We start from the raw sequence: 62,241 nt of genomic DNA on the forward strand, positions 1-62,241 counted from the left end.
ACAAGACCAATCACGCTATCAACATTGCTAAATTGGAAACGGCTAGGGATCAATGGATGTCTACTATCTTGGTTCCAGTCGTATCTTATCGAACGCCAACTCAGTGTGTCTATTGAGGATTGCAATTCGATCGCTTTCCCAGCAACTTCAGGTATTGCTCAAGGAAGTCACCTCGGGCCACAAACTTTCCTAATTTATTTCAACGATTTGAACCTTGCGCTAGAGACACCTCGCTTGTCATTCGCTGATGATCTTAAGATTTTTCTCATGATTCAAATGCATACTGATGCTATGTTTCTACAATATCAGATTGACAGATTCAGTGACTTGAACGGCATGACAGTAAACCCTAACAAGTGCTCGATAATAACCTTCTGTCGCAAAAACAAAAGCCCTGGAATTCAACTACACACCCCTGAGTATTTCAATTGAACGAGTAAGTCACGTGAAGGACCTAGGAATTATCTAGGACTCACAATTGACAGCACATTTAATTCATGGTAGACAAAGCCTTCAGATCTTTGGGGTTTATCTTTAGGATAGCTAAGGATTTCAATGACTTGTACTGCCTTAAAACGTTATAATGTTCCCATGTACGAGCTACATTAGAATACGGTGCAGCTGTTTGGAATCCTTTTGTATCATACTGGAGTTGAGTGACTCGAGTCAGTTCAACGCAGATTTATTCACTACGCACTTCGGCGATTACCGTGGCGTGATCCTTTTAGTCTGCCCTCACCTCCTATGAGGAACACTGTTCATTAATACACCTAGAACCTCTCAACACTCGTCGCGAGACTCTAAGAGCTTTGCTGATGTTCTACAGAATCGAATTGATTGCCGAGCTATATTGGAACAAATGAACATCAATGTGCAGCCTAGGTCCTTACGAAACAAGCCGATGCTTCGATTGTCACTTATTAGAACTAACTATGGCATGAATAGCGCTATCATCGGTCTTCAACGATTATTCAACAGAGTTGCATCTGTGTGTTGACTTTCACACGTCACGATAGTTACTGCAACGAAAGTACGATTTGTTCTCCAAGCTCTATTTTCTTGGAGAACAAATCGTAACGAGTATCTCGATGAATGTGGGCGTCTTAGTGGAATTTCCATTTAATTCCACTACCTTATTTGCTTATTTTTGACAGATACGCGCATTTCATCTACAATGTGCAGACTACTTCATTGTCTTGTACTAATACTCGATTATAAGTACAAGACACTGAAGAAGTTTGCGCATTGTAGACGAAATACGCGTATCTGTCAAGGATAAGCAAATAAAGTAGTGAAATTAAATGAAAATTACTAATCCTTCTCTCTCTTTATACGTAACGAGTAGTTTTTAGATTTCAGTATATGTTTTATTATGTATATGTCAGTCCTAGTGACAGTCAGTAGTGTTAGCTAACCATCATCATTGAGGCTACGAGCCTGTTGATGCAGAAATTAAATAAATAAATACGATATATATTGATAGATCGATATTTCTGCTTTTGAACAACGAGGGGAGCGACACTGTCTAAGATATAGGACAAATTTTGCATTGTTGTTGTGAGATGCTCTCACGCTTAGTAGATAGAAAGAAGTTATTGAAAATTTGCTGCAAAAAGGTGGAGAGCGATGCAAGTAGATGGATTTAGTTGAAAAACACATTTTTCGTAGATTGATTCGTTATTGAGAATTAGATGTGTCGCACCCCCAGTTGAACAAGCCATTCAATGTTCGAAAATCCAACAAAAGTCCTGACGAAGAGAATTTGTTAACCTGCTCATCTTCCCCCTCGAATATCCTATGCATCCTTCTACCCACATCCAAAAATCCAACTGTGTTTGTTTAGCGCTGCGTTAAACGAAACGCAGCAGGAAACTCAACTTTTTCCACCTTTCGTGGTTTCGGATCCTCTAGCGCTGGCGCTGCCGTCGACCTGATCCCATCGAGTAAAATATGCTGTGTGGAACTTTCTGCGAACACGTATTACTGATACGTGTGTCGTGAGTATACGTTATTCACAGACAAATAGATGCAAACAAGAGGGCCTAGGCGGGCCTCCCTTCATCGCATCAGTCAGTAATACGATTTTGCCATTCAAAACGCCCACTCGTAGACGTAGCAACCTTTGCGAGCTCACCGCACCGCATAATAGGATGCTGCTAGGAAACACATCCGGTTTGCGTGATTCAATAGGGTTAGGTAGGCAGCACACAGAGCCAACTATGATGGATTGAGTGGTATGAGGGCCTCATCGCAAGTGCAAACGTTTTTCCAGGGGTTGCGTTTTTTGTTTATGTTTTTTTTTGCTTTTCCTAGGAATTTGCGACGAACGCATTTGTCAAGCAGCAGATGCATCCCGCGGTCCCCAGTGGACCCCGTGATTTAACGTTGAAAAGTTTTTATTGATTTCCAGACACGTTTGTTTCGCTGCAATTTGTCACTGAGCAGTAACTAGTTAAATCTATTTCCCTGTATGGAAAACAACAGAGTTATAATTAGTAAACCCCTTTGGAAAATTAAACCCAAAAAGTAGCTTTGCATAATTCAACCATCCTAACGACGGTGGACGCTGATTGCTGTCCGAGAATTTTATCAAGTTTGACAAAATTAGAATAAAAATCGATCCCCCTTTTCCGAAAGCAGTCACTCGGTGTGAAACCATATATAGATAAACAATGACCCATCATCGTGATCACGATGAGCGGAGGGATCGAATAATACAATATGACCAGCGATTCCTCCGACAGACAGACAAGTCTTTCGGCGAGAGCGAACCGTACGTGTCGTCATCAGGAAAACAGGGGTTCCACCTCCTCTGAAATTCAACACACGCAGGCCTCGAGACATCCGAACGAAGGAAACCAGTCGCTCTAAATCACCGCGGTAATGGCCTTTCACTACGTCACATGAGCACTAGAGTCAGGCAGCAGCAGCATCCCTAACCCTTTTACACAGATGATTCAATGCAGGACGAGGATGTGGGATATGGGAAGAGTTATGCAGTCCGTCCACCTCCATCAGCTATAGGTCTTGCTGTGGACGATGCGTTCTCGTACCTTCGACGTCTGGATTGAGTAGGCACAGCACACAGGAATCAAAGTATGCCAGGCGGCCACTGCAATGCACTGTTGTCTGTCTGTCTATCTGTATCAACGGCGGCTACTGCGATGCAATGACATTGGAGTGGTGGTGATGCTGGGTGGAGTGGTAAGTTGATACGCAGCTGAGGGTTGAGATCTGTGGATCGAAATTAATTTGCATTCGCGAGGTACGATACGTTTCGCTGGAAGACGGCGAGGGATTTGCTTTCTATTATTTGTAGGGAGTCCTGGGGATTTATGTTATTTTTTTCTTCTGATAATCATCGTATTGTTGGACTATTTGATCTGAGTGGTTCTACTTCATTTTCTGATCGATTAACGTTTCTACTAAAACCTTTATTTACGGCACTTAACTACCCGCTTGAACGCGAACCATAACTGGACCATATCGAAAATGGTTAAACATTGTTTATAATCCCTGCTAAACTTTAACTGAATTGGTTATGGAACTTTACATGAACGTTTGTGTGTTAAAGTTTTAACCTGTATTAAGGTTTTTAGGAAGTGAGCTTTACAAATAATGGGTTGTTAAGAAACCATTACCATTCCAAATTCTTGTTTTCTCCATACATTTTCGGAAAGAGAACTATATTAGAACCACAGACAAACAGACATAACACATTGAATATTTCTCACTGAAAAACATCGCCACTAAAACATTACCGCCATCTGTTGAGTACACTGTGGTGGGCACTACGCTGAATAGATGGCGGTAGTGTGTAAACGTCAAACGCAAGATAATTGACTATGCGCGCCACACGTGGCGGTACTACCAGCTACGATACTTTTAAATTGTCCGTTAAATGCTTGTTCGATCAACAACTTTCGAGTGTTATGTCTGTATGTCTGTGTTAGAACCTTTTTTCTTATGGTTTGAGAATTTTAATGGCAATGGTTATGGTAGTCAGGACCTTGGACGGTTTTGTATTGTCGGTCAACTTTACGTGGAATATATCAACTTGCAATACTTGCAATATAGCATTTTCCATTTGAAATTTATCATTCATAACATCAAATTTAAACTTTATCATTTAACATTTAACATCTATATTCATCATTTAACGTTAACCTTATGATAGTTTCACGTATAATGTAAAATTTATAATTCAAAATTTAACATTTAATAAGAAAATATCAACCATTCCAAAATGATATAAAAGTTTTCAAAATTTCGTAAAAATTTGTAGTTTTGAAACTTATCGCAACGTATTAGACGAGGTTTTTTTATTTTGTCATTATGGTAGCCATTTCCATGTTAGATGTACAAAAAATCGTTTTTTTTCATCAAAAAGGACTTCTTTCCTCAAAAATTCCTAAGGGGCTGTTCATTAACTATAACTGGATACTTACCCGAGCAAAGTCTGAGATCAAATTGAAATCTAAATTTGATGTTGTGATTTCGCTGATAATGATTGCTGAGGTTGCTGTCGTTTTAGTCGTTTTAACGGTTAAAATATCAAAATTGAGAGCAAAGCAATCTTCCTGTGACATCACATTGAAAACTATTTCTGCTATCAGTGAGAGCAAACTGAAAACTGAATTTGATATCAATTTTCCCTGTTGATAACAAAACAAGTATTCAATTTGGTGTTATGCTAAGGCAATGAAAACAAATCCGTAACAACATATTTTTAAAGAGCAAATGTACAGCAAAATGAAAACAAAATTTGGTATCAAATTTGTCAATGTGTAAACTGAAATCAAATTATGATTTCAGTTTGATGTTGATATCAAAATTTGATTTCAATTTGATGTCATTTTGATGCTGGACTTTGCTCGGGTATCAACCTCCCTTCCCCCTAAACTGTCTACGTAGTTTATGAACAGCCCCTAACTTCTCAACCACTGAGCTGATTTAAAAGACCAAAATATCAAATAAAAGGTAGGTAATTAAAAATATTTTTTTTGAAAAAAAAAAACAAATATCGAGATTTTGTATTGAAAAACATTGATTGTAATGTTTTTTTTATGGTTTTCATGGTTTGTAGACAGAGGGTGCAATATGTTTTTAAATATTTTGTTGATAATATAAGCTTTTTTACACAACACACAAAAAATCAACGTTGGGTTTTTTGTTTGTTTTTGAGTTATATTTTTTTAAGTTATCATGTTTTGGGTTTTTCCTCAAATATATGTAGATCAAATCATGCCCTAAAATTTTAATAATGTTGATAGTTGAGAAACGAGTTCTACATTCTATAGATGTCAAGTAGCTCAACTATAAGTCCGTTTGTAATACTTAAGAAAACATGAAACATTGATAACATTGAAGGCTTTATGTTCATTTGGATAAAAGGAAGAGGGTCGTATTGTCAAGGACGGGATTTAATTGTACAACGGTATTTTTGTAGACGTTATGCTTCTGATTATCTGATTATTATATTACACTAGCTGAGTGAGCTGCCCGGTCTAGCTCGGAGCTCAAAAATAGCTTGTGTTTATGCGCCTATTAAAAAAAAACATGCTATGTTGTACGTAGCCCCCCACCCCTCTTATCTAAGGGGCAACCCCCTATGACCTCCATATGCCAAATTTGGTTCCATTTGCTTGATTAGTTCTCGAGTTATGACAGGACAGGACAGGACAGGACAGGACAGGACAGGACAGGACAGGACAGGACAGGACAGGACAGGACAGGACAGGACAGGACAGGACAGGACAGGACAGGACAGGACAGGACAGGACAGGACAGGACAGGACAGGACAGGACAGGACAGGACAGGACAGGACAGGACAGGACAGGACAGGACAGGACAGGACAGGACAGGACAGGACAGGACAGGACAGGACAGGACAGGACAGGACAGGACAGGACAGGACAGGACAGGACAGGACAGGACAGGACAGGACAGGACAGGACAGGACAGGACAGGACAGGACAGGACAGGACAGGACAGGACAGGACAGGACAGGACAGGACAGGACAGGACAGGACAGGACAGGACAGGACAGGACAGGACAGGACAGGACAGGACAGGACAGGACAGGACAGGACAGGACAGGACAGGACAGGACAGGACAGGACAGGACAGGACAGGACAGGACAGGACAGGACAGGACAGGACAGGACAGGACAGGACAGGACAGGACAGGACAGGACAGGACAGGACAGGACAGGACAGGACAGGACAGGACAGGACAGGACAGGACAGGACAGGACAGGACAGGACAGGACAGGACAGGACAGGACAGGACAGGACAGGACAGGACAGGACAGGACAGGACAGGACAGGACAGGACAGGACAGGACAGGACAGGACAGGACAGGACAGGACAGGACAGGACAGGACAGGACAGGACAGGACAGGACAGGACAGGACAGGACAGGACAGGACAGGACAGGACAGGACAGGACAGGACAGGACAGGACAGGACAGGACAGGACAGGACAGGACAGGACAGGACAGGACAGGACAGGACAGGACAGGACAGGACAGGACAGGACAGGACAGGACAGGACAGGACAGGACAGGACAGGACAGGACAGGACAGGACAGGACAGGACAGGACAGGACAGGACAGGACAGGACAGGACAGGACAGGACAGGACAGGACAGGACAGGACAGGACAGGACAGGACAGGACAGGACAGGACAGGACAGGACAGGACAGGACAGGACAGGACAGGACAGGACAGGACAGGACAGGACAGGACAGGACAGGACAGGACAGGACAGGACAGGACAGGACAGGACAGGACAGGACAGGACAGGACAGGACAGGACAGGACAGGACAGGACAGGACAGGACAGGACAGGACAGGACAGGACAGGACATAAGGAACAAAACTACCAATTTTAACGAAATTCTGAGAACCACTATTTCGTATTGCTATGCAATGGCTGAATTTAAAAATTTTAATTTTAAATTCATCGTTTAAATTAAATATTTCAAATTAAAAAATTACAAAATTACATTTTAAATTTAACGTTTGACGTTTCAAAATTAAAATTATGCATTTAAAGTATACATTTTCATTCCTTGTCGAACGTTCGGCTGATCAAGTTCACTTTGTGCTACTCTCCACCGTCACAAGTTTTTTTTTCTGCGCCTGTATATTGGATTTTTTCCCCGAACGGAGTTTTTTTGATCCACTCCCCTGCTAGTGACTAAAGCAAAAAGTGCCACTAGCGGACCAAGACGCTCAACTCTGGAAGCAGCGGCCTCGGCGAGACCGGAGGTTCGCCCGTCCAACTTTAACGCCATCAACCGAGTCATCCCATCATCCGATCGCACCATCACATTTGCATAGTTCAACAGCAAGGTCATCAGCCGTACCTACAACACAACAACAGATCCGGGCTATCCAAGCGGGCCCTTTGTTAGCCAGCACGTGTTTTTGCCTGCATCTATAGAATACCCACTGCTTCATCGCATAGTGGATTTCTTCTCCGTTGGGAAGACGCGCCATCCCGGTATAGAGAGATAAGTAATTTTTTTTTTTCATCAGAAGTTTTTTTTTTTTTCTCTTTGGTTTGTTTTCCGATTTTTAAGATCTGATAAATTCCCCTACAGCGTTGCTTACCCTTTCTTACTTATTATTTAATTTATATACACTAGTTTCCCTTGTTTTCATTGTTTTTTTTTTATTATTATTATTTTTTTTGCTGAGCAATTTACCTAGAGTGCGGTAGATTCTATCCCATATACTTCTTTTTTTTTTCTTTTTTCATTTTTAATTATTGATTGATTTCAAATTTGTGGCAAGGAAAATATTTGAATTATTAACATCAAAGTTTTCTATACATTCCATTGCGGTGATACCTTAAGGCACCGCAATGGATGACAAAAATAAAGGCGGGGGATTGTCGCTTGACATCTCAGATGATGAGTCAATCAAGTCTCCTTCATTTGAAAAGCTCGATTCTTCTGAGGAAATGGATATCCTTGAAGAATCACTTGATTTGCTCACCAACAAAAACACTGGAGCCTACCCTAAAGGGAGTGTCAAACCACTGCCTCCTTCTCCTCCTACTCCCCCTTCTCCACCATCGCCACCTCGTCTACCTGTCCCCCCTACTCCACCCGTTCCCCCAAAAACTTCTGCGACCCCCCGCCACAAGGCATACCCTGATGACTCGAAAGGTCCGTGGGTTGTATTCTTCCGGCCCAAACAAAAACCTTTGAATATTACTCGGATTTCGAAAGATCTGACAACACATTTCTCGGCCGTTACCGACATATTTAAGGTGACGTCAAACAAACTGCGAGTTAGCGTTGACGACCGGAAGCAGGCCAACCAGATCGTTGCATGCGAGCGTTTTTCGATAGAATATCGAGTCTACGTCCCCAGTTGTGATGTAGAAATTGAAGGAGTGGTCACCGAAGCGAGTCTAACTTGCGAAGATTTCTTGCACGCCGAATCCTTCGGCATCTTCAAAAATCGTTGCCTCCCAAGAGTCAAGATACTGGACTGCATTCAACTGCAGTCAGTGTCGCTCATAGGCACGAAAAAAAGGTATACCTTATCAGACTCGTTTCGTGTGACCTTTTCAGGATCGGCATTACCTGACTACGTCACAATTGGGAAGGTTCGACTACCTGTACGCTTGTTTGTACCGAGGGTAATGAATTGCTTGAAATGCAAGCAACTAGGTCACACCACAGACTATTGCTCAAACAAACCGCGCTGCGATCAATGTGGGGAGGTGCATACGGAAGGTCCTTGTGGTGCTGCCCCAAAATGTGTTTACTGCAAGGATACTCCGCATGCTCTGAGTGATTGCCCGAAGTACAAACAGCAGGGAGAAAAACTTAAGCGGTCATTGGAAGCTCGCTCTAAGCGTTCACTAGCAGAAATTTTGAAAATGACCGCCTCATCTTCCCAAACTACCCAAAAAAGCAACAACACATTCCACCTCCTGCCAGATGATGATCAGGGCTCTGATTCAGAGGTTGGTGAGGATCGTCCCTTTGTCTTTAACGGCAACCCGAGGAAGCGATGCAAAACAAACGTCATCCAAATACCTCGTAAGGCCTCTCGTTTGGACTCTCAACCAACCTTGACAAATTTAAGAGGTAGCGGAAATGTACCAAAACCCCCACCACCGGGATTTAAACCTTGTAATTTTAACAAGGACTTTCCGCCACTTCCGGGATCATCTAAAACCCCAGATATCCCATTTTTTCAGCCAGAAGAACAGCTGAAAAATCAGCAAGAACATGCTCCCATGTTCACGTTTTCTGGAATTGTGGAGAGCATCTTCAATATATTCAATGTCTCTGATTCAACGAGGAACATTATTAATTTAGTGCTTCCAATTGTGAAAACTCTTTTGAAGCAACTAGCTTCCAAGTGGTCCTTCCTTGCATCGATCATATCCTTTGATGGATAATTCTCCAAATGAGGTCGGGGATATGATCTCAGTCCTGCAGTGGAACTGTAGAAGTCTTATACCAAAACTTGACGCATTCAAATTTTTAGTTCACTCCTCACTTTGTGATGCATTTGCTCTTTGTGAAACATGGCTCTCTTCAGACACAAATCTTCCTTTCCACGATTTTAACATTATTCGCCTTGATCGAGCAGATTCGTATGGAGGGGTGCTTCTCGGGATCAACAAACTCCATTCCTTTTATAGAATCGATCTGCCTTCCGTGACAAGCATTGAAGTAGTTGCATGTCAGGTAAATGTTCGAGGTAAAAGTCTCAGTATTGCCTCAGTATATCTTCCTCCGAGAACTGCGATTTCTCGCCAAGGTTTCTCAGATATCTGCTCAGTTTTACCTGAGCCTCGGTTGATATTAGGAGATTTTAACTCCCACGGTACAGGCTGGGGGGAACTGTACGATGACAACCGCTCAACGTTGATATACGACCTTTGCGATAGCTTCAATATGACAATTCTAAACACTGGGGAAGTAACACGAGTAGCCAAACCTCCAGCAAGAGAAAGTAGATTAGACCTCTCCCTCTGTTCGAGTTCACTATCGTTGGATTGCTCGTGGAAAGTAATCCAAGATCCCTACGGTAGTGACCACTTGCCAATCAAAATTTATATTACCAATGGTTCATCTTCTACTCGCTCGGTTGACATCGCGTACGATCTTACGAAAAACATTGACTGGCAAAAATTTGCGTCCGCGGTTATTGATGCCAGTCAATCGGTTGAAACACTTCCTCCACTGGATGAGTACTCCTTTCTCGCGCGTCTAATCATCGATTGTGCGCTGCAAGCACAGACGAAACGTGTTCCGGGTGTTTCCGTTCGCAAGCGACCTCCCACTCCGTGGTGGGATAAGGATTGCACCGACGCGAACAGCGAGAAGTCCGCCGCGTTTAAACGCTTCCGCAGACACGGTAAGGTCGGGGACTTCGAGCGGTACACCGACCTCGAGAAAAATTTTAAGGGCTTGATTAAAGCCAAAAAACGCGGTTACTGGCGTCGGTTCGTCGATGGGTTGTCGCGAGAGACTTCCATGAGAACACTCTGGAATGTCGGCAGGAGAATGCGAAACGCGTCATCACCGGTCAACGAAGACAAGGAGTACTCAAACAGTTGGATATTCAGCTTCGCGCGGAAAGTTTGCCCGGATTCGGTGTCGGTTCAAACCAACGTTCGTGATCGTCCGTCGGGTAGTAACGAAATAGATTCCCCGTTTTCGATGGTGGAATTCTCACTTGCTCTCCTCTCATGTAACAACTCAGCTCCAGGAATGGATAGAATCAAGTTCAACTTGCTTAAAAATCTCCCAGACGTCGCGAAGAGACGCTTGTTGAACTTATTCAATCAATTTCTGGAGCACAACATTGTTCCGGATGACTGGAGGCAAGTAAGAGTTATCGCCATTTGAAAACCCGGTAAACCCGCGTCGGATTATAACTCGTACCGTCCCATCGCGATGCTGTCCTGTATACGGAAATTGTTGGAGAAAATGATTCTTTTTCGTCTAGACAAATGGGTCGAGTCGAATGGTTTACTTTCAGATACGCAATTTGGATTTCGGAGAGGCAAAGGAACGAGCGACTGTCTTGCGTTGCTTTCAACTGAAATTCAACTGGCCTATGCGCAAAAACAGCAAATGGGTTCAGTTTTCTTGGACATTAAGGGGGCTTTTGATTCTGTTTGTATCGATGTCCTTTCGGATAAACTCCACGATAGTGGGCTTTCACCAATTATGAACAATTATTTGAGCAACTTGTTGTCTGAGAAATATATGAGCTTTTCTCATGGAAACTCGACAACTTCACGAATTAGTTACATGGGTCTCCCCCAGGGCTCATGTTTAAGCCCCCTTCTTTATAATTTTTATGTAAAAGACATTGATGGTTGTCTTGATGAAAATTGCTCGCTAAGGCAGCTTGCAGATGACGGCGTTGTGTCCGTTATAGGGCCAAGTGCACCGGATCTGCAAGGACCATTGCAAGATACCTTAGACAATTTGTCTACTTGGGCTATGAAGCTAGGTATCGAATTCTCTCCGGAGAAAACTGAGTTGGTTGTTTTTTCTAGGAAGCATCATCCTGCGCAGTTACAGCTTCAACTAAAGGGTAGAACAATCACTCAAAGTATATCTTTCAAGTATTTAGGTGTCTGGTTCGATTCCAAATGCACATGGGGAAAACATATTGCGTATCTGAAACAAAAATGCCAGCAAAGAATTAATTTTCTTCGTACAATTACTGGAACTTGGTGGGGAGCACACCCGGAAGATCTGATCAGGTTGTATCGAACAACCATCCTTTCGGTTGTAGAGTACGGCAGCTTTTGCTTCCAATCCGCAGCAAAAACACACATCCTGAAGCTACAACGGGTTCAATACCGTTGCCTCCGAATCGCGCTTGGCTGTTTGCACTCGACGCATACGATGAGCCTCGAAGTACTCGCGGGTGTTCTCCCACTAACAGATCGTTTCGCGGAACTGTCCTACCGGTTTCTTATCCGTTGTGAAGTAATGAACCCATTGGTAATAGAAAATTTTGAGAAGCTACTCGACAGAAATCCTCAAACAAGATTCATGAGTTTGTACTATGAGTACATGACGCTGGAGGTTGGCCCTTCTTCATTAATCTCCAATCGTGATTGCTTTCAAGCCTTCTATAGTTTCTCTGTAAATTTTGATCTGACCATGATGCAAGAAATCCATGGAATACCAGATCACCATCGGTCGATGGTTGTTCCCTCAATTTTTGCAATCAAGTACCACCATGTAAGTAACGATAAAAGATTTTTCACAGATGGGTCAACCATAAATGCTTCCACTGGATTTGGTGTATTTAATCAATTTCATAGCGCCTCTTTTAAACTGCAGAAACCAGTATACGTTGCGGAACTCGCAGCTATATTTTACGCAGTAGAGCGAATTGCCTCACTACCTTCTGACCATTATTTCATTTTTACGGATAGTCTTAGCTCATTGGAGGCTATTCGTTCAATGAGGCCGATGAAGCACTCCTCGTATTTCCTGCCTGAAATACGATCTAAACTGAGTGCTTTATCTAACTGCTCCTATACTATCACCTTAGCTTGGGTCCCATCTCATTGCTCAATTCCGGGTAATGAGAAAGCGGACTCGTTGGCTAAGGTGGGCGCTATGGAAGGCGATATTTTTGAGCGACAAATCGCCTTCAACGAATTTTTCTCCATTGCTCGTCAGCAAGTCCTCATCAGTTGGCAACACAAATGGAATGATGGTGAATTGGGAAGATGGTTACATTCTATTCTCGCACAGGTGTCGAACAAACCATGGTTCAAAGGGTTGGACATGAGCCACGACTTTATACGCGTTATATCAAGGCTTATGTCCAAGCACTGCTCGTTAGACTCGCATTTCTATCGAATTGGGCTCTCAGGCAGCAATTTATGTGCGTGTGGCACTGGTTATCACGATATCGAGCATGTTGTTTGGTCGTGTACTTTACACCGTGTTGCCAGATCTGAGTTATCCACATCCCTCAGGGCCCGAGGAAAACAACCCGCGATACCCGTTAGAGATGTCTTGGCGAGCCGAGATCTCGACTATTTGAATTTAATTTATGTGTTTTTAAAACGGATAGATCTGAGGATTTAGTAGTTAGTGTCATCTTGTGTTCTCCCAAGTTGTTAGCTGCCCATCGGTGTACCCCCATGTTTGTCTTTTTCATCAGAGTGTCGCTTAGTTCGAGATCAAGAGCACATTGCTCTCCAAACCTTGTGTTCACAATCCCTTCCCTGCCATTCATTTGTTACAATTTGTCACCCCTAACCTCGAGATAGCCGCGAGTAATCGGCCCCCGCTTTACTAACGTTAGTTTTAAGTAATTTTGTAATCTAATCAATGAATATTGGCTCCGCAAAGCTATAGCAAATGAGCCTAGAAAAATAAACGCATTATTAAAAAAAAAAAAAAGTATACATTTTCAAATTTGAACATTTTAAAAGTAATATTTTTAACATTATACACATTTACAGTTAAAAATAAGAACTGTAAAATTTAACATTTAACATTTAGAAGTTTAACGTTTAACATTTAACATTTGACATTATTTAACGTTTGATGTTTGATTTTACTTGGAGAGTATTTTTTTAGTGTACAGCAGTTTGACAGTTGTGGTACTGAATCACTTTGGAAATGTTAAAGAGTCACTTCACAACGTAACTTCAGAAAATATCGGAAACTGAATCACTTCAGAAATGTTCGGAATCACCTCGGAAAATACTGAATATCTTCAAGAATATTCAGAATCACCTTGGAAATGTTCATGATCACTTCGGAAAGTACTGAATCATTTCAGAAAGTAGAAAGTACTGAATTATTTCAAGAAATGCGAAATCACTTCAAAAAGTATTAAAGCACGTCAGAAAAGCTTGGAATCACTCCAGAAAGTACTGACTCATTTCAGAATGTTTGTAATCACTTTGAAGAGCATTAGAAAGAGCTGATTCACTCTAGAAAACTGTGAAATCATTTAAGACAGTACTTAATCATATTGAATAATTTCAGAAAAATTCATTGAAAAGTACTGAATCTTCCCAGAAATTTTGTAATAATTTCCGCAAGAACGGAATCAGTTTGGAAAAAAAAATTGAATCACTTCAGACATGTTCAGAATCATTTTGGAAGTACTGAATGTCTTCAGAAAGTTCATAATCACTTCGGAAAGTACTGAATCATTTAAGACAGATCCGGAATCACTCCAGAAAGCACTGAATCATTCCAGATAGTTTGTAACCACTTCCGAAAGTACTGAATCACTTCGGAAAGAACTAAATCACTTTTGAAAAGTTTAAAATCACTTCTGAAAGTATTGAATCACTTCTGAAAAGCTCGGAAATTCTTCGTGTAGGTAGTGTTGAATAACTTGAGACAATTTCTGAATCTCTTTGGAAAATAGGGGAAATGGCTCTAATGTTGGCCTATGGATCTCAGATTGGGCCCATCGCTAAAAATCTGCTATTTATTTATTTTATCTAGATGAACGCCTCATTGGGACGGTACTAATGGATATTTTTGGTCGCTATTGAAAATTTAGTCGATTGCTGAATTTATGTATGGGCCCAAATTAGGGGCATTTATGCCGACATTACATCCATTTCCCCTACTTAATTTTTCCAGAAAGTTTGAAATCGCTTGCGTAAGAACTGAATAATTTCGGAAATAACTGAATCGCTTCACAAAACTTCGGAAAGTACTGTATCAAATATATTAAGTTTGCAATCATTTCCTTAAGAAATGAATCACTCTGTACTAATTAAACCACTTCAGAAAAAATTGGAATCACAATCAATCATTTCAAACAAGTTCTAAATCTCTTCTGAAAGTACTGAAACACTTTAGAAAATCTCGGAATCAATTTGAAAAGTACTGAATTATGATTAACCGTTCGCGGTTGCTACTCCGTTATTAACAGATTACCTGTATTACACAGAGTAGCAATAAACGATGCGTGGGACTAGCATGCATCCTCAATGTGTAACAACTGGCGATTTCATACTAACACCGCCGGCCGCGTCCAAATGTGTTGACCTGATTCTCGCTTTGTTGGAAACCGAGAAATCCTAATCACTTCCATGCATTTTTTCAATAGTTTTTCAACAGGATTCACCGACGATGTCTACAACATCGATCTCACCTTTAACGAACTCCTGTGGGCCCTCGACAGGTCCCGACTTAATTGGGTATCCATTACTCCAACGTTTGCCATTGTTCTCGAGAACGACACTTCTTGAGCTTCTTAACAGAATCTGGGACGAGGGTATGTTTCCCGTTAGCTGGCGGAATGCTGTCGTCGTCCCCATTCCCAAACCGCACTGCCACGACTCGGAACCTGATGCCTTCCGTACAATCTCGCTTATCAGTTGCATGGCGAAGCTGTTCGAGCGGTCGGCTTGACAAACGTATTTTTCCGAGTTGGAAAGACCGCTGCCAGCCACGATGAACACTGCCTGATAGCCTCCTTGGACCTGTTGAAGACATACAATACCACATGGCGGCACGGAGTTCGACGCACACTAAAATCATGGCGATTACGTGGTCGCCATGGTTTTCTTTCGGAAAGGACGTTTCCCTCCTACGGGCATATGTCTCGCAAACGCCAGCTGGAAAATGGAGTACCACAAGGTTCTGTCCTATCAGTGACCTTATTTCTCGTTGCGATGCAGCCTATCGTCCAGGTAAGGAGTCGACACTCTTTTGTACGCAGACGACATCCTTCTCGTCGTACGCAAACTACAGGCTGCCGTCAAAGCTGTCGACCAGTGGACTAAAAGCGTTGGATTCACCGTATCAGCTACAAAGTCGTACATCTTTTATTGCAGTCCGAATGCACGTAGAGAACCTGGGCGTAGCATCGTGATAGACCGAGTATCCATCCCGAAGACAAACCGTTTAAGAGTCCTGGATCCTAGATAACCCTCGACCAAACTCTAAGCTTCAAACCTCACTGTCAAATGGTGAAGAAAGCGTGCGAACCTCGGTTACGAATCCTTCAGATGATCGGTGCCAAACGCTACTGCAGGTGGGCTCGGTCCTAGTGACCGTGAAATTGATGCACGGAATTGGAGTAGTTAGCCGCGGAAGACCAGTAACCCTGCAGAACCTCGCTCCAGCCTACAATAAAATGATACGATTTGCTTCCGGCGCCTTCGCCCGTTAGAATCGATCATGGCTGAAGCGGGCACCTTACCGTTCGAACTGTTAGCAGCACAATCCATAGCATGAATTGCGATTCGGATATTAGTGAAGACTCGGAACAACGACAGCCTTCTTCTTATTTAACGAGTATCGGATCGCGTCAATGAGCTGACAACTTGTGCAGCAGACCGATCGTCCGTGGCACACACGAAAACCATCGATCCTGAGGGACGTCAAAAGATGCATACGAGCTGGCGATCCGCCAGAGAAAGTCCGTCCGATAGTGCAACAACTACTGTCGACCCGCTTGAACTGATCAACCGTCGTCTACGCCGATTGATACAAGAACGACAGCACTGTAAGTGCCGCATTCCATAATAATGGTTTAGCGGAAAAGTACAGCCTTCCGCAGATGGCTGTTTCCATGCCGAACGTATCGAACGAATGAGTAATTCTTACGGACTGTCTCCAGGCGCTTCTAAGGAACATCTAAGTACCTGTGGATTCAGGAAGGGGACCAAAAAGCACGAAACAAATCCGTCCGTTTCTGCTGGAAACCTGGACACCTGAGCGAGGTCAAAGACGACACGCACAAGTGGACGGAACGCGGAAGCACTTTCAACCAGCGTCTGCTAACACGGTTGAGAATTGGTCACACACGGCTAACCCATACGTTCTTATTGAAGAAAGAAGCCTCGCCCAGTTGTTGTGGAACGGTTTTAAATGTGCGACTTCGAGAGTCAACGACAGGGGAATGACATGGACTCAGCAAGCATAGAAGATGCTCTAAAAACTCTGATGAGCAAACCACCAATTCGTTGAATTTTCTACGTCAAACTGGACTGTACCGAAAAATTTGAATGGATGCAGAGAAAAGAAGGAGGAGCAGCCGAAACCCGCTGAAGCGGCAAGAAATTGAAGCAGATAACGGAGCAAGGAAGGAAGGAAGAATCTGAAGAAGGAAAACATGTAACAGGATGAAGATCAAAGAAGGTGAACTACGCTGGAAAATTGATACGGTCATTACAGAAGGTGAGGCTAATGAAGAACACAGAGCGGATAACGGATTGAAGCCTAAGGAGAAACTATGTGAATTGTTCAGATGAAGAATAAGAAGAAGAAGAAGAACGCGGAAGCACTTTCAACCAGCGTCTGCTAACACGGTTGAGAATTGGTCACACACGGCTAACCCATACGTTCTTATTGAAGAAAGAAGCCTCGCCCAGTTGTTGTGGAACGGTTTTAAATGTGCGACTTCGAGAGTCAACGACAGGGGAATGACATGGACTCAGCAAGCTTAGAAGATTTCTTTTTTTTTCCTTTATTTAACGTCGGTCTCTGTTCCGCAATCTAGTGCCAATCACCGACGGCAAGCTTAGAAGATGCTCTAAGAAACTCTGAGGAGCAAACCACCAATTCGTTGAATTTTCTACGTCAAACTGGACTGTACCGAAAAATTTGAATGGATGCAGAGAAAAGAAGGAGGAGCAGCCGAAACCCGGTGAAGCGGCAAGAAATTGAAGCAGATAACGGAGCAAGGAAGGAAGGAAGAATCCGAAGAAGGAAAACATGTAACAGGATGAAGATAAAACAGAAAATAGTGAAATGAAGAAGGTGACACCGAAGGAAAAATCGAGAAGGCGTGAAGACGTAGGAGAAGAAAACATGGCAATTGAAATAAAGAAGGATGAAAAAAGAATTTGATAAAGAAAATAAACAGAAGTATAGAGAGCAGAATGAAGAAAATAGATCAAAGAGTGAATGTAGAAGAATGGCAAGAAGCAATAAAATATCAGAATAAGTGAAAAAGATACAAGAAGACGAAGACGATACGCAGATGATTCTGCAAAGGAGGAGATAGAGCAGACCCGTCAACAAGATAAGTGAATTGAAAAAGAATTATCACAATTACTAATTTAAACGAATGTGACATCATTGCATGCATGCATGTAATATGTAAGTAATATAAGAAAAATCACTAAAGGCATGCAAACAAGCATTAAAACAATTATTGAATCCAAAGTTCGTTCTATGCAATGGAATTGCCAGTAACGGTGAATTACAGAATCGCCGAGGAGGAGTATTCCACGGAACTGAGTTCGGGACCTTCCACGTTGCCTGTTATGAGCTCAAAGATAAACAATCGTTGCAATTTGAGGCGCCTGGCAGAGAGGGTTTTCGAATCAATCAGCTTGCATCGGTCGGACTAACTAGGAAGATTGACTGGATTATTCTACGGGAGCTGACGCAAGGCCAATCTTATAAAACTTTTCTGAATCCGTTAAATCGCAAGGATGTGTGTAACGTAAAATGGAGACCGAAACCGAAGCAGCATATTCTAAGATGCTGCTAACCAGCGAGCAGAATAGCGTCTTGTTAAACCGTAGTTTCGAATCGATCGTAACACCTAGATCAGGTGCCTCCCTTAGCGCAGTCGGTAAAGGCGCAGTTACCAAGCAAGACCATGCTGGAGGTGGCTGGGTTCGATTCCCGGTCCGGTTGGAAAATTTCTATACATCCCTGAGCATAGAGTATGATTGTACTTGCCACACAATTATAGTAATGCAAAAAATGAAGACGAATATTAATATTGACAACAACACATGTGTTGACTTTGATACTCAGCGCTTGCCTTGATCAAGAGAATGATGTCATGTCAAAATTCAAATTCATGCTGGTAGTTGGTCTATCTGTTAAGGTTGTCTCCATTTTCAGCTCAGTTGAGTGCACAAGATACGATTTTTATCAGCACTGGGTGGAACCATCATCATGACCAATTCAAACAAATTGCTCAAACATGGCAAAGTTCGACCCATTTTTCCGCTTTAACTAAAAAAAAAAAAACAGCCATGATTTACTTCATCAAAACAACTCTCATCGGCGGACATATACTTTCGCTACTGCTACGGCCGGCTGAAAATTTATGAGCTGTCCATCATTATTCCGCTCGCCTTCAGGGCACCCACTTCAGTGCCTGTTACTGCTATACATACTGCTACGACTAAATTTACGACTACAGTTTTGAAGGTGGAAATTTTTCCTTTCTCTGTTCGTCCTCGATCCTCTTGGGGACACCCCCTCCCCCGGGAGGAGTAATTTTTCGCCGGGAATAAACAACCGACGACGATGATTTTCCTCTTTTTTTTCCCCTCCCATCAACTCGCTCGGAAGTTGTTTTGCTGGAAAAGTGCAAAAGGTAGGAAAAACGGAGCGTTGGTGCTAAGAGACCCAAAGGATTCCGCTGTTGGTAGCACGGAATAGCTCTTAATTACCACGTCGTAAATGTGATTTATTGAACCAGGTCACAATTTCTCTTGCTTGGGGCTTTAGAAGCGATCCGGTTTTTATTTTTTGTGTTTGAACTCTTTTTTTTTTTGTCCACCGTTGTAACAATCGCTTCGTCATTATCTGATGATAATAATAACGCTGGGAGTAAGGGAAGAATTTTGCATGGAAAATTGAATTAGACTCAACCGCAGCCCTACGGCGCGACCCTCGCGCACGGAGAGTTTGGAAACTAATTTCGAGATTTAATTAATGCTGGCCAGTTTGCATTTGCATCAAAAATCAACCATGCATACGTTCTTGTATATGTTCGCCGCTGCAGCGTTTTGTTGCATTATTTAGGGCCGGAGCAAATATGCCGAAGGGTCAGCTCAGCTCTCGGACCGGAAGACGGGCGTGGGTCGCCTCGTGTTAGCATCTTTCCTGCCATTCAGCAAATATACAAAGGGTCGAATCGACCGAGAGAGAGAGAGAAAGAGAGTATGCAAATAATAATTTACTACCAGCATGGAGCTGGGATTGACCCTTCTCCGTTAATTTTGCTCAGGAAATGTAATCCGGATCAGAATTTGGATTGTTTATTCAGCTTTCGACTCGACGAAATACTTGAAATTAGTCAAAAACTTCGGATTCTTGAAGCGACAGCAGCAGTAGGCTCTGATTTGCATCCCTTCGTATGTTGCACCGCCGGAACTAAGAGCCTACTGTGTGAGGACCAAGCCAACGAGCAACACAAACGCGCGCAAACGCACGCTCACGTACTCACACTCTCCCGGGACTAATGCCCCGTTCACACTACAGTCGATATTACGTGACGTAGAGTATCTTGATATCAAACGTCATACACATTATTCCCAGAACAAACTTGATATATGGGTTTGGATATCAAGATTGGCTGTAATGTGAACGGGGTATAGCTCGCGCTCGGCTCGGTGTCCATTGTTCCTCGCACGCACAAAAGCGCGTTCGCGAAAAAGGATCGACTCGTGAGAGAACATTTTCGGGGTGGAGAGCCACTCGAACCGATGTCAAGCGGAGTAACAAATGGAATAAAATAATTGATGAAAAGTTATTTTTTAATCCCGGTGTGCTCCATCGACAGTAGGTACTCTCTCCCCCTGCTTTGCTGGCTATGTATATTGAATATATCTGCACGCGTGATTCGATTTGATGGGGGAGTGGGGCAGGGATGAGGAACCGCGTTCGCTTCGCGAACCGAACGTTCCCAGTGAGCGAGTGTTTTTCAATTAAAATTAAACACCGGGCGTTCGATGATGATATGGATAGATTTTCGGGCCTGCTGCGTCGATCATGATGCCCTGGTGAAAATTCGATTGTAAGACGATGCCGTTCCTTCGATCGGCTTCTTGCGAACTTTCTTGGGAACGCGTGGTCCGTTTTCTTAGGGGACTGCCAGCTACACAAGTTTTCCCTCGCCGAAAAAAGGGGGAGGGGGATGAGTTCGTTACAGGTTAATAGGGACGAGATGGAAGCAGCCTCAGCAGCTCAATATTACTGTGGTAGTGCAAGAGTATGCGTGAGTGCTTGACATCCTCACAATGCTGTCAGCCTGGTTCGATTTCAAACTTCTTCACACACATTTTCGATGTCGGTCGTTGAATCCTTGTTTAACACTCCCCATTCAGGAGGAGTAACTATGGATGGCTTCCTTCGGTTTGGTCGCAGCAGTCCTTGCATTGTTGCGTTCGGTCGCATCCGCATGGCCTCCTGGTACGGTTATCATTTGTATACAAAAATTCAGTTTGAAGTTTGCTCTTGCAGCGAGTGGTCGGTCGGTGCTCTCTCATGTGTTGTTACTTGTGAGCTGATAGGTTTTTGAGTTCAGCGAGGTGGATTTGCTGTAGATGGTTTCCTCGTCCACGCCGACCGCTGTCAGAATGCAATCCACCTTCTGCAGCAAATCATCATGGGAAAACTCTGGCTCCTTCCAGTTTGGCGCAGAGGCGTTCAATTGTAGCATTCAACGGTTTTCGATGCGGGGACACTTCCGGTTGCTCTCCGGCTTTGTTTTCTTTGTTGTGTCCTATTGGACGGCTGAGACCGCTCACGCTCCATCTCGCCAGCATTCCTCCTTGGTTGTCGTTGGACCTAAAGAGGCTGAATTGGATAAAGAGGCCCGACAGCTACACGTACTTGTGGTGAAATGCTTCAAGCTGCATGTATTTATTCTAATTAGTATTGCTTCTCTAATCATATTTCTTTCAACTTACAATTTTGGTGAATCCTTAAGAAAATGCAGAATCTTATCGCGACCAACGCTATTATTTTTCCAGATAGTTTAGGTCTTTGTAGATGGTAAAGGTTCCAGTATATTGGGTTAGATATTGGTAGCCCCTATTTAGGTATTTTAACACCTCTACTATCTGGCGTAATTCATACATTATTCGTATAATCTTCTTAGTTCAGTGAAGTGCAGTACCGTATGCGTTTCTACTTGTTGCAATTACGGCCTCCACACGCTTCCGGAATGCTCGGCAGGTTCTAATAATGTAGTCTGGATCCATTTCTCTCCAGATACGGGTCAATGTTTGTCTGAGGCTTGCTGTACTCGGGTAGCGTTTAGAACAGAACAGGCCTTGGCCTCATGACGCGCCATATTGAGTAATGCAGTGGATTAAGATCGGGGCTGGATGGTGGCCACATATCCTTCGCCCAGAACGGAAGATGTTCCTGCAACCACTACTGAGTGCGGTTCGAGGTGTGGCACGGAGCCCCATCTTGTTGAAATACAGCATTTGGCTTCGGACCGTACTGTTCTTTGATCCACGGAAGAACATACTTACTTAAAATCCCGATGTAGACCTCCGTGTTGACTTTGTCGCCTTCTGGAATGAACACCGGGTCCATTTTTTGCCATCGGAAGCCACCAATCCAAACACCATAACGTTAGCAGGATGCTTGTTCAGATATACGTTCTTGTGCTCGTCGGTTACGTCTTTTACCGGAATAGAACTAATATACCGGTCGGTTCTGGAATTTGATACGGGATCAACAGTAAACATGCTCTCGTCGGTGCACAGGATTACCGGATGTTTTCGCTTAAGGAAGTTCAAGATTTTCTTGCATCGTTCGACTCTTAGCTCCCGGATGCGGTTGGTAATCAGGTGAGTTTGTTTTCCGTGCCCTCGACTTCGCCCTACAATCTTCCTTTACGATCTTCCGTGCTGTAAAGTCACTGATCCCGTGTTCATTTGCCACTTTCCTTATTGAACGCACTGGATTCACCCGAATCTTCCTTTTGATAGCAGCGATAACCCTCGGAACCCGAGCTGTCCTTTCTTTTCTCGGTCTAAAACCCTTTTGACGGTCCACCGGGACACTCCCACGGCGATTGAAATGTCTTTTTGCGACATTTGCGCGTGGGACAAATCACGAATACGCTGCCACTTCGTCATGGTGCAACTGTCAAACTAAGTAAATCATTTTCTTTTATACACAGCCTACTACGGTATGAGCTATAAGTTACGTGCATGCAAAGAAAACCAAGGCATTGTATGCACAGGTGAAATGGGAAGCTTATTTGTACGATGGTGCAAACCTTATCATGCACACGGTAGGTTTCCATCTAGAATTGTTCAAGTTCGGTATGATCATCTATTTAATTTATCAAGGAGTTCACGTTTTCCTTATTGCATGAATAGATTTAGGAATACAGAGTAAGTTTCACTGCAACAGATAGATTTAGCACGCCACACTATACAACCTTAGTATCGAAATTCAATTTATGTTAATCTAGTCCTAAGTCTATTGCTTTAAGTATAATAAAAAGTTAATTATCTAGTTTTAAGTTCACCTGCTGATTTAATAATCTTTTAGTGCCTTATGCTACGTACAACCATAGAGGTAACTTTAAGACAAGTAGGTCCCGAAGAAACGTGCTCAACTTTTTGGCCCACCTCTGGTACTATCTTCGGTCCCAAGCTTGTCGAATCACCCCTCGAAACATAGGAAAAACCAATAACCCCTCATTTTATCTGTCAAACTTTCATAGCGAATCAAAACAAACATTGCGTAGTACTAGAATTTCGACTAGAATAGGGTACGTTAATCGTTTGCTTGGGACCAATAGGCTACTAAAGTGGTGAGCCAATTTAAAATCGTTAGTTTCGTATTGATTGTTGGTACAACTACTTCCCTATCTCTCCGTCCGTTGACGGCACTGACGTTAGATCGATCAAAGTGGTGATCGTTTGACTGATCGGCCACAGTTGAGCTGCGAGGGGGGGTCTCGTTGTGACATCCCCCCACCCGTAAAGCCTGGTGATGCTCCTGGTTCCTTGGCACTCCTTGATCAGGTTTACTACTCTCCAAGACGTCGAGAACCGCCAGCTTCACACCCGGTCGCCGTAGTACTCCAGATGCTGTCTGAATTACAGCCTCCGGGAATAACTTCTTCCACTCGTCCTCGAATCCACTGGTCCTTCGTCGTTCCACTCACTACCAACACCTGATCGCCGACCGCTATGTCCGGAACTTCTTCGAAACATTTTCCTCTTCGCGTTATCACTGGCAGATACTCCTTCACCCATCTTGACCAGAACTTGCTGGTGATGGCCTGTGTTAGTTTCCAACTGCTACGCAGGACCGCCGGGCTATTGATAGGTTCGTCCGGCTGGATCTTGTCTCCATTGGAAGATCCCAGCAGAAAGTAGTTAGTGCTTCTAGGTCTGCCGATTCGAGTGGAATGTAGATAAGCGGTCGCGTGTTGATCATCGCTTCGGCTTCTACGATAATCGTTTCCACGACTTCATCACTTGGTCTGCGAGGAGCGTCAGCTACGGCTCCCATTGCTACTTTCACCGATCGAACTAGACGCTTCCACGCTCCACCAATATGTGGAGCCGCTGGTGGAATGAATCTCCATTGAGTATTCGCACGATTCCGCCGATAAACTGTTCACGACCTCCAAGTGCACGGCCCGAATAGTGAGGCAGGTAAATAGGGCTACCCATCTTTTCACCTGACTTCTACCTATTTTCACCAATACAGGTCCGAAGTAATCCAATCCGACGTAGGTAAATGGTCGAACGAACGGTTGTAGCCTGGCTACCGGAAGCGGTGACATTGCGGAGGACTGGGCATGGCTTTTCTCAGTCGACAAATCATGCAGGTCTTCGACACCTTCGTGATCAGCGCACGAAGCTTGGCGATTTCGAAACGTTAACTTCGGGAGACCCTTCCCAAGTAACATTGCAGGTTTTATCACGGTTTTATAGCATTCTACAAGGGTAAATCATGGGCTACAGAACCCTCATAAAACCAAAATTGTTACTTGGGTTGTGACCCAGAAAGAATGATGATTTCTTCTGGGAAGGCTTCAGCTTGCGCTACCTTCCATAGTGCTTCTTCTGAACGTTTTAATTCGTGCTGATCGTAGACGCCCAGTTCCAGCTTGGATTGACATCTTTTACGGCGTAGGTTGTTGATGAATCGCAGCACGAAAGCCATTGTTCGCTGTAGCGTCGTCCACCGGCTGAATCTGGATACGTCAATTAACTGAGGAGCTGTGTAATGAGTGTGACTTGATTGAAGTTCTGGGGTTGTTGAGGCCAGCATTCCTCAGGTTGGTGAAGAAACGCCGCACCACAAAACCATGGATTAGTTGGCAGAAAGTTGGGGCCATTCTTCCACTTGGTAGCGAAATCAGCAGTGTTCATTTCAGAGGGGACCCATCGCCACTCGCGTGCGTCAGTTGCTGTGAGAATTTCACCGGTTGCGAACGGCCACGAATTTGTTGCAACGACGGTGGTATGATCGAATCCAGGCTAGTACTGTACTGGAGTCACTCCAAAGAATTCGCCGGCTTATGGGATAGGTTTGATAACCTTGGATATGCTCGAGAAGGTTGATTACAAGGACTGCAGCCTTCAATTCTAGACGAGGCATTGAAAGAACCTTGAGAGGGGCAAGCTTGCTTATGAAGGCCACCTGTATGCCGGTTCGAGATGGAAGCCGATAGGCAGAATCACTGGCGTCGACGAATACATGGAGCTCTAGCTGATCGAAATTGTCCGGAAATGGTGTTTGAAAGTAGCACCGAGAGATTCGCAAGGTATCCAGCTGGGGAAAATGACCAACCTACTGTCGCCAACGATCGTTCACCACTTCATCCCAATCGATTCCTGTTGCCCATATGTTCTGCATCAACACCTTTCCATGCACTAGGAAGTGCGATACAAAACCCATTGGATCGAATAAACTCATGACGACTTTCAGAACTTCGCGTTTTGTTGGGATGTGGGTTTCGTTGAGGCATTGCAAAGGTATAGGTGAAGACGTCTTCTTTGGGAATCCACCTCATGCCGAACACGAATTCGGTTGTTTCCGCACGTATAAGAGAGAGATCCTTCGAGAGTTCTGCATCCGCTTCTCCTATTCGCCTCAGCACTTCTTCTACATTGGATAGGAAATTTCTTATTTCGAATCCGCCTTTTCAATGGACAAGCTTCACTTCGTTTACCACTTCGATCGCTTCGTGGATCGACCTGAAGCTGTCCAAGTAGTCGTCAACGTAGTGATGGTCCTTGATGGCGGAAGCTGCACGGGGATACTGCTGAGCGAATTCTTCAGCGTTCAAGCTCTTCACGAACTATGCTGAAGCTGGAGAACAAGTGGACCCAAACATAGTAACGTCGATGACGTAGATTTGCAATGGTTGACCAGGGCTGTTGCGGAATACAAACATCTGCGCTGTAGCTTGATTTGCAGAAACATCTCCCTGATATCTCTGGATGCAGCAACCGGAAATAAGGGAAAACCACTCAAGACCTTAGGCAGAGAAGTTAGGAGGTCTGGGCCTTTCAAAAGGTGTGAGTTGAACGAAGTCCCATCGACTTTCGCAGCAGCATCCCAAATGAGCCGGATCTTTCTCGGTTGTTTTTTCGGGTTGATGACTACACCTAGCGGAAGGAACCAAGTTTTTCGCGAGTCTATTTCAGCAATTTCTGTCACACTGGCCTTGTGGATATATCCTTTACACTCGAATTCCGTTATCTGCTCCTGAACTCACTGCATCAATGATGGTTCTTTCTGCAGCTTCCTTTCCAAGTTGACTGAAGCCCTTGGTGCTGATTGCGAACACCCATATATTCTCCAGCCGAGACGACACTTAGCGGCGATTGGATCCTGGGGACCTCCCTCGCGCAGTTTCAGTGGAACTCCAAGTTGAAGATTGTCTAGTCCGATCAGTAACTTTGGTTGGACTAGATCGTGATCCTCTAGTGGCAGGTCTTTGAGGTAAGGGAATCGTTGACTCATGTCACGGTAGTCCAGGCGTTGAAAAGGTAGAACCAGACAGCTCACTGAACGTGCCTGGCGAAGATCGTAACGAGCACTACTGTTTTCCCCCGCTGTCTCAAAGTTGATTTTCTGAGACCGCGGCTCCTTGCGTGTCCTGTTTCCTGTCCACTGTAGGGTGAGAATAGTTATGCTTTTCTCCTTTCGCCATAAAACTACCGGTAGAATCCGGAATAGTGGTTGAGCTTCGTTAAATGCGAGTTGATTCGACGAAATGTTCACGGAATGCGATGACGAGGCGGGATTGGAATTTGAGTGGAGGAGTGTGTGATGTTTCAAACGCCACCCTTCTGTTCCACATCCTTTCCATGACTTGCACGGCCATTTTCCGTGGTTGTTCAAGCACGTCCTGCACAAGCCTTTGTCCGTTGCTAGTTTCCATCGTTCCTCCATACCTAGCTGCTTGAATTTTACACATTCTGCTATCTTATGGCCTTCATGACTACAAAAACCGCATGTTCGAACTGATTTGCGTGGATTCCCGGTCGCGCTGAGCTGCTTGAAGCCGGCAGAATTTTCGGAAGAGTGGGTTTGAATCGCTTTGATCGCTGCTTCTCATTTTTCGGGACTTTCTGATACTCAGGAAGCTAGAAACTCACTTCGCTGGCCACCTTTACCAATCTTTCCATGAACTTCCCAAACGTCAGAACAGTTACTCGAAGTCGTTGCAGCCCAATTCATCCTCATGGGTCCTGGCAACTTCTCTACCAGTTCCTGCATGAGCATCGGGTTCGAAAGATGGTCTACTTGCTGCGCGGCTTGGAGATGATCAACAATGTTTTGAACTGCCGGTCCAAATTTGAGGTCGATTCGCGCCGGTCATGTCTAGGGCCTGGTATCCTCCGGATAGTTTTGAGCAGGGACCTGATAAGTAGTTCCGGGCGTCCATAAAGTGTTCGTAGAGTGTTCATTACTTGTGGCACGCTGGCTGGCAGCAGAAGCCTGCTTCGCACTGCATCTCGAGCATGTCCAACGAGACACCGTTGTAGACGAACGAGGTTTTCAGTATCAACAACTTATCGTAGACTGTTCAAAACTGATGATGAACGTCGGCCAGTCCACGGGGTTTCCGTCGTCCTTTCCGACCATTTGTTGGGCAGCTATTTGCTGAGAACTAAGAGCTCCTGGTGGATCACGTGGCATCGGTGGATCTCGCGGAATTGGAGGATCACGTGGCATCGGAGGATCACATGGTATCGGAGCTGCGACGGGGGGTCTCGTCGTGGCATATCCATTTGACAGGACTTCTGCCCGATTGGATTAGCTTTTCCTATGACTTTGACAGATAATCGATTGTTCCAATTTTGTCATTTTCTCTTTGTAAATTCAGTCTCATTAGTTAGACCCGAGGTTAGACCGATGTTATCCTTGCGATTACAAACGAAATATTCAAGCTGTCAGATATACCACTTCAGCGGCACACCTACAGCGGACCTGTGGCACACTTGCGGCATACTGAGAAAACCTCCTCGCGCACCTCGGAGGGACTTTGTATGGGAGCGAGCTGTCAATTTGTTAGTTTAGTGTCAAACAGTCAAACAGGCCTTGGCCTTCATGACGCGCCATATTGAGTAATCCAGCGGATTAAGATCGGGGCTGGATGGCGGCCACATATCCTTCGCAGCGATAACCCTCGGAACCCGAGCTGACCTCGGACGACCTGTGGCCACCTTCGCGGATAGTTGTCCTTTCTTTTCTCGGTCTAAAACCCTTTTGACGGTCCACCGGGACACTCCCACGGCGATCGAAATGTCTTTTTGCGACATTTGCGCGTGGGACAAATCACGAATACGCTGCCACTTCGTCATGGTGCAACTGTCAAACTAATAGCGAATTCGTTTATTATTCAGTTCCAACCTGGATCGGGTATCAAGATTGGGTCTGCTTGTTTTCTAGCAAACGTCAGTTTGATCATTTGTTTTTAAAACCTGGCACGGGTCGAGGTTCGCACTGACAAAAAGTTCGGGTTCGCACGGGTTGGAACTGGTTCCAACCCCGATAATAAACGAATTCGCTATAAGTAAATCATTTTCTTTTATACACAGCCTACTACGGTATGAGCTATAGGTTACGTGCATGCAAAGAAAACCAAGGCATTGTATGCACAGGTTAAACGGAGCCTTCCCAAGTAACTACCAAGCCCTTTTTGCGATATAAGGTAAATATAGGCTTTCCATAAAGTTTGGTATAGCAGCATAATACAGCAAAAAGGCGATTAACGAGCTTGCTGGTTACTTGGGTTATTTGTACGATGGTGCAAACATTATCACGCATACGGTAGATATTTTGAACCAACCTAGTGCATCGTTTAACAAAAAAATCGGCACCCAGAGACTTCACGGTAATAAGATAAGACGTGCCGAAGCCGACATTTCCCCTACATGGGTTAGAAATTTCATTCCAGTATGTTTTGCGGGAGCTAAGACTAAGTGGCCATCTTTACAATGCGAATTAATCGAAAGCTTGACTGCGTTGGAGTTTTACCTTGAATGCACCTTGCAGCATCCTTCCTTCAGTGATTTTACCCATACAAGTCACATGTTTCATTTTGCTCGTTCGTATCCTTTGCAACACGCACGTACACATTGATCTGCAGCGACCGATTCCCATTGGAATGCAGTGACCCTCCGCCGGTTTCCTGCGCTCCGGTTAACGGTATGAACTTTGAACAAATCTTCCCCCGAAGAAGTGCGCGAACATTTCTGGTTTGGGAGTGTCATCTCATGGATCGAATTGCTATTTTCGTACGATTTACTGTTTATTTATTATAAAAGCTACAGAATTAGAGAATATGTTTCGTCTTTTGATGTATAGATATAATGTGATGTTTGTAAAAAAGCACGCATGCATGAGGTGAACTTTAACAAATGAACACGGTGCTGCCACCGGTGTGGTTTCTTATAACAAGCGTCGATGTTCTTGCGCTATCGAACGGAAGATGGCGTCCAATTGAGTGAAGCTTTTTCGTTGGACATCGATTGGAAGCTAACTTGAATATGACATAGATCTCACACATACTACTGCAGTACACACAGTGGGACACCCTTTTTTAATTAATGGACAACATCCTGCTACTGTGTGACCTGACTTATAACGCATATACATTGTATACGAGTACCCCGAATACAACGTTTAGTTCGTCTTATTTTACATTGCAAATGCTATGCAAAATTAGACGAATCATACGTTGTATTCGGGGCACTCGTATGCAACGTATATTCGTTATAAGTCAGGTACCACAGTAGCTTCATTTTAAATAATTTCAAATGTATCAAACAAACTTAATCTTAACGCTTAGGAATAACACTAATTTGAATTCAAAACAGTAATGTTAGACGAGATTCCAATCTCAAATTTGTTATTTCACTGAAAATGTCGAAATTTCGGCTCTTTTTGGCTTCTGCTCGTTTGTGAGTGTTTATGCATTTAGGGCCATTTTAAGCTCTGAAGGTAAAGACGGCATCGAAAAAGAACATCACCCCGTTGATGATGGCCAGCGCTCCCTTGGAGATGGCCAGTCGCCGGCGGTCGGTTTTGAAGCCGTTTTCCCATTCCTGCAGGATCAGCACGCCGGACGCGATGAACATGGCGCAACCGAGGAGCGAGAAGAACAGATCGATTTTCTTGCTGACCGACTCACCGAGCATGTAGCCTGGCGTTGGAGAAAAAAAAAGAAAGGTTCGTTATTTAATCGATAGACATTTATGAGCAGGAAGGAAGTGGCTTACCGGCAAACAGACCAACCAGGATGATGGTGTAACCGACGAAGGTTCCGGCGACGAGCAGTTTGGTCAGTTCGTCAGTTTCACCCATGCTCTTGTAGTGCAACCCCACGCAGCTGATGGTGAGGGCCTGGAAAAGGGAAAGGGAAGTCAATCAAAGTAGGTCATTTTTATTGTGGGAACGTCAGTAGGCGACAGTTTCAAAACAAACGGAAAATCTTTTCGCTATCACGTGTTGTTTACAATGCGGAGCGAAGAACTGTAAATACGATCACTCAGGGTCGGATAGGATCATCCGTCTCCATAGCGTCCATCGCGTGGCACGCTGCGCTGGATTGATGACATCAGCACGCTTCTACGATGATCGTTTTATAAATAACTCAATTTCAGTTCGCGACGATCGGTGCGTGGAAGATTGCCTTGAAGTTCGTTGTTTTAAATCTAGCGTTCAGAATCGTGAGGGCCTAACTGCGATGATCGATTCGCTTAGTAGAATTTTTCTCCGAGAATAACATTTAGTTTATACAACGAAATCATTCGTTTGATTCACAAATCCAGACGTTTTTCTGCAACGAAATAGATACGTACTTTGTGCCGTAATCAAGACCAGATAGAAGTTTCTTATATTCTGCAATGTTGTTCAAATGGACAACACTTGTTCAGTAGTGAATATTTTAGAAGGGAATTGACTAGGTGGCACCAGAGTACAAGTGAAGTTCTTCAGTTGATAACTCAGGATCGAGACCAGATAGAAGTTTCCTGTCTTCAGCAAAGTTGTTCAAATTGATTGGAACCGGTCAGTAGTAAACAGTTTAGTTGGGATTTGATCACTAGATGGCACCAGATTACACATAAAGAGGTCGAATGGATAAGACTTTTTCAGCAGAGAATAGTTTAGTTACAAATAAATATAGAGAGTTATCTAGAGTTCTTCTTCTGATGATACATCAGGAGCGTTTTTTTTAGATTGTTTGCCTTTAGCAATGTTGTTTTTCTGGATAACAGCATTAAGGCAGTAACCAGTTTGGTAGCGAAATTACTTGTTAGGTGACGCCATAAACGTTTTCTGTCATTGAAAGGTATTCAAGTAGCCGAGATCTGTTCGGTAGTGTTCAGTTTTGTTTGGAAATAACTCCTTAGTACAACAAGTGTTCAGTAAAGTTGATAAAATGGGATAGATTCGTACTAAGCGAATAGTGAACAGTTTAGATCAGAACTGACTCGTTACGCGATGCCACAGTTTAAATAGAGTTCTTGTAATACTAACGTAGGATCGTGACAAAATCGAAGTTTCTTGTCATCAGCAACGTTGTGGCCATGGATAAGACCGTTTTGGAAAAACGCAGATTTTGATTTATTTGATGCCCTTAAGGAGATTCCCTGAAGAGTCTACAAATGGCCATCATGATGACTGCTATACCCTATCACTTCAAGTGTTTCAGGGCACAAATCTCGAACACCGTTTGGAACTCCAAATAAGTAATTTGAGAAATCCAAAAAAATAACAGCAACAGTTTTTTTTGAATTTCCATGGAGAGACAAACAAAAAATCACAGTGCATTATTTTGGCATGTGTCGTAGTTCATGAATAATTCTAGAAATTAATCTCCATTGTGGCTCCGGAGGATTCAAAGAGGGATTGTCAAATATCACTATTCACAACCAACCAATCAATCCCAGAAGACGTTCTGTGAATCACCAGAGTTAGTCTGGAGCAACAAAGAAGAATTCTAGAGAATTTCAAGAGCGATAGCCAAGTGCGATTCTGTTGAAAATCATGTGTCATTCACAAACAGGCAGAGATAATCACAATTGAAATTTCATAGATTGCTAACAGAAGGTGAAGAACATAACAATGAATTCCCATGAATTCCACGAGGAATTTGGGGCGAAAAATCTTATTTGGAATTTTGGAGAATCCAAAGAGAAATTTTGGAAAATCTCAGCATTTAATTTCCGAAGAAAACTAAGTACTCCTTAGATACTACCGGACTAGCGAATTACCAAAGTGTTTCTGGAGAGTCAAAAAAAAAAAAATCTATAAAATTGAAAAAAAAAAATTAGAATCTCACTAAGACATAGATTATAAATAATCTCAAGGAATATACCATATAATCCCAACAGAAACTTCAGATAATCCCAATAGCACGGAAACGGAAACGTCGTATAAGATGCTCCAATTGTGTGATTTGGTCATATGAATGCTATATTCCCACTATGGCGTTAAAGTGTAGCTTAAATTCTAATTACTGAGGCTTCTTTAAAGAATAAACGTAGACACGACTGGTTCAGTTGATAGTCAATCCACTTATCACTTTATTCACGGACTGTACAAATCTAGAGCAATCTGCTCCACTCAATCTTCTCTCGCTTCGCCTATGCGCTGAGTGCCCGACTAGCGGGTTCCTCCATTTTACCGAACGTGGAGGCTTTTCGCTTTGCCACTTCAGTTCCTTTTTCCTTGAGAAATCGCTTGATCCATGCTAGTAAAGTACAATTCATTTTCAACTTTCTAAAAATCAAAACCATAATAATTCAGAAGGCAAACTATTATTTTCACGCTTGGAAATTCGAAATTTCATGCTAATTCACAATAATCCTAACTACATATTCGACAATTCAAAAGAATTACTTAAATCAATAATACACATAATCACGCTTCTTGGTTTTCTTCGCCATTATTTTACTACGTCTGTAACCTAATGCATCATGGGAGATTCGAACGTTCCGTTCCGGAACGAGCTCTGCTTCACCAGCATGAATATGCTCCGTGCTCTCCTCACATTTCTTTGATGCATTCCGATTGTACATCACCTCTAAGAGAAAAGCCCTTTTCAGGAACCTGTTCTTCATCGTACAAGGAAGAATCGGCGGCAAAGCCGTAACAATCCGAGTCAGAATCATCGGATACTTCTTACTCATTACTTTTTCGTTTGTTGCTACGGCTTGTGCTGTCGGTATTATTATTATCATTGCTATTGATATTGCTGCTGATACTACAAGGCTGTGCTGATGTGCTGGGACTCTCTCCATTAAAAATAAACCGGCGAGATGAACCTCGGCGAGAGTTCACAGGGATCTTGAGTTGACGCTTATGCGCCGAAACGATCCGACCACTAAGTGAAATTCTTTACATCAACAATCAATTCCTTCCGTCATAGCATAAATACGCAAACTTGGCCCCACCGATCCTGAGAACATGTTTTCCATCCGTCGTAAAATATGTCCAGCCAGCTGCGGCCCATGAGCGGCACAAAGTCCTTGGTTTCCTGCAGCACAATCATATACAGATCACCTACACTGCTGAACAGATGAACACAGGCCTTTACCTGGCCCAAAATATGTAATCTGTTGCCCAGTGTTGGCAAAATCAGAAATCAATTGATATTTTGCCGCTCTCATGCGCTCGCAATATCACGCGTGATATTGGAACAAAATATCATGCTTGATATTGTTTTTACAAGCTCCTTTGATATTGCGAGACTATTCACAATGTGCAAAAATCAAGCTGAGAGTTGACTCGAAACATAAATGATTCCATTGCAGTGTTTTTAGAAAAAGAAAGCATGGTTTGCTATCTCTTTTTAATCTTCACCGATGGCAGACGCGAAGGGACTGCTGCAAGCCGTTATGGAAGTTCGGTTGCATTCGGGTGTAAAGCAAAAATCATTAAACTCAATCTCACCACAGTTTGGTGAGATTTGCAGTTGGTGAGTTTTGTTAGCTTTATATTTCGAGCTGAGATATCACAGCTTGCAAAATCAACCGCAGTAGTTTGCTTGTTGATTTTTGTCTAGGAAAATCAAGCGTGATCTTGGGCGTTGGTGAGATTTGAGAGAGACTCCGAAATCATACTCACTCTCAGCAGACTTCCATTGTTGACCGCTTTTTTCGACTAACAAATGAACATAGCATGGTTCGTTTACCCTACTCGTAATCCGAATCAATAATCTCGTCCTTCAGACGCTTAAAAGTCCAGACGAGATAGAAGTCAAAGGTTTGGGTGAATCGATAAACTTTACTGTTTGTCTGGTTTTGCGAGGACTCCTTTTCTTCAGTCTAAAACAAAATTTCTTAGTGTGTCCAGTTTTGTTGGCAAAAGAAACACGTAAAAACTTTGTCCCTATTCCTGCTTCCATTTCTTCTACCATCGCTTCTACTCCTGGAGTAAAAAAATCGATTACGGATTCGATCAAAACTCCTGCTTCTACTCCGGTTTACTAAGTTTGTCTGGAAGGACCACGCTCTTCTCTTCTACCCAATCTAGCAACGACATTATTCCTCGTCATCGCGATTAACAAAACGAGTCTGATCTGAGGACAACTCTTGATTCACTATTAACCTTTCTGCCTTAGCAGCCGTTAGAATGTCCTCATCGAACAACCTCTTCTGCAAGTTTCGGTCGTACGTCCCTATGACCAACGCATCACGAATCGCCCGCTCTTTGAAAATTCCGAAATCGCACAAATCAGTCAATTGATTCACAGCAAGTACGAAATCCTCCGATTTCTCGTACTGCCCCTGTCTACGAGTCCAAAACTCATACGTGTGTATAACATCAGTGTCCTTTTTGTCGTATCTCTTGTTGAGTTCGTCAGTTATTTGTTTATATGTTAAGGGGGGAAATACAAGTAACACGTCAAAAACTCGACGATTTTCGGAATTTTTTTGTGAGCAAATGAAACAACGCAAACGTTTGGGGTTTTTTGCATTAAATTGCTTAAATCTTCCTCTACATTTGAGATTTTTGACGTAGGACTACGTCTGTGATTTCTATATGGGGGTACACTTTGTGAAAACCGAAAAAGGAACATGTAACACAACTATGAAAGATTTTGAACGTTCATAACTCAGCTGCCCCTGGACTATTTTCAATAATATTATCACTGATCGATCAAATATATTTCTACGCATCTGTTGAATTGCAGACTTTATTATTTTTCAAAATATCACTATTGAAAATTGCATGAATGTGCAACTGTTGCTTTGACAATTAAAAATATCACCGATTGCATGTGAAAAGCGATTTCCCTAACACAGATTTCAAAGTTGAATTCCATCCGGACTCACCAAACGGTGTTTATTCCATCACCGCGTGGTGAGTGGTGGTGTTCTCCAGTACATAACGAAAGGCTCCCCACAAGCAGCTAGCTACCAAGGCTGGTCTCAACCACTGATCGGATTCAGTTTAAATCACCGTGTGTGGTGGTGTCCTGTCGTCGGCATCAGCAGCAGCAGTGCTTTCGGCGCGTGGCGTTGACATTGTTCTCCAGTACACAACGAAAGGCTGCCTGCAAGCAATGAGCTATAGCCCGCATGAGCATTCATAGAAGGAGGAAAAAGCTGCACCGCTATTGATTGAAATCAGTAGCTCTTCGTGAGTCGCTGTGGCCCATCTATGCCAAGCGCGTCACCTTCATTCCAAACGAAAAAACAGCTCACCTACCTCATCTGTGTTTAACACCCTAATTTTTCAGCATTATTCAACCATCACGACAAAACGGTTCTTTTCAGGACCACCATAAATTTGTAAATGAGTATTTTTTTAATCGGATGTCAGTTCCCAGACTTTATCATTTTTCAAAATTTCACTATAGAAAATTACCCGAATGTGAAACTGTTGCTTTGACAATTAAAATTTTCACCGATTGCCTGTGAAAAGCGATTTCCCTAACACAGATTTCAAAGTTGAATTCCATCCGGACTCTCCAAACGGTGTTTATTCAATCACCACGTGGTGAGTTTTAGTGTTCTCTAGAACACAACGAAAGGCTGCCTGCAAGCAGCGAGCTGCAACGAACATGAGAATCCATAGAAAGCGGAAGAAGTTGCACCGCTATTGATCGGAATCAGTAGCTCTTCGTGAGTTGCTGTAGGCCATCTATGTCAATCTCGTCATATTAAAGAGTATAAATAGACAGAACCCCGCTCAAATTCCTATTCCTACACAAAATACAAGCTCCTGCTGCACAATTAAGATGTATTATATAAGACCACGTAGTTCTACGTCACCATTGCGTACAACCCCATAGGGCTGTCCCTTGTAGTTTTTTCATTGGTGTGTGACCTCTGTGGCTCCTTGGGGTCGTTTGACGTTCTTACCCGGAAAATAAATTTTGTATTTGTCCGCAGTATAATTATTGTGCTCAAACAAGAACTCCAATTGCTCAAAGTATTGGGAGAAATGGATCGTTCCCGGCACATATGGTTCGGTGTTTGTAGTTTAAGACATCCTGTAAATACATCCTCACTCAAGAAATTCACTGAAAGCAGCCAAAGCCCCTGTTGTCGCAAGTCTACCGATCTACCACAGGGGTGGTAAAACTGGGAACCCGGTCGCTGAAGCGACGCGTCCAACAAAAACGTCACCCGCTGTCACCGATGATCAGCCAGGCTGAGGAACGATCAATCTGTCAAACGGACACATCAGCACAACTTATCCACCGTGACTTGGTATTTAGTGGAGTGACTGTAAATTTATTAAATTAATTGATTTCTACCTAAGAGTGCTGAACATTGTAAGAATGCATATGATTGCCTAGTATTAAGCTATAAAAGTGTAGTGAACTAACTATAATTTGTTATTCTAGAATTTGAAACCCACTGTTCGTGGACAAAGCTAATGTTGTGAAGGTTACTAACCTTAAAATTGAAGTAATGCGCTAAACTGTAAGATTGAATTATCCGCAATGTTTGACTTTAATTTCTAACTAATCCTATGATTTGCAGCTTTGAAGCTGATATAATATACTGCTATCGAAAGTTAGTGCGAGGAGTTTCATTCCGGCATCAATTCTTCAAAGAATTTATCATTAGCGATGCCAAACCCCCCGGATCCTCCACCAACGCCGAGAGAAAATGAGGTTAGTTGTGTGGCGTGCAACAAGTCTGATTTGCCGGGCAACTTCGTTCAATGTGACGCTTGTGATTCCTGGTGGCACTTTGCGTGTGCCAGCGTCGATTCATCGGTTAGTGAACGAAATCCAGCACCAGCTGCCTCACCACTCGTTCCCGGCGTTCAACTACCACGCTCCGATACCAGTGCCCAGAAGCAAACACCTGCGAACGCGAAATCTCGCGATCGGTCGAAATCTCGCGATGAAGTGGCTGAATTACGAGCGAAGCTGGAGCGCTGCGTCCAGCGAATGGAAGAAGTTTTTCGTCATCAGCCAGCGAACACGGTACCGCAAGCGCCTCCGTTGGGGGTATCCCAACCAGAAAGAACGACAGGTGATGAATGCCGGGATATGGGTGCTATTCCTAAAATGTATCCTAACCCAGAACTAACAGGTAAGCGTCAGGCCCCTTTTCACGCTCAAAATAAAAGCAAACCCGGTTTATTTGATATAAGTCCTCCCACAATCAACCAAAACAACCACCCACTTTATCAGTTTGTGCCGCTGCTAAACACAAACTCACGCTCGAATATTAACGACCATTTTCCTGATGTGAATCGGTCTCAGTTCGACAGTCAAGCTTTCCCCTTAAGAAATCCCCCTATAGTTCCCTCCGCAAGCTCGCAAATAGGTCCAACATCGCAGCAGATTGTAGCCCGACAGTCCTTAGCTAGGGATCTCCCTGCTTTCACAACTACACGACTGAAGCTTGCGGTTATACGAATGGGGAAAACATGATCCGGCTACAACGTTGTCTGAAGGGCAGTGTACTCGAGAGTGTAAGGAGTCGACTTGTGATACCTTCCACTGTCCCACAGCAGGTCGTCGAAGATGCTACAAGTGTACTTTCATTCGAGTCGGACGGGAAAAAATACCATGGAAGAGAGCAGGGAAAGGACAAAGTGAAGCAAAAGGTATTCATCAACCAACACGCGTCCACCGGCGAAGGATCATCCGAAGTACCTTTACAGAAGCAGGTTGAAAAGATCGAATGCATGAACTGCAGTAAAGCTGGGCATCGGATCAGAGACTGAAGGGAATTCAAAGCTCTCAGCATCGAGAATCGTTGGAGGAAAATTCGTTCACTGGGTGTCTGCCAAAACTGCCTGTTTAGGCATGGCAGGCGATCATGCCGAATCATTACACGCTGTGGCATCGACGGTTGTCAGTATAGGCACCATCCTCTCTTACATTCAACGCCAAAATCATCGAATGGCGTCACGCAGGTAGCGGATAATCACACTCATCGCCTAATGAGTTCGAGCGTACTCTTCAGCGGTCAGGTGAATACTTTCGCCTTTCTAGATGAAGGGTCCTCATTAACGCTGGTCGAAGGGGGATTGATGAACCAGCTGGGAATATCCGGCAGTCCACAACCTCTCTGCCTGAGATGGACGGCGAACACTTCCCGTACAGAGAAATCTTCCCAGAGTGTTTCCATTTCGATCTCTGGTGAAGGTAAAGATCGGAAGTACAGAATAGTTGGAGCGCGAACGGTTGAGAGTTTGAATCTACCGACACAAAGCTTTCATCTGGAGGATACAGCAAAGCGCTTTGATTACTTGAAGCATCTACCTTTGAAGAGCGACCAGGACGCTACTCCTAGGATTCTCATTGGGCTCGACAATCTGCGTTTGGCCCTACCGCTGAAGATTAAAGAAGGAGATGGATCCGGACCAGTTGCAGCTAAAACCAGGCTTGGTTGGTGCGTCTACGGCCAGCAGCAGCAGGTGGAGCAGAGAGCATACAGTTTTCACATGTGCGACTGCACGCTATGGGTCTGGTTTCAATTCCAGCTGAGGTCGGTGGGATTTTTCTGAGGCATAAAAATCTCTGGTCACGTCTTCCTTCGGAAGGGAAGTAAAGTCGGTGGTCCCGGTCCATTGTTGTTAAATGGGTTCAATACCCGAGCGAAGTCGGCTAACAAAATGAAATCAAAACGATATTAAAGTTTGAAGTTCCTATCATAATGAAAACTGATTTTGATTTCAATTGTCGCAACACAAGTCTGATATCATATTGCGGATTCTATGTGCAATCAAGAGTTTTTAAAATGAAAGCAATTTAACTTCAAGTTGTGCTGTTAACATCTTGTTGAAAATTTAATTTAATTTCATGTGTCGTTGAACTAACGATTATTGTTTATTTGGTCATTCGTCCGGGTAAGATTTGAACTCAAGTCTTTCAGCGTGAGAAGCATTGATGCTAACCATTTACGCCTGGACCGTATTCAGTTAAATATTATGAATGCAAAATCAGCAATCAAATTGATTCCATTGAAAGCAGGATTAGTTTTTCGTTTGATACAACAGTGTAATATTGTGCTCTCATTTTTGCTGTGTTAACCGTTAAGTCAACCAAAATGAGATCAACTGGAGTATTCAAAATAAGATATATCATAACAGCAAATTTTGATTTCAATTTGATCTCCAGCTTTGCTCGGGTATCCTACGCAGGTGTGGAAGCTGCCTTCCTGCACATTCGATTGCCGTCAATGGATGGCAATCGTTGTCCGTCGATGATAGGCACTAGATTGCGTCTTTTCATCACTCATGCCCAACGAGCTAAAGTTGACTGTTAACTAGTTTACTTCCCAATTATTCAGACTCTCACGCGGCAGTGAATGATGAGGCGGATGGCTATTCATATTCATATGAAAATGACTCAATTGACTTAAAATTACTGTTTGTTGTTGGAGGCTTCGGTTGGGGTTTTTTTGCTCGGTAAATAACATTTGTAGCCGAGTTATCCATCAATGGCGCGCGCACACAGAGATGTGTTTCTAATTCTTCCTGTGACCGTTTTTGAAGACGAATAAATTCCAGTCCAGTGTGATCAGTATCGCTTTAGTTTCAAATAAACCGCGTTTAATTATTTAATATTAATTTAAATGTTTACTAAAATCTAGAAAACATCGTTTCATATTAGAAACCGATGACCACTTATAAAGCTGCTGAAAGAATATCAACGGTAAGTTAATAGAAACTACTGATAGACCTCTCTGATTCAGAAATCTTATAACATTTTTGACATTTTGAGCTAGTCTAAGATTTTTCGAATATTTGCTCTAGAGAAAAGTAAAAGTAATTCAAATTAAATAGATAGTTGAAGTAGGCTTCAAGCATTTCGTACGATCGCACTTTAATTTGTGTTATGCCACAAATGATTTCAAGCTGCACAATGCATTAGGTCCTAAGAAACATTGATCGATTCTCATCATCGGCTTTATCTTGGGAACAGAACCGTTTCTTGTCATCTTTGTCGTATTGGAGCCTAGATAATAGTTTCTTTCATCGTTCTGTGTGCTGAATATAGCAGGGAATGTCTTAGCATGGCCGTGAGTATGTAAAGAAAAAGTCGACGAAGATAATCTGTCAATGTTGCGTAGGACCCAATCCATTGTTAGGCTTGGATTCCGAACGCTAGTAAAATTTTGCAACATTCTGGATTCTGCCGTGCACTTTAAAGTAGGAATAAAAACGAGATTGATTGACTGCACCCAACTGAGAGGCGTAAGCACGTAAACATTGCGCCAGATGTTTTATTAGCTAGACAGACGTACACCATTTGTATGGACAAGTGCAAATCTACTCACAACTCAAAAAGTATTAGCATTCTTGGGTGAGTACGTGGTGGAAAAATCTCGCCACTATCTCGGGGACCATCATTATCATCATCAACATTGTGAAGTATGAGATCATATAGCAGCGCAAAGTGACGGCCTCCGGCGCACGTTCTTTGTTTTTTTTTTTTTTTGAGGAAGGCGAAGTGTGGCGTTACTGCACTGCTTCCGTGCTGGCTGACGCGAATGACTTCATCTCAGTCATGAGAACAGATATATTCATGTGTATTAATAACAACAAATATCTCGCGAGATGGACGGTTTTACTGGTGCACGCGGTCGGCTCAGAGATTATCAGAAACGTAGTGAGCCTTGACCCAGCTGGGTTAATCAAAGCTCGCGTCAAATGAAACAGAACGCGATCGCAGACGGCTGTGGATTGGGGTTTGATGAAAAGGTGTGCTTGTTGATTCTTTGCCGGTTTGCAGATGTCGCTTACAATGAGGAGACATTTTTGCAACCCACAGAAAGGCATGCGCGGTCAATTTGGCGTAATAAAGTGTTGGAAAAAAAGCGGATGCATCAATGAGAAATATCACTCAATTAGATTAGATTAGCTCGGTGGATGGAGCTAAATTTTAAATGGGCGTATTCGCATTTTTTATATTGTTGTGAAAAGCATCGTTCTGCAGGAATGAGTTAACTTAAATAGATTAAGATCTAGATGCGCAATAAGCGAAACACAAACGTCTTTAAAAGAAAATTCCGGGAATTCCATGTGTGTGAGGCATTCGATTTAAATTCCAACTCAGAAGTCGCTGACCGGTGAGCCTCAAGATCATTTGCCATTTCGCCTGCAGTGCAGAAGACTAACCTTGAAGCACCCTAAAATGTTTGTAAATCAAAAAACGTTTAGCAGATGAAATTACTGAGATTAAAGCCTCCTCCACACTGCCCTTTGTCATGCTAGTTCTAGATGAACGTTTCAAAAGGCCCTATCTTTTGATAAAGGAGGTTCTTATCTGAGTTGATAATAGAAGAGTTACGCAGAGTGAAGCTTGCAACACTGATGTCGATCAATGGGCATTTTTTAGAAGTGGAAGTTCCCTCTAGTTTCAATAACAATACTTCCCACGCAACAGAGTCAGTTTATCTACTTTGCTCGATAGGTAGACGGTTTGACAGTTCGATAGGTAGATTTTGGTTTCAGTCTGCGTAACTCTTCTATTATCAATTCTGGTTCTTATCTACGGCGAATGAGAACGACCCAAATTTGTGTTTAGTTCACTCATAATCGCCAAAACTGCAGGAACTCAGCGATGAGTAAAATTTGTCTCATGTTTTTCCAGGATTTTCCAGGGAAAAATTCCCGAATTTGAGAAAAGTAAAGATTGGATTCACTCAGTCTATTGGTACTACTCCGAGACTGAATGAAATATTCGTCAATTTCCTCATTTTCCGGCAGTTTTTTAGATTTTCCACAGAAAATAGATAAAGAGAATCGATCAACAATGATAGGCCCTTTTCTCGTGTTGCGCGAGAATTTATCAATCACATCAGGGAATGTTTTCGCAGTTGAGATATTTACAAAAGAGAATGTCGATGAAGGGAATCGATCAACGCAGGTAGGAAATATTCGTTTAGATTTGTTTACTATGCTATTTTATTTTCCCCAAAAAACGTGAGGAAAAAAGATCAATTTGAATGCATAGGGTAGAGCGCTACTTCTTCGTAAGCGCCCGGTTCCGTTCCATGGAGCAGAAAAAAACCGTGCAGTAATTAATAATACGTTTGTTTCGATGCGTTAACTCATAAGCTACACACAGTGAAACTTATTTTTACCGAAATTTGCACCGCCGAGCTCGGTAGAAAAAAAACTAAGTGTGTACACAATAAAGCCTAAACGAGCGCGTTGTATGAATATTTACACTAATTCAAGCTAAAAATTGTATTAGCTCGGAAATGAATCTCGTAGAACGAGTTTGGAATCAAGAAGCAGTGTTGAATTTCTAACAATAAATATCTCAATAATTTGCGACTCTTTATAAAATCCAACGGTACGGTAAATTTGGAAGTCATCTAGTAGATTACATTTTTGCGTTCATATGCGTTCGAAAAAGAGGGGTTAAGGACGGAAATTAGATCAAAAACCCTATGCAAACATCTCCCCTGAAACTTTCGTTTGTGCCATGCATGCTGGGAAGACGGGCAGTGGTTGTTTAGCGAGTTGAAACTGGAGAGTGATGTTAGCTAGACGTTTATAGCTGCGCCAACACGGCTTGTAATAAATCCTCCACTGTTGATTGCTGATTGGTTTTTCAGAGAGGGACTTTGACCATCGGCGAGATTTGATGTTTTCTTCTACATAAGGTTTTGCACCGCCGGGGTTAACCTCAATCGGATGACAGTTCAGTGGTATTATTTACGTAAACTTGGTCAATTTTTTTCTTGGGCACATTTTTTGAAAAAATTTCAGGCTGCAATGAGATGTAAACCACGCTTCTGCAAAGTTCACAAGCAACACCTTGTCACCGCGCATTTCCTCGACAATTTTCAGATTAAATTTTGGAAATTTTATAATATTTTTTTTCCGAAAAAAAAAACTTCTAATACCGGTAAACTCTATCGAGAATAATACGCGATTTAATCCAGATATGCGTTAATCTAGATTTAATGTTAATACTCCATTCGGTATGCACCAAGAGACTTCTCTCTCACCGTTAATATTGTCGCGCTTATGTTAAATTCTCATTTGGTGACGGTCGAAGCACGCCGCTCATAAGCACGCGGGGTTGCATAACGATTATACACAGGTGTGTAACTTAGATAGTATTTTATGGCAGCGGCTTGAGCAACGAATCATAGATAAAGAGCCGCCGTGTGTTAAATCAATGGGCGCAGTCGTACGGCCATAAATAGAAAACAGATGCAATCTTTGAAATTTTATCAGTGTAGGCAAGTCAAATGATCTTTTTTTCAATTCAAGTGAGGTGATCAAGTCAGTTGAATGGCATGGTTTACACGTTCAATTCGCGTTCAAGTCAGTTGAATTCAACTGACTTGATCAATTGACTTGCCCTGTCTAAACCCAGCTTAAGGGAAGAAGAATCGAGCGAGAACAAAGGGCAATACACACTCAAAAAAAATGACACGTTCTATTCATGTGTTTTGGAATATGAAGACCGTTCATTACTTGTCACCATATAATCATGTGCTTTTCACACGGATGTCATAAGATTTACACACACAAATAATATGTTTTTGTTGCTTATGAAATTAATACTACCACACATTGATTTCATGTGTTAACTTATCGAAATCAAAGAGATCCCCATATAATTATGCGCTACTGTTTCCTACTTGTGTATTTAACGTGTATGACACATGAATTGCAATGGATCTCACTATAAAGATGAGAAGAGTACCTAAAGTGTCAAAACAAACATGGAAGGCAACAGCTAGTAGAGAAAACTTGTTAGTGGAGTTAGGTTTTCCTAACAAAATCCTCGAAATTTTTAACCGTGAGTATGTGAGTATTCTTTGTAGGAAATTATATGTTTAAATAAAGGGATCACTACACACACTTAGAAATAACTAATTTTACACGTGACGGAATCCGTCTTTGACATAAAAGTAGAGACGTAAACAAACATGTCATGTAATGTTTAGTGCTCCGAGACTGAAAAGTTTGTTGCTCGACGAAAAGTAAGTTTGATTGAGCTATATTTCAAGTCTGCTATGGCTCAAATTTATGTCAAAATTGACGCTCGTATGTCACTCTCAAAGCACCTAAATTTATATGATTTTAATTCTAGAACGAAAATGAATTCTTTTGGACATCCGATTCTACTACTATGTATACAGAAAAAAAGTACAACTTTATTCACGAAGACAACGATATTTGATTTGATAGGTTAAGCTACCCGTTCAATAATTATCTTTTAAGAGGACCGTAGTAATGTATTAAGTTTCAAAGGTATCGGATAACATTTTTCTGTTTGTACGGTACTATTGAAATGCAGTATGCATGACTACGATTTGCTTAAATTAAATTCCGTTATCTTTTTTATAGCAACAAATCAATTCTAAAACCAATAGTTATACTATTAGATTGCTACAAGGTCTTTCATGAAATTCATGTGCATCACGCTTAAATTTAGCATGTCTGGTACAATATATTTATATGCAAAACATTTCATGATTAGAAATCAAGCACATGACGTTGACATTTAAATCAAATGAAATTCATGTGTACTGTAAGTGAATGAAGCCTGGGTAAGGTATGACTGATTTCATAAGTTATACATTTGAAATTTATGTGTTTGCCACATTGCGCCAATTCAAATGTGAAACACATGAACGGCACGTGTAGATTTTTTTAAGTGCAATATATTTGCTACTTATCTGACTACACCGGTACAACGTTATGATGGTGAAGACTATCTACGCTGCTATGCGGTGGCAATGAGCTGGATTACCGAGGTGAAGCAATCACTCACACAACCACTGTACGATACACGCAAGTACACGCAAGTAGTGACGTCACTACTTGCGTTTACGTTGATTTTTTGGTTTACTAATACAACCCTATTTCACGATCTGCGCCACCTCTCTCTGTACCTCATTGATGCGGTGGTGCTGATCGTTGTTGACAGTTCGGTTTGGCACGATTGAAAAAAAAAAAATAGTACACGCTATACTTGAGGCTACTCATTTTTGAGTCGAAAATCATTCAGTCAAGCCAAAAGGGAAGTTACTCAAAAACGAGTAAACATGATTTTACTCAAATTTGAGTAAACGTGCCTATTGAGGAAACTGGGTAACGGTTACTCAGATTATGACATTTGTCAACTGAGTAAACCTTACCCATTTCGGAAGAAACGAATGAATTCCCCATGAATGTTTTATAAATATAAATTGCTTTGTCCAGGAAGAATATTGAAAAACATTATGAAAATGATAATTCTGTATTTATTGATACCAACGAACTATTTGTTAGAGTTGTATACCTTACCAACTAGCTGCTGATAGCCGGTATAAACAATAACCATAAAAAGCGCCTAACCACCACTTCGGGGTATAATCTCAACTTTATGTGGCATGGTTGCACCATCTATGATATCGTTAGTGCATGGTACCTGTTTATTAGGGAGTTTTCGCCATTCAGGTCATTACGTAACTGCTTCACTTTTAAAAAACTACTTTTAAACTCACTGCACAAAAATCGCCTTCAAAGTGCGCCATTTTGAACTTAGGAAAAATTATATCAGAACCATTTACCCAGAATCTGGGTAGATCCAACTCATCGGAGACAAACCAGTTTACTCATTTTTTTTACGCCGGAGATGAACCAGCGTCTGGCTGAAAATCTCCTTAACACTCCGAATACGATGCCTCCGAAAAACGTGTAACGGCAAGTTTGCAATGGTACAACTTAGCCATTTCTTAATGAATTTCAAAAATTGTGGTACCTTTAGAATTCCTAGGGTTTCTAGATGATTTTGATTGCAAAAAACTTGAAAATAGAGTCGTCTACTTTTTTAAAAAGCGAAAAGAGTTGTTACACGTTTTTTTGAAAGGTGTGTTTGTAGGGTTTTGCAAGTGGTGCAAGATCTGTAATTTAGATTAATGGGCACAAATGTTCACAATTAGCCAGAATACAGTCATGGTTCCTATATATGGATCCTGGAGACAACGGAACGGTCCTCGAAAAATCCGGAACATCCGTAAAAATGGTCAATCCATGATCCTGATCCTAGAGCTCTGCGGTTTTTTTGAAAATATTAGGAACTGTGATATAAACAAATATTTGGGGTCGTGACATAAAAATGTACCTGGATGGCCATGGGACCGTCCTCCGGAAGATCCGGAACATCCGTAAAAGTGATCAACCCATGAAACTGATCCTAGAGCTACGCGTTTTTTTTTAACATTAGGATCTGTGATATAAGAATGAATTTGGGTCATGGACCAAGATGGCCATCGGACCACCAGCGGAAGATCCGGAACATCCGTAAAAGTAGTAAATCCACGATCCTGATCCTAGAGCTCCACGTTTTTTTTTATAAACATTAGAAACTGTGATAATAGAAAGAATTTGGGCTTGTGACATAAACATGAACCTGGATGTCCATAGGACCGTCCTCCGGAAGATCCGGAACATCCGTAAAAGTGATCAACCCATGAAATTGATCCTAGAACTCCGTGGTTTTCTTGAAAACATTAAGAACTGTGATGATAGAAAGAATTTAGGCTTGTGACATAAACATGAACCTGGATGTCCATGGGACCGTCCTCCGAACGATCCCGAACATTCGTGAAAGTGGAAAATTAACGAAACTGATCTTAGAGCTCCGTGGTTTTCTTGAAAACGTTAGGAACTGTGATATTAGAATGATTTTGGGATCGTGACATAAACATGGACCCAGATGGCCATCGGAACGTCCTCCGCAAGATCCGAAAAATTCCGCAGTTTTTGAAAAAAACACTAAGAACTGAGATGATAGAATGAATTTGGGGTCGTGACCTAAACATGGATCTTGTTGGCCATGAGACCGTCCTCTGGAAGATCCGGAACATCCGTGAAAGTGGAAAATTCTCGAAACTGATCCGAGAGCTCCGTGGTTTTCTTGAAAACGTTAGGAACTGTGATATTAGAATGATTTTGGGATCGTGACATAAACATGGACCCAGATGGCCATCGGAACGTCCTCCGGAAGATCCGAAAAATCCGTAAAAGTGGTCAATGTATGGAACAGATCCTAGAGCTCCACGGTTTTTTTTCGAAAACACTTGGAACTGTCATATATAAATTAATTTGCAGTCGTGACATAAACATGTACCCAGAAGGCCATGGGACCGTCCTCCGCAAGATCTAGAACATCTTTAAAAATGGGCAACCCTCGAAACTGATCCTAGAGTTCTACGGTTTTTTTCGAAAGCATGTGGAACTGCGATATAAGAAATATTTTGGAGTCATGACATAAACATGGACCCAAATGGCCATGGGGCCATCCTCTGGTAAGTCCAGAACATCCGTAAAAGAGGTTAATCAATGAAACTGATTCTAAACATTAGGAACTGTGATATAAGAATGAATTTGTGATCGTGACTTAAACATGTACCCAGATAGCCATGGGACCGTCGTCCGGAAGATCAACAACATCCGTAAAATGGTCACTCCATAAAATTGAGAGGTGGAAGCATTACTATGACGAGCACCTCAACGGTGATGCAGCAGAAAACGAAGGTGGCACGGCAACAGACCTTGGAGCACGTGCAGGAGACGACAGGCTACTGGCCCCTGATCTTCAATAAGTTGAGGAGGAGATCGGTCGACTGAAGAACAACAAAGCAACTGGTGTAGATCAACAACCAAGTGAGCTATTAAAATACGGTGGTGAAGCACTGGCTAGAGCGCTGCACTGGGTAATTGCCAAGATTTGGGAGGAGGGGATATTACCGGAGGATTGAAGCAAGGTGTTGTATGCCCAATCTACAAAAAGGGCTGCAATGCCCAATCTACAAGTTGGATTGCTGCAACTACCGCGCGATCACACTGCTGAGCGCCGCTTACAAGGTACTCTCGCAAATTATACGCCGCCTGTCACCATTTGCAAGAGATTTCTTGGGCAATACCAGCAGGAATTCATGGGTTCATATTCGCGATTCGGCAGGTTCTGCAGAAATGCCACAAATACAACTTGCTTACACATCATTTGTTCATCGATTTCAAATCCGCATACGGCACAATCGATCGTGATCAGCTATGGCAGATTATGCCCGAGTACGGATTTCCAGATAAACTGACGCGATTGGTCAAGGCAACGATGGATCGAGTTATGTGCGTTGTTCGAGTATCGGGGACACTCTCGAGTCCCTTTGAATCTCGAAGGGGGTTACGGCAAGGTGATGGACTTTCGTGTCTGCTATTCAACATCGCGTTAGAAGGTGTGATCAGAAGAGTTGGGATAGACACGAGTATCAAGACAGCTTCTTGGCTTCACCGATGACATCGACATCATGGCACGGAACTTTGAGACGAAGGCGGAAACGTACATCAGACTGAAGGCTGAAGCTAGGTGGATTGGACTTGCCATCAACACATTAAACACAAAATACATGAAAGGAAGAGGTTCTAGGGAAGACAATGTTAGCCTCCCACCCCGAGTTCAGATTGACGGTGACGAAATCGAGGTGGTCGATGAGTTCGTGTATTTGGGCTCACTGGTGACCGTCGAAAATGATACCAGCAGATAATTTCAAAGACGCATTATGGCAGGGAATCGTGCCTACTTTGGACTCCGGAGGACGCTCCGGTCGAATAAAATTCGCCACAAAGTTGACTATCTAAAAGACGCTGATTAGACCGGTGGCCGTCTACTGCCACGAGACCGTGACTATGCTCGTGGAGGACAAACGCGCCCTTGGATGACGGAACGTGGAGGAAGCGAATGAACCAAGAATTGCACCAGCTGTTGGGAGAACCATCCATCGTTCACATTGCAAAAATTGGGCGACTACGGTGGGCTGGGCATGTCGTAAGAATGTCGCACGACGACGCAGTGAAAATGGTTCTTGAAAGCGCCCCAACAGGAACAAGAAGAAGAGGCGCGCAGCGCGCAAGGTGGATCGACCAAGTAGAAGGTGATCTGCGGACCCTTCGCAGACTACGAGGCTGGCAAAGTCTGGCCATGGATCGAGTAGAGTTGAAACGACTTCTTCGGACAGCAGAGGACAACAAGGCCTTAGCTCGATTGCAAGCCATAAAATTGATCCAAGAACGAAAAACCGTGGAACTGTGATATTAGAATGAATTTGGAGTCTGAACATAAACATGGAACCGAATGACCATGGGACAGTCCTTGCGAAGATCCGTAAAAATGAACCTGGATGGCCATTGGAACGTCCTCCAGAAGATCCTGATCATCCGTAAAAGTGGATCATCGATGAAACTGTGAAAAAACCGTGGTTTTTTTTCGAAAACTCTTGGAACTGCGATTTAAGATAGAATTTAGGGTCGTGACATAAACATGGATCCGGATGGCCATGAGACTGTCCTCCAAAAGATCGGGAACATATCATACTGAGAAACTGATCCTAGAGCACTGCAGTTCTTTTTTAAATACTGTGATATAAGAAACCTCTGGATCACTTTTACGGATGTTCCGTATCTTCCGGAGGACGGTCCTATGGCCATCCAGGTCCGTGTTTTTTTTATCTTTAGTAAGGAGACTTTCAGGCCTGGGCTGGTTCGTCTCCGGTACGTGTTTATGTCATGACCCCGAATTCTTTCTTATACCACATGCTTTCGAAAAAACCGTAGAACTCTAGGATCAGTTTCAAAGATTGACCATTTTTAAAGATGTTCTAGATCTTGCGGAGGACGGTCCCATGGCCTTCTAGGTACATGTTTATGTCACGACCGCAAATTAATTTATATATGAAAGTTCCAAGTGATTTCGAAAAAACCTTGGAGCTCTAGGGTCAGTTTCATACAATGACCACTTTTACGGAATTTTCGGATCTTGCGGAGGACGGTCCGATGGCCATCTGGGTCCATGTTTATGTCACGATCCCAAATTCATTCTAATATCGCAGTTCCTAACGTTTTCAAGAAAACCACGGAGCTCTCGGATCAGTTTCGTGAATTTTCCACTTTCACGGGTGTTCCGGATCTTTTGGAGGACGGTCCCATGCCCATCAAGGTCCATGTTTATGTCACGACCCCAAATTCATTCTATCATCTCAGGTCTTAGTGTTTTTTCAAAAACTGCGGAGCTCTAGGATCATTTTCATTGTTTGACCACTTTCACGAATGTTCCGGATCTTCCGGAGGATGGTACTATGGACATCCAGATTCATGTTTATGTCACAAGCCCAAATTCTTTCTATCATCACAGTTCCTAATGTATTCAAGAAAACCACGGAGCTCTAAGATCAGGATCGTGGATTTACTACTTTTACGGATGTTCCGGATTTTCCGCTGGCGGTCCGATGGCCATCTTGGTCCATGATCCAAATTCATTCTTATATCACAGATCCTAATTTTAAAAAAAAACGCGTAGCTCTAGGATCAGTTTCATGGGTTGATCACTTTTACGGATGTTCCGGATCTTCCGGAGGACGGTCCCATGGCCATCCAGGTACATGTTTATGTCACGACCCCAAATATTTGTTTATATCACAGTTCCTAATGTTTTCAAAAAAACCGCAGAGCTCTAAGATCAGGATCATTGATTGACCATTTTTACGGATGTTCCGGATTTTTCAAGGACCGTTCTGTTGTCTCCAGGATCCATATATTGGAATCATGACTGTATTCTGGCTAATTGTGAACATTTGTGCCCATTAATCTAAATTACAGATCTTGCGCCACTTGCAAAACCCTACAAACACACCTTTCAAAAAAACGTGTAACAACTCTTTTCGCTTTTTAAAAAAGTAGACGACTCTATTTTCAAGTTTTTTGCAATCAAAATCATCTAGAAACCCTAGGAATTCTAAAGGTACCACAATTTTTAAAATTCATTAAGAAATGGCTAAGTTGTGCCATTGCAAACTTGCCGTTACACGTTTTTCGGAGGCTTCGTAGTCGGCGTAAAGTTTTTTACCCACCGTATTCGGAGTGTTAATAAAGACAACCAATAAACCATTTTTCTACAACTCCATAGATTTCTCTGACGTTTATGAATTGCTCAAGTATTAGTGCAGAACTTTGGGTGAATTCAAAGGTTTTCTTGCTCTAATAGAGTTCTCCAGATGCTCAAAAATGTGCGTGAGACCGCGCGCTACCTTTTTAAGTAGTTGTGATATCGCGATACCTTTTTGTTTCTTCTTCTTCTTCGTTTTTACGTATGGATGTTGGATTTTAGTGTTCGTGAGATTGCGCTTGGAGATCTCTATACACTCAAAAAATTTCACACGTCATCATCATGTGCCTCACACATAATTTTGCACTTATTGTGAAACACATCCATTTCATGTGTGAATCTTATGCTTTCAACCATGCCTCAAAACTATTGGTTCGAATTGTGACGCACTTGGATTCTATGTGCCTCACATGCTAATATCAATAGCTTTGCACATCATAGTTCAATTTTCTACAATATTCTACTTCATCGACTTCTACTTTACCGACTCAAAAATTAAATCGACAAATATATAAACAAAGCTGAGGGCAGAGCATACACATGCCTTTTAATTAATGGGTCTGATTTGGGAATTGATCCTGGGCTGTTGGGGTGGTGCTGCTACAGTTGCCTTCGTTCGATCTCACTGGACCATGGTTGTTCTCATATATGAGGCTGGTTGATAAGTATGAAGTCACAACTCATGTTTTCAATGTTTACCTTGCAGAACAAGCATTTCACATCGCATTGAAATGCAAAACACTGTAAAACTAGAGTCGGTGTATAATGAGTCACGCCAAGAGTGAAGCCAAGTCTACCTATTGAACTGTCAAACCGGCTACCTATCGTGCAAAGTAAACAAACATTACAATGCTATGAAAGGTCCACGAAAGGTATTGCAATAAAATATAATCGAAGAAATGATCAAAACCATGCGGTAAGCTTTAAATAGTCATGGAATACGGTTGGTAATGATCAGTAATGAGAACTTCTACTATTTTTGATAAGATAATTTGACAAAATCCTTGATATAATGATTTACTACAGCTGCTATTTTTTTCTCGCTAGAAGTAATTTGAAGTTGATGTAGAAGTCCTCTGTTGCCAAGTGAAAAGAAAGGGAATCTTACGAAAACCGTGATGCGAGTTCAACTGTTTTTCTCTTGGCGTGACTCATTTTACACCGACTCTATGTGAAACATGTTGCCTACACCGTAAGAAAAAAGTACCCAACGACCAGTTCACTTTGACCAACTTTTGACTAGTTTGTCTCCTTTTCTCCTTGTAATGTTGTCAAAAACGGAGCAGCAAAACCACCCAACAGGGGTAGTAAAGTGTGGGAACCCAACGTTGAATATAATCATATTAACCTACTGTTGGGTACAACTAACTTACTTTTGGTTAAAAAGCTAGTGGAAAATTCCATACGAACTGCACACAAGTAAATGAATAGGCTAATAGGGTAGAGCGCTACTTCGTCGTAATCGCCCATTTCCGTTCTATCAAACAGAAAAGATCAATACGACAGTGAGCATGCATAAGGGCGAATACGCGATGATCGATTCTCTTCATCGATTTTCTCTTTGCATTGCTACAGCTAAGCGAAACAATTTTCTAGAATTTGTTCAAAGCAGAGTAGTAACAGGTTGTATTGGCTATCAAAAGCAACAGCAAACGCACCGAGAAACGTTAAATCTAGCGAGTTATTAACAAAAGAGAAAATCGACGAAGAGAATCGATCATCGCGTATAGGCCCTTATGCATGTTCACTGTCGAAAACTATCAATGATTTTACCATGCACAAATCAATAATAGGTTTGTTCCGATGCGTTACCCGCATAAGCGAGAACCATAAATTGACCTTACCTAAAATGGTTATAAATTGTTTATAATCCCTGCTAAACTTCAACTGAAATGGTTATGGAACTTTACATGAACGTTTAATGATATAGTTTTAACCTTAAGTATTATAGTTTTTTGGAAGTGGACCTTACAAATAATGGGTTGTTAAGAACCATTACCATTCAAAATTCTTGTTTTCTCCATACATTTTCGCAAAGAAAACTATACTAAAACCTTTTAACTTATGGTTTGAGAACATTAATGGTAATGGTTATGGTAACCAGTAAGGTCCATGAATGGTTTTGTAACATCGATCAACTTTATGTGGAATATATCGCGAATTGGTTGCCTGCAAATTACTGATTACCAATTCACGATATATTTCACGTAAAGTTGAGCGATAATACAAAACCATTAATGGACCTTACTGACTACCATAACCATAACCATTAATGTTCTCAAACCATAAGTAAAAACGTTCTAATATAGTTCTCTTTCCGATAATGTATGGAGAAAACAAGAATTTGGAATGGTAATGGTTCTTAACAACCCATTATTTGTAAGGTCCGCTTCCGAAAAACCATAATACATAAGGTTAAAACTTTATCACACAAACGTTCATGTAAAGTTCCATAACCATTTCAGTTGAAGTTTAGCAGGGATTATAAACAATTTATAACCATTATCGGTAAGGTCATGTGATGGTTCGCGTTTATGCGGGTAGTTCATTAGCTACAACAGAAATCCTATTAGAGCGCATTGTATGAATATTTACGCTCATTGTTCTCAAAACAAAAGAAGCGCTCGTTGTGAATCCCCTTTTTCTACGTTTATCCGTAGGACGAAGAAAATCTAATGGGGTTTCAATGCGTTAGGACGGAATTGAAACTCGTAGAACGAATTTATAATCAAGAAGTATTAGATTTTAAACAATATCTCAACAATGTGTGACTCTTTATCAAATCCAACACGTATGGAAAGGTGAATACATTTAGAAAGCATCTTTCACAGAAATATTCAATTTTTTTGTTCAAACCCGCTCAGAAAAGAGAGGTAAAGCGCGGGTTGTGCTTAGTAGGACGAAAATTAGATCAAAAACCTTACCGCAATTATAATCAATGCCTTTTTTCGCGAATTGTTCGAGAGTGAAAACTAACCCAAGTAAATCACAACAATGATTGTGTAGAGGGAGAGTCTCTCAATCCAATAGAATCGGTGGCTTATGTGACCACATAATGAATTACAAAAACTATTCTTTAGAATCACTGTTCAGCTTCATGTTTATGAATCTTTATCTTATTTGAAAACAAAACCACTATTCAGCTTTTTTTTAACTCAAAAATGGAGAATCTATTCAACTACAGTAGTTTAGCAACCTTTGAAAAAAATAATGTTGATACAGCAATTGTTATACAATTGTATGCCTTTATTACGCTTTAAATCATTGGTACAACCATTATAAAGCTTCAACCAAGGGGCATGTCACTCAGCACAGTGTGCCAAAAACACAGTAGGGCACACCATGGCTCACTCATTAACACTGTTTGGCACCCATGGTACATATTTTTTGTAATCTCTAAAGTAACTGGTATCACTGCATTATTTGTGCGCATGCGCAGTAAGGATGTGTCAAAATTTGATTGTTGACCGGGTGGATTGATTATAAATCTTTGAAAGCCAATTCAGGAGTGCAGAAACTGCCACGGAATTGGGAAGTTTACGCACTTCTGTATTGACTTTCAGATGTTTCACGGATTTTGATGCAAAAACATTCACTAACATTGCCTGTTGTAGAGCTTTAGACATAGATACACTATCCGGCACACCAACAGAACCACCAACCGACCGAATCACCAGGAAGCATTTAACGCTCAACCTGGACTAGTTCAGAATTGATTAAAATAGAATCCATTCCGCCTCCAGTAGCTCCTGGATGGTGATCCGAGTTTTGGGATTCTTGTCAACGGATTTCCTCAACGTCTACGAATCGGTTCTCGAAGAACAACAACACGTGCAGTGTCACACAGAGAGCCCACATTTCCAGTTCAGAAGGTCGAAAAAAGTTGCCCTTACTGTACTACCCTTTCAATTTCTATCTGTAGTTTAGTTATCTGGTTTGCTTGAATTAACTCTACTGAAGCGTGTTTTATTCAGCATGTAACTGTATTTAGGTTGGTTTGTTTATTAGAAGCTTACAGTGGATATTTAATATCAGATAGTCACAGTGACAACGACTCACAACATTTACGAATTATTTTATGCTTAACTATTATTTAACAATGCTTTAAATTAAATTTTTGTTCTCCTCAATTTGGGTAGCCAACCTCATAAAAATATTTCAGCATACTTTAAACAAACACACACTTTGATGCTGCCTAAGTGTCCATCTGCTCCATCCTTGATCACACATTTCAGTCAATCAAAAGGAGTATTTGAAGCTTCAGTCTCTAATGTTTATTATGTAGTTGAATAACCATTAGTTTACAGTCACATAAGCAAATATTTTCTTTTGAGTTACTCAAACCTCACAATTGCTCTATAAAAGTTTCATTACATATCAATAAAGAAAACTTCATCTTATTGATTAAGCGTTGTACAAAAACCTATCATTTGCTGAATAAATGCTCAAAATTATATCTGGTAGCACTGCCTTGTAGCTGTCAAAATAAATTACGTTTATTGTAAGTCCATTGTTTTCATCCCCTGTTGTGGCCTGGGATTGTATACAAAATGAGTAAAGGTAAACATATTTGAGATAAAGAGTAGAAATTGAAATTAATTTAAGTGAACCAATTATTGTTAGGTGACTATTTCTTGGTCATTCAGACATGCGAAGCTGGGATACCCGTTGCGACGGTGGTTCTACATCAGTGGGTCGGCGGAAACGAGTCATTTTGGCCAAGCAAAAAAGCACTCCGCAAAAATGACGCCTCATTTGGGCAGTCTATGGACCAAACCCGAAAGGAATACGATTTTAACCATCTTATGCTGAACATCCCAAGTAAGGATTAAATTTCCGATCCTACTTATTTATATTTTCCATACAGGTGTATCGCAACAAGCACAAATTCCAAAAAACACCGAATCCCAACTCGAACCAATCATCAGTTGTGACTGCGAATGAGGTTATAGCTCAGTCGCTTGAGATAATCTACTACCAAGCGGATCTCAGGCAACTTTTGTCCTGCTCTCAAGGGTTTGAGCTGGAACCGATACAATCTGTTCCCAATGCTCTGGTGGAGACAACAACTACTCCCAGCATTCCCAGTAATGAAGCAGTGGAACAAGAAACTGCTATGGTTATCTATAAATATAAATTTGGTTTAGCTATGATCAGCTGTTAGAGTAGGCGGTGATTCCAAATACTAGTTTCTGCAGAAATCCAAACAGCTATTTTAATCATCAGGGTTAATAATTTCAGCTTCATACTCCTCAACAGATACAGTGATAGTTTTGCAAATTTTCGGCTTAATCAAAATATATGATTTCTGATCAATTATTAACTAAATTGTTTTCCGTTACATTTTCATCAAACGGCAGTATAGCACATTTTTATAGTTCATATGAATGCTAGCGCCGTGTAGTGGATGATTTTTTCACTGATCTGTCCACCATGTAGAAAACAGAAGGCCTTGGTTACCTGAAGAACTTAACCAAAAATAGCAACTTTCCAGCGGATCAGGATCATGAGATATAGCATACACTGGAACATGTTATGATCACTAGCTCAACGTATTGCCAGATTCCAGAACTAATCGATTCATCGTTACTTGAACAACTTTTCCGGACGAATTCTCGTCCCAAGCTGATCTGGCAATAACAGAGTAGCAACCGTGGGCGGTCAATCATGCTCATGCTCAATCTCATGATTAGCTAATTACTCTCGCCTGATAAGGGATTCCCATTGGGGCATCTTCAGTGACGATAGTTCATAATGATGAACGGAGCTTGTCGCTATTGGATATTATAATGATGTGTAGCAAACATGATAACCGCATTATCGTTTTCAGAACTGTCCATTGTGTTGGCGCAGTCGGCAGAGGCGCAGCTGGAGGCGGTGTAGGCGTTTTTCGAGTTGGAAATTGGTTTGACATGCCTGGGCATAGAGTATGATTGACACACAATAAATATGTACTAATGTAATAATGGTACAGGCTTAGAAAGCTCTCAATTAACAACTGCTCATAAATGGCTGGAAATGCTCAAACACACTAAGTTGAGAGCCAGCGTTATTAATTTAACGCTTTTATTTTCATCAAAATTTGACATTTAATGTGGTGCAGTACATGTGTGCACTTCATTCGAGTTGACAGAAATGTAACACAATCCATCAACTGAAATCTGCATGCGATCTCAAAATCATTTGACCGGGAAATGAGTCATCTGAATTTTATGAAAGTTTTGAATGATATCAGAATTTGCATCCGATACATTTTTGTATGCAAAATACGGCTTGAACGAAGACGTCAAATAATCTAAAGTACTTCGATGTGAATCTGCCTTTTATTTGCATTTCAGTAAAAGGTCTTTCACTAAGCGAACTTTTACCATACTTTCATTCTTAATACGCTCCCTCCAATAGCTTCGATCCACCATAACCGATTTTTGCGACGTCTGTCATGCTTCCCTCCCTACCTAGTTGCTAAATATTGTCTCGCCACCAAGGCGGCACACGATGACTTCAATTTTCTAAGCACTGCACCCCCAATCGATACGTTTTCTTTGTCTCCATCGTCACCAGCAGCATCATCTCCATGGATGACAGCTTGCGATCACATAAAATCCAGCTGTAAGAAAACATTAACCGCCATTTCAGCAGCCCGGATTGCCGACCAGCATCATCCTCAACACAACGCAGTCGCAGTAGTCGACGTCATCCTTATTTCTGTTGCTTCCGTCGTCGCCGTTGTCATCGTAAAAGTCGTCGCGTTAGTTTTATTCCCCCTTCCTTCCGGAATCAACGGCTTCTTGTCGATTCTAGAATCGTACATTACCGAATGACAAACATTGGCGTGCCGGATTGGGAGCTAGTATTAGTCATCACCTTTGTTGCTTGCCTTGAGCTTGAAGCCATGTTTCCTCATTCCAACCTTCCAACTAATGATCCGTCAGGGCACTTTGATCTCAACGGAAAGTAAATTTCTTCATAAACAAAAAAACAAACGGTCAAAAGATTATCTTCCACCACTCACTCATTGGTCAATAGCAAATAAGAACGGATGCAGTCAGAGATAAAAGTAAACCGTTCTACTCTCTGGTTCAACAATGCCGAGGTGTGTCCAGCGACCGCATTGTAAATATTTAAGTAGAAGATAGCAAAACAGTTTGATTATTCGATTACTTAGTTAAATGATATTTGCACAAAACACGGGGGGCTTATCACTTCCAATCATTAGCGATAGCTGTGCTTCGGCAGTTCGTTGATAACGTACGAGCTTCCAACTGTTCGCCCATTCCACGCCATGAAATGATATTTACCAACTCCAGGAACTTCACGATCGACAATCGACTAACGGCCATTATTCTGCCTTGACTTTTGCTTGCTGTTTCGGGTGCGAAAACAAAACTATATCCTCACAATAGTTGCGGTTAAACGATTCAACAGTTGGTCGCAATGCCTACTTAAAGCACAACTCTTCTTTTTTTTATTTTTTCAACCACAATTAATTGTCGAACGAGCGGACAGAAATAAATGTAGAACCGAACGAGACGATGGTTGGCGCGAAACTAAACTCGATGGACAGCGGGTCGTGTCTTCTTAATGCGCAACGGGCGGGCGACGAATGAATGATGCCGACGCGACGACGACGACGTGCAGGATGATGCTGAATAATGTTGTGGATTCTTCCATACATAGTTCGTAGGGGGTTTACGGGGTGAGGCAGTTGCAGGGGTATGCAACAGTTTGCCACTATGCTGCCAGAGAGCATAGCGTGCGGAAGTACAGTGATGGGCTGAATTATTGCCTTGGTTGCTGCGTTTTGAGTGAACAGGCTATTGAAAAAGGCAACCGTCGAGTAAAATTAATCACAATTCCACTAAATTGTATGGGGGAAACTAATGTCTCGACATTACATTTTCGTGACATTTACCAGCTCTATCTACAGGAAATAAACCGCTTCGACTTTGACAGATCAAAATTAGAAAATTATTCTCTCCACCAGACCCAGGATAAAGGGAATTGTGCCAGTTATGGCCAGTGCTGATAAAAATCATTTCGACAGTGAGCATGCATAAGGGCGTATACGCGATGATCGATTCTCTTCGTCGATTTTCTCTTTTGTTAATAACTCGCTAGATTTAACGTTTCTCGGTGCATTTGCTGTTGCTTTTGATAGACAATACAACCTGCTACTACCAACAATCAATACGAAAGTAACGATTTTAAATTGGCTCACTACTTGACTAGCCTATTGGTCCCAAGCAAACGATTAACGTACCCCATTCTAGTCGAAATTCTAGTACTACGTGTCGTGCCGCTTCAAGGGCATTATTCCAGCCGACTTCCGTTTACCCGCCATGGCTCCAAAAAAACACGTCTACTAACGCCAAATGTAACCAACAGAATCCTTGTGCTAGCCTCGAATCGAAGTCGAGTATGCTACTTCGTTAATTTCCCCTTTTCCGAATCTCTCCAGTTCGGTTTGGTGTCTTCTCACTCCATCATTCTAATTTCATCATTCTAGCCTATCTCTCTCTAATCCGAAAAAGACTCGCTTCCTGATAGACTTCACCTTCGTTCCGATTACTCTATACCATATTCTGTTCTCTCATTCTCACCCCACGTTCATTCGGAATTGGTTAACTCTCGTACTGGAAACGATTTCCGAACTTTGGCTTTCAACCTCGGCGATCGTTTTCCGGTTCAGATTAGCATTTCGATTTTCGTGCAGTTATGAGCTTTCTTTACATACACACAGATTTGCGCATACCCTTTTTTCTTTGTAATTACTACCCCGATCTCATTTGATTTACCTTGTACACGCTTTGGTATAATTTACTTTTCTTACTAATAACTGCTATACCTACTACACTACGCAATGTTTGTTTTGATTCGCTATGAAAGTTTGACAGATAAAATGAGGGCTTATTGGTTTTCCCTATGTTTCGAGGGGTGAATCGATTAGCTTGGGACCGAAGAGAGTATCAGAGCTGAGCCAAAAAGTTGAGCACGTTATTTCGGGACCTTCTAGTCTTAGAGTTACTTCTATGGTTGTAGTTCTGTGACTAAGGTTTCAGCTTAATTAATCATAAGACAACAAAGCTACATCATGTCAGTATGCGCTGCTATTATATCGAACAACACTGTACATACAGCAATAAACTCGTCTTTACAAGGGGTAAGTTACTCAGCACATTGTGCCAAAATTAGATTTGGCACAGCTTGGGCACATCCATCGGCACACCTTCGGCACAATCTCGTAGGCATTGGATAGTTGTAAATAAAATGGGAGCACTGCTGGACAACTGTCATTGAAGTTGTTCACAACATTACGTGCTGTTTCACTGTATATTCAGGGACAGCCTCTAATTGAATATACCAAAGGTACTCAGACCAGTAGTTCACTTATAGATCTAAATACTAAATATAGGTTCTAGAGTGGACTCAAGAGAAAGAGGCAGTAATCAGACCCCAATAGTACCCTTAATTCTAATAATGCTGCAACTCACACAAAATAAACTACAGAAGTCTATTCATCATCCTCTATAGTCGGTCTCCAACAATGTTCTCCACCGGTTCCAACTCTTTCCGGTTGCTTTTCATATCGCGAAAGGCTAGGATTGTGGTCTGCCATTGAGGGCATTATAAAAACCTAAAACACAGGACTTTTATTGTCCTATGAACACAAAGCACCAAAATTTTGCACACCCGCCACTTCCCGCGTCTTCCTCAATCCGATTTATCTTTGGGATTTCCAACCATCCAATCTCTATCAAAAGTTAAAAACACTTTGACTACGAAGTTCCCAAAATTTGCTTTAAAACAAGCCCACATTAAAATATTATTTAATAGTCTATTTAACAGTTATTCCTATGTTTATACACTCCATTATAAGGCTCATGAAAAGAAATTTCAATGAGAATGCGAGTAGTACCATAGAGGTAACTCTTAGACCACTGGGTCCCGAAGAAAATCATTATTATTTTTGGCTCACTCAGTACCAGAACAACGGTCCCAAGCAGTCCCAAGCTATTTCACTCACCCCTGCATGTTCTGCATGAATCCACACACCCCTGATGTTATCTGTCAAACTTTCATAGCGAATCAAAACAAACATAGTGTAGTAATAGAATTTCAACTAGAATAGGGTACGTTAATCGTTTGCTTGGGACCAATAGGCTACTAAAGTGGTGAGCCAATTTAAAATCGTTAGTTTCGTATTGATTGTTGGTAGTACGGTCGATCCGGCATTAACGAATACACGTAGCATATGGGATTTGAGCTAATTGAGACCAAACACTAATTGTACGGCAATTTGAAGAGATACCTTTCTTATGTCTTTGGAGAAGTTGTTAAGCAGATGGGTGGCAACCTTTTGTGAAGTTTCCTTTAGTACACAAGTCTGGTCCTGTGGAAGATCCGGGACATCCGTGGAAGTGGTCATTTTATGAAACTAATCCTAAAGCTCCGCGGTTTTTTTTTCAAACCACTCAAAGACGTCTTATCAGAATGAATTTGGAATTGTGACTAGAATATGGATTCTGGAGAATACGGGACGGCCCACCGGAAGATCCGGCACATTTGTAACAGTGATAAATTCATGAAACTGATCCTAGAGCTCCACGGTTTTTTCGAAACCACACATAGGCGTCTTATCAGAATGAATTCAGAGTT

The 62,241-nt window shown here is 42.1% G+C and overlaps 1 protein-coding gene across 1 annotated transcript; it reads right to left on the bottom strand.

Annotated features, from left to right (window-relative positions):
• Positions 1 to 30,026: 30,026 nt before the first annotated feature.
• Positions 30,027 to 59,170, bottom strand: LOC135713346 (uncharacterized). The gene is made up of 3 exons (XM_065236453.1): positions 58,884 to 59,170; positions 30,482 to 30,605; positions 30,027 to 30,405 (listed from the first exon to the last, which is right to left on the bottom strand). The coding sequence occupies exons 1-3, from the start codon at positions 58,923 to 58,925 to the stop codon at positions 30,191 to 30,193; spliced, it is 381 nt and encodes a 126-aa protein (XP_065092525.1). The 5' UTR covers positions 58,926 to 59,170; the 3' UTR covers positions 30,027 to 30,190.
• Between the last annotated feature and the right edge of the window lie 3,071 nt (positions 59,171 to 62,241).

This window comes from Ochlerotatus camptorhynchus, unplaced genomic scaffold (assembly GCF_037179485.1).
Source record: "Ochlerotatus camptorhynchus isolate MF236.1 unplaced genomic scaffold, CSIRO-AGI_Acam_v1.1 ptg000550l, whole genome shotgun sequence".
NCBI lineage: Eukaryota > Metazoa > Arthropoda > Insecta > Diptera > Culicidae > Ochlerotatus > Ochlerotatus camptorhynchus.

What these genes read in the sequence shown, in the direction of transcription:
- LOC135713346 (XM_065236453.1), bottom strand. Translation starts at nt 58,925, where the DNA reads ATGGCCGTTAGTCGATTGTCGATCGTGAAGTTCCTGGAGTTG. An exon ending in TCGTGAAGTTCCTGGAGTTG is followed by an intron (nt 30,606 to 58,883) that starts GTAAATATCATT and finishes TCCCTTTTCCAG; the next exon opens with GCCCTCACCATCAGCTGCGT. An exon ending in CCTGGTTGGTCTGTTTGCCG is followed by an intron (nt 30,406 to 30,481) that starts GTAAGCCACTTC and finishes CTCCAACGCCAG; the next exon opens with GCTACATGCTCGGTGAGTCG.